General features: G+C 41.3%; 1 protein-coding gene across 1 annotated transcript; it reads left to right on the top strand.

Moving 5' to 3' along the window:
• The first annotated feature begins 12,832 nt into the window (after positions 1-12,832).
• LOC117019114 (phosphatidylinositol 5-phosphate 4-kinase type-2 alpha-like) lies at positions 12,833-62,071 on the top strand. The gene is made up of 5 exons (XM_033100522.1): positions 12,833-12,922; positions 47,447-47,557; positions 56,253-56,496; positions 58,515-58,618; positions 61,780-62,071. Exons 1-5 carry the CDS (start codon positions 12,833-12,835, stop codon positions 61,858-61,860), a joined length of 630 nt encoding a protein of 209 aa, XP_032956413.1. The 3' UTR covers positions 61,861-62,071.
• Positions 62,072-72,089: the final 10,018 nt, after the last annotated feature.

The raw sequence follows: 72,089 nt of genomic DNA, 5'->3' as shown, positions 1-72,089 counted from the left end.
CACGTCTGTTGCTAGGTATTCGAAAGGGGTGGTCGTAGTTATTGCACCCAGTTTGGACAGTTCTGTGTACACCAGGCAGTCTACCTAATCTGTTCAAGTTTCTTATTATAACCCTTAAGTTGTTATGTCTCTGTTTCGTGCTCCTCTCAGACTCCCACTCCCTACCCTCTCCCAAAACAGTGCAGATGGCTCTGGGGAAGAGCATGGAGAAGGATATGTACAATCTTGAGGATCTTTTCTAGCTCACACTAGAGAAAATATTTTCTTAGGAATGCACTGGAGGTCATTTTGTAGACCTCTGGGGAGAACTAGTCAAAGTTCCGATGCACATTTAATTTGGGCCCTGCTGTTTGTGGAACAGTGACAGGTGTCAGAACCTCCAGCTGTGATTCCATTCAGTAGCTCTGGGAATACCAGCAACTTTCATCTAGTAGAAGTAATTTTCATTTTGTACTCTTTCACTTCCGGAAGCCAATGAACCCTAGGGCAGAAATGTTCAAAGTAAATGATTTGGTGGGAGGAATCCTTCTATGCTTATCAACAATAGAATCCACAAAGGAATTTTGCTTTTGAGGGTGAATCCAGTAAGTGGAAAGTATCTATTTTCAGACACTGAAACGAAGAGATATGGAGGGGGAAAAGAGATTGTCAACAGTAATGTTGAATTGTGTGTGTGTGTGTGTGTGTGTGTGTGTGTGTGTGTGTGAAGTCAGGATCCTTTCTTAGTAACCAGAAGCAATTGAAAAACTTCTAAAGTCTAGGAAATCTGGTATGACATATTTATTTTTTGATTTCCCTAAGAAATTAATTAAAGTTTAAACAGCACCCAAAATAATAGTCATGTTGTGTTATGCATTACAGTTTTGTCCCCGTTGGTTCTTTGCTGGTCTTGAATTCCTTGTGTTTATCTTGCCCAGGTTTATCACCCACTGTATTTTTATTATTGAATCGTGTTTTAAAATGTGCATTCATATTTAAGTGGTAGGAATGTTGTTTGGGAGATAAAGTAAGCCCTCTTCAGTCTTCATCTTGAGATTTCGAGGGATAAATGGGCTTTTTAAGATAATTCCCACTCTTGCCATCTCCCATTTTGCCCCAGTCTCGATGGACTAGCTGCCATGAGCAGCTCTGCCCAGCAGCTCTCATTCAGCCTTTGTACCCAGCAGCCACCCTGTAGCTTCCCAGGCTGGATGCTTCCTATTTCTTCTCAACATGGCCTAATTTGTAGTGAATTGTCTGTTCTAATCAGATTAAATATCTCAGTGTCTACTACATGTGAGAGTTTTCTTTTTGTTGTTGTTTTTTCTTTGGTCCTTTTTGTGTATGCTTGGCTGAAGGAAAACCAATTACTAATTATGTATTAGTCTGGGAATGTAGTATTTAGGATGAATATATCTGAATTAATTAAGCGCCATTAATAATGCCTCACAATTTATGAACATATTCTTTACTTAAGATTATATGAATTCGTGAAGTTTATTTTTTAAATGTCTCTGTGTGAAATGGCTTTGTGGGTACACCTCTGTATGTCTTAATTTCAAAACCATTATAGGCTGGGTCTTATTTATTCCTTGTCCAAAGCTATTTATTATGCTCATTTTTGCATTTTCATTGCAAAATCTGTTTTCTTGCCAGTTTGAATTCAGTGTTACATCTGCAGAAATAACACTCATTGCAGTTAGCAGATCTAAAGCCAACGCCCCCACTCCCACCACACACACACACAAATACACACACACACACACACGTTTTACAGTGTTGGAGGGAAATTGAATGGGATAGAAATTTAAATGTTTTGCTGAAGACATGAATCAAGGTACCTTTTCTGAGTTGGGCCATACAGTATTTTAAAAGGGAAAGTCTGCGTAAATTTTATTGCACTATGTGTGAGTCATATTTTTCACAAAGAAAAATTCAGACAATTTGCTTTAATAAATAATTGTTTTGGAAATCAATTTTGTATATTTCATGAATATTGTTCATAATTCATTAAGATGTAATTGAGCTTTGAGGAATATTTATTTTCCCTTTTTTGAAATGACAAGGAATGTCAGAGAAATGATAACTTTTCAGGGATACAGGTCTTTGCAAATTTAGATTGCACTTATTCAAATCACAGCTGACATACTTGCAGTAGACCATGATGTACATTCAATTAAATATGGCTTTAATCATTTATTCTAAACATTTAGTTAATTACTCCCTTTTTTACAAGAGGAATGCTTTAGAAGTTTTTAACACAATGAAGACTTAAATTTGAGGTGTTCATTCATGAAGTTGCCTGTGCATCTTACCTCATAGGCTTTCAGAAGCTCCAAATGATCTTGGAGTCAGCCAGTCCCACTGACTGAATTTTATATTTGAGGTAACTTAAGTGAGTTGTCTGACAGAGGAAGACTTAGGCTGGATTAGTTTACCTACTCTCACTATTAGCCTCAATTTCCTGGAAAATGGGGATAACAATAGTTCCTACTCCATTTGGTTGTAAAGATCACATAAGATACTGTGTCTAAGGGTTTAATGTGATGCTTGACAGGTTTCTACCAAGTGTTGGCAGCAAGATGAATGTATTAACGTGAGTTAAGATCAAAGTAAGCCTGGACCCCAGTCCTTCCTATCCTTCCCCCCTTCACCACCCTCATGTCAATCAATAGCCTCCCCTCTACACACACTCGCCCTCTCACCTCTCCTCCCAACTCGAATTATAATACAATCAGGAACATTTGGGCCCCTTGTACTAAACCTATTACCCTACCCCCTTACGCTCTTGTGTGACAGCAAAACTTCTTTATTGTATGTCTTATGTTGGGCCCCACTGCTCTTCACATTGATTACAAATGGCTAAGCAGAAAGGCAGAGCTCGTCCTCCCCTGTCTATTTTGGGATGCCTGGTGGGTATAAACAGGAACAAGAGACTCTTCCCAAGACATTGGGAGACCCTGCCCACAGCCTCTGCATGGGTGTATTAACAACAAACTTTTATGATCATGAGCTCGATAGGGCTGTCAGCACAAATAGAAAATGAAAAAAATATTTGCCAAAATGGCCTGACAACTAGTACTTCACAAGTATAAAGTGGTATTACACTTTTTAGTGAGAGTTTATTAAATATTTGCAACCAGAGGGAACCTTAAATGTGTCCTTAATAACAGAAGTAGTGCTTTCAGTTTATTGTTTAACTAACCTAATACAATTTTAATAAACTCCAAAAGCACTTTTATCTCCATAAATTAAAAGGTTTTTGGATTTCATAATGCATGCTTACTCTTATGGTGGAGTGACTTATTTTTTTCTGCAAAATAGTAAAGATTAACACAAATTATTTTGTTTCCTTTCATGAATATTGTGTAGCATATATATGTGTGTGTGTGTGTGTGTGTGTGTGTGTGTGTGTGTGTTCCTTATGTAATTAACTATAAAGAAAGACAGAAAGAAAAGTACAAATTTTTTGTTAAAAATACTGATAATAACAAATGTAAACTAATGATGTTAAACTATTGTTAGTTTAGCTGCCAATTTTGAGGTGGGCCATACAAAATGGTTGGGCTAGGTAGAATGCCAGAATAATAAATTATATTTTCTCAAATTGAAGACTTTGAAATTGAAGAAATTTGTCTTGAAATGTGAAAGTTCACAACCCATGGAGCCTCATGTGGAAAAAAAGAAATTAACAAATAGGTTTATATCACACAAATGGTGGCGTGAGGTGAGCCTCTTGAAATCCCCCCCTGGAATTTACAACAAATTGAACAGTTATAATTCCACAAAGAACTCCCTGTGCAGCATAAAGGCAAGACTAAGAGACACACAGTTGGTATCATCTAAAGCTGGGCAAATTGGGTGAGTGGGGGAGAAGCACAGGGGGAAGTGCAGAGACGTGGGCTGCAGGACACAGACCGAACCTCTGAGCTCCGAGCTCCCTGCTTTCCAGAGCTACCGTAGTCATGCAAGAGGGAAGAATTTGGACTGCTAGAGCTCCCCTTATGGCCCTCAGTCCTGCCTGAGGGATCGGCATATAACACGGCTGAACCCAGTGCTCACGGCAGAGATCTCGGAACAAAGACTGTGGAAAGATGGGTGAGAATGGTGCTTTAAGCCCTCACTGCCAAGCAGAGGATGGAAGACATAGGCACAGAACATGGTTTCTGCCTCCCGACCTTCCCAGAGCTTGCCCCATCCCCACTCTCCCAGTGTTAGAAGCAGAATGGTAGCAGTGTCAGATAAAAAGAACAGAACATTCACAGCTCTGAGAACTGCAGTCCCATAGCCACACAAACACAGCAATTCTAGTCAAAGGGGCAAGACAGTTGGTCTGGTAGTCACTGCCATTGCTCAGAGCAACCTCTCACAAACCCACTCTGCATCTGCCCCCACCTATCTGGGTGGGTCCCTGCAGGGGCAAACAGAGCCACTGAAACACACAGGCCCTGAAGCTGGTGCTGGAAAAGCTTTGGAACTTCAGAAGCTTTTCACATCCCCTCGTGGAAGCAGCACACTAAGACCCAGGAAACCTGTTTATAGAGGAAAAGCCCATTTTACAGGGAAAAACCCCCTACGTTTCATGTGAGAAGATAGAACACTGTAAGAGAAACTATAATACTACAGTGTGAGAGAGAATAAAAGGCTGCAGCGGGACAGAAAATAAAATATTCCAACAACACCTGCTGGAAAGCAAAAGAAAGACCTCTTACTATCAACCTGTTGCGGAACTCACTCCTGCAGTTGCCAAGGAAGAGAAATAATAATTCACTAATCACCGTGAATAAGCAAGGTAACAAGGCAGCTCAGAAAGAAAATGAAAAGTCTCCATACAATGAACTTAAAGACTTGGAAATTTATGACTTAAATGACAGAGAATTCCAGATTGCAGTTCTGAAAAAACTCAATAAGATGCAAGAAAACACAGACAGGCCATTTAATTAACTCAGAAACACAATCAAAGAACAAAATGAACATTTTACCACAGAGATTGAAATTTTAAAAAGAATTTCTGGGGATTAAGAACTCAATAAAACAAATGAAAAATGAAATTGTCAGCTTAGATAATAGAGCTGACCATATGGAGGAAAGAATCAGTAACATCGAAGATAGAAATCTGGAAATGACACAGATGGAAGAAGAGACAGACTGAGAGTTAAAAAAAAAAAAAAAGTAAGAATTCTACAAGAAATTTCTGACTCCATCAGAAAGAGCAATATAAGAATAATAGGCATACCAGAAGGAGAAGAAAGAGAGAAGGGAACAGAGAGTATACTTAAAAAAATAGTTGACGAGAACTTCCCAACCTTGTGGAAAGAACTAGATCCTCAAATCCAAGACACAAATAGAACACCTAATTACCTCAACCCCAACAGGCCTTCTCCAAGGCACATTGTATTGAAGCTGTCAAAAATTAACAACAAAGAAAGAATCCTCAAGGAAGCCAGGGAAAAGAAGATGGTAACTTACAAAGGAAATTCCATTAGATTATCAGATTTCTCAGCAGAAACTCTACAAGTCAGGAGGGAGTGGAACCAAATATTCCAACTATTGAAAGAGAGAAATTATGAGCCAAGAATAATATATCCAGCAAAGATATCCTTTAGATATGAAGGAAGAATAAAGACCTTTCCAGACATATGGAAGCTGAGGGAATTTTCTAACATACGACCTGCATTACAAAAAATACTGAAGGAGGCCATTCAATCTGAAACAAAAAAGCAAAAGAATACAAAACCATGAGTAATACTACAAACAGACAGACAGAAGCAGGAAATGGCTACCCCCACAACAAATAGAACACTATACACTTGAACATAACATACAGGCTAAAGAAGAAAAAAATATTTCAAAAAAAAAGAAAAGAGACAGAGATAAAAGACTTGCTACTGCAACACAGAAATCAACTCATAGCATAAATAGAGATAATTTGTAAAAAGAAAAACATAAAAGGAGAGAGAGTAAATGTCTGAACCAGCAAAGGGAAAAGAAAAAAGGAAGCATGCTGAACAAATGGAATACTCTAATATGAAACTTTATTTTATATAAACTTAAAGGTAACCACTCAAAAAAATGCAGAACTGAAATATATAACATTTAAAAAGAAGAAACAGAGAGAAAAATTATAGAATACCACCACACTCAAATAACAGACAACAACAAAAAAGCAAAGAAACAATGGAGACACAGTCCTACCAAAAACAAAAGATAGAATGATAGGAAATCCTCATATGTCAATGATCACCCTAAATGTCAATGGACTAAACACACCAATAAAAAGGCATAGATTAGCAGATTGGATCAAAAAACTAAATCCAACTATATGCTGCCTCTAAGAGACATATCTCAGCAACAAAGACAAATATAGACTCAAGGCAAAAGGGTGGAAATTGACACTCCAAGCAAATGGTATTCAGAGAAAATCAGGTGTAGTCATACTCATATCAGATGAAGCAGACTTGAGGATAAAAAATGTAACAACAGACAAAGATGGACATTTCATAATGATAAAGGGGACTATACAAAAAGAAGACATAACAGTCATCAATATTTATGCCTCCGATCAGGAAGCACCTAAATATGCAAAGCAACTACTAACAGAATCAAAGGGAGAAATTGACCAAAACACAATTATACTAGGGGACTTAAATACATCATTGACAGCTATGGATAGGTCATCCAAACAGAAAATAAATAAAGAAATAGCAGCCCTAAATGACACATTAGATGAAATGGACATAATTGACATTTATAGAGCACTTCATCCTAGAACATCAGACTATACATTCTTTTCTAGTGTATGTGGAACATTTTCAAGGATAGACGACATATTGGGACATAAAACTAGCTTCAGCAAATTTAGGAAGATTGAAGTTACACCAGGCATATTCTGTGATCACAAGACTTTGAAATTGGATATCAACTGCAAAAAGAAAGCAGGAAAAACCACAAATATGTAGAGATTAAACAACATACTTTTGAAGAATGACTGGGTCAAAGAAGAAATAAGAGGAGAGATCAAAAGATACATTGAAACAAATGACAATGAAAATATATCCTATCAAAATTTTTGGGATGCATCAAAAGCAGTTTTAAGAGGGAAATTTATATCATTACAGGCCTATCTCAAGAGGGAAGAAAAATCCCAGATAAAAAACCTCATGTTACACCTTAAAGAACTAGAACTAGAAAAAGAAGAAAAATGAAACCCAAAGTCAGCAGAAGGAAGGAAATAATAAAAATCAGAGCAGAACTAAATGAAATAGAGAGCAAAAAGACAATAGAAAAAATTAATTTGACAAAGAGCTGGTTCTTTGAAAAGGTCGATAAAATTGATAAACCCTTGGCTAGGCTCACTGGGACAAAAAGAGAAAAGACGTAATAAACAAAATCAGAAATGAAAGAGGGGAAGTTACCACAGATGCCACAGAAACACAAAAGATCATCCAAGAATACTATGAAGGACTATATGCCACCAAATTTAAAAACCTAGAAAAAATGGACATGTTTTTAGAAACATAGCCTTCCTAGGCTGAATCACAAAGAATTGGAAAATCTAAATAGACCAATCAGGAAGTTGATAGGGAAGTTGAATCAATCATCCGAAACCTTCCCAAAAGCAAAAGTCTGGGACCAGATGGCTTCACTTGTGAATTCTACCAAACATTCAAAGAGGATCTAATATCTGTCCTACTCAAACTCTTCCAAAAAATTAGAGACGAGAATACTCCCTAACTCATTTTATGAGGCCAACATTACCCTGATACCCAAACCTGGTAAGGACAACACAAAAAATGAAAGTTATAGACCAATATCTCTGATGAATACAGATGCAAAAATCCTAAACAAAATTTCAGCAAATCGAATGCAACAATGCATTAAAAAGATTATACATCACGACTAAATGGGGTTCATCCCAGGTGCATTAGGTTGGATCAACCCAACAAATCAATTAATGTAATACACCACATAAACAAAATAAAGGACAAAAATCATATGATTATATCAATAGATGCAGAACAAGCGATTGAAAAGATACAACATCCATTTATTATTAAAACACTTAATAAAATGCGTATAGAAGGAAAATACCTTAACATAATAAAGGCCATATATGACAAACTCTCAGCTAATTTCATAATTAATGGTGGAAAACTGAAGCCCTTTGCTCTATTCGACAGGGCTGTCCCCGATCACCTCTGTGTTTCAACATACTGATGGAAGTCCTTGCCAGAGCAATCAGGCAAGAGAAAGAAATAAAAGGCATCCAAATATGGAAGAAGTTAATTTGTCACTCTTTGCAGATGACATGATGCTAGATATTAAAATAAATCTAAAGACTCCACCAAAAAGCTAGTATCAACCATAAACAAACACAGTAAAGTTGCCAAGCTACAAAATCAACATATAAAAGTCCCTTGCATTTTTATATAGTAAAAATGAAATCTTAGAAAAAGATATTCAAAAAATTTTCCTTTGCAATTGCAACAAAAAGAATAAAATACCTAGGAATAAACTTAACCTAGGATGTGAAAGACATATACTGAAAACTCTAAGACATTTTAAAAAGAAATTGAAGAAGACATAAAGAAGTGGAAAGACATTCTGTGTTCATGGATTGTTAAAATGGCCATATTACCCAAAGCAATATACAGAGTTAATGCAATCCCCATCAAAATCCCAATGGCATTTTTTAAAGAAATAGAACAAAAAAATCATCAGATTTGTATGGAAACACAAAAGAACCCAAATAGCCAAACCAATCCTAAGAAAAAAGAACAATGCTGGAGGTATCACACTCCCTGACTTCAGCTTGTACTACAGGGCAACAATAATCAAAACAGTATGGTATTGGCAGAAAAACAGACACACAGACCAATAGAATAGAATAGAGAACACAGAAATAAACTCACATAAATATGGACAGATAATTTTTGACAAAAGAGCCAAAAACGCAATGGAGAAAAGACAGCCTCTTCAATAAGTGGTGCTGGGAGAATTGGAAAGCCACATGCAAAAGAATGAAACTGGACTCCTATCTGTCACTGTGCACCAAAATTAACTCAAAATGGATCAAAGACCTAAACATAAGACCTGAAACAATAAACTGCACAGAAGAAAACATAGGTACTAAACTTATGGACATTGGGTTCAAAGAGGATTTTATGTATTTGGCCTCAAAGGCAAGGGAAGTAAAAGCTAAAATAAATGAATGGGACTATATCAAACTAAAAAGCTTTTGCACAGCAAAAGAAACCATGGACAAAATAAAGAAGCAACCAACCGAATGGGAGAAGGTATTTGTAAACAATGCCTACCAAAATTGGCTAATATCCAAAATATGTAAGGAACTCGTACAACTCAACAACATAAAAACAAACAATCCAATTTGAAAATGTGCAGAGAACATGAATAGACATTTCTCCAAAGAGGACATACAAATGGCAAATAGACATATGAAAAGATGCTCAACATCACTAATCATCAGAGAAATGCAAATAAAAACCACAATGAGATATCACCTCACCCCAGTTAGAATGGCTATCATCAACAAGACAAATAGTAACAAGTGTTGGAGAGGCTGTGGAAAAAAAGGAACCCTCGTACACTACTGGTGGGAATGCGAATTGTTGCAGCCGCAATGGAAGGCAGTGTGGAGGTTCCTCAAAAAAATTAAGAATAGACTTACCATATGACCCAGCAATCCCTCTAGTAGGTAGCTACCCCAAAAAGTCTGAAAATACTTATCAGTAAAGATATATGTGCTCCAACGTTCATTGCAGCTTTATTTACGGTGGCCAAAATATGGAAACAACCAAAGTGTCCTTTGATAGATGATTGGATAAAGAAGATCTGGTATATATACACAATGGAATACTGTTCTGCCACAAGAAAAGATAAAATAGTGCCATTTGCGATAACATGGATGGATCTTGAGATTATGCTAAGCAAAATAAGTCAGACAGAAAAAGTCAAGAACCATATGATTTCACTGATATGTGGTATATAAACTGAAAGCAAGAAAGGAACAAGACAAACAAACAAAGAAACAAAAACTGACGGACATAGACAACAGTTTAGTGGTTACAGAGGGTAAGGGGGGAGAGGTGGTATGTGAGGGTAAACAGTATCAAATATATGGTGATGGAAGGAGAACTGACTCTGGGTGGTGAAAACACAATATGATATATAGATGTTGTATTACAGAATTGCACACTTGAAACCTATGTAACTTTACTAATCACTGTCACCACAATAAACTTTAAAAAAAAAGAAATTAACGAATAGGATTAACTCAACCTTATTCAAGATGATAGATCATTGTCATGACCTGCATCACTCATGAATGTGAACTAGAGACAAGAATATATGTCAGTTTCTGTGATGTCAAAGTAATAAGGTAAAGGAGAGATTTATCCAGGAAGTCAAATGGCTTTTAATTTATTGGGCAGCACCATAATTAACACACTTTGGTAAAACTGGTGAATGACTGGTGAGCCTCACATACAACAAAATAAAACATATTTATGTGTATATATATTTGACATGTGATTTTTCCAACACCAGGAAGCAATTAACTCAATTCTGACACTATCTTCTAGGAGATAGCATCAGATTGCACAGGTTAAGGGTTCCATCCTATAAGACTCTAGAGGACAATCGCAAGTCCAGGTTGTTTCTTGTGGTTCTTACTGACCAGCTATAAATTGGAGGTAACCAAGACAGTTTCCTCAGGTTCAATTAACTTGCTAGAGTGGCTCATGGAGAAACGTTTATTCACAACTACCAGTTTATCATAAAGAATATGATAAAGAATCCAGATGAAGAGGTACATAGGGCAAGGCCCAGAAGGGTGCAGAGCCCAGGAGTTTCTGTCCCCATGGCTCTGGGGTGCACCACCCTCCTGGCATGCCTTCACCTACATGGAAGCTCATCAACTCTTGTTCAAGAGTTTTTGTAGTGCTTCTTCTTCTCCAGCATTCTCCTTCCCCATCCCTGAGGTTATTGGGTCGGGCTGAAAGTTCCAAGCACTTCCCACCTAGAGAGTAATAACCAGTGCCATTTATTTTATATTTTTCTAGGTCAATGAACTGAGCCATGTTCAAATCCCTGTGATGTTGATGCCAGATGACTTCAAGCCTACTCAAAGGTAAAGGTGGATAATCACCTTTCTAACAAGTAAGTACAAATACGACCTTTTGTAGAACTGATATGGCTGCCAAGAGTATGATTTTTGTGAATTTCTATAAGCACATTATTTTTCAATGGGTGGGAGTAAAGTTTTGCTGATGAAGTTAATCCTGTGATAAACATAACCATCTGTCATTTTCAGAAAAGCGACAGCAGGCCCTCTTGGGTAATATCCTTTTACCATATGGCATATTGTTCTCTATGAATATCTTATATGTTAAAAGTGATATTCTCATTACAATTTAAATGTTTCAAGCTGTAAAGTGCTAGGATTTTTTTAAACAGCTATGGACCTCATCTATCTTACACAAAACTCTCCTAATGATTACTTTACGAACAGAAATGACAACTTCATAGAAAAATAAAGAATTAAGGTGCATTTTCATAACACATAACTGGATGCCATGTTGGGCATTGAGAATATTTCTCCTTCATTTGAATGTCATTGTACACGTCATTAGGGAGCACTATATGTGTTAGGAAGTCCACTGAGAGACAGAGATACAGGGATGTATAAGAAATGGCCCTGCCCTCATAGGGTTCACAGTCAGGCGGGCGGTTGAAAACTGACACATGTACAAATTACTATAATTTGGTGTGCAAACTACCACAATGAGGTGTGTGTGTGTGAGAGAGAGAGAGAGAGCGAGAGAGAGCGAGAGAGAGCACAAAAGAGGAAGCAATTCTGAAGGAGTAGGATTAGCCTCAAAGAAATCCCTCCTACAAGAGGACCAATTGTGAAATTTCTTAACGGGGCCATTGTTCTAACATGAAGCTCAGGTGTTAATTCTTCTCAAACTACTGTTTAGATGTTGACCCTTTGAAAGGATCTGTTCTATGTGAATTTGGAATGTGATATTTATATAAAACGAAATAGGTTGTTCAGGGAGTGAGAGTCTTGTTCTGTAAACTTGTATCAGCAAGTAATGGAGACGCCTGTGCGGGCGCTGTTTGCGGCTCGCTGTGCTGCCTTTTCCTAACTCACCACAGTTTTGCTTTTCCTTCACCGTTTTGCTCAGCAAGGTGCCTTCCCTTTGCACCTCCTTTTCTTTGGAAAAGCAGCTGTAGAAGGTGGGCAGGATAAAAAAGGTCATATACTACGCCGATTGCTGCTAGGTGGTGAGAGGACACAAATGTGATCAGTTTATCCCTTCTGTCCCCTGGACCTTACCGTGGGTTGTACAGCTGATGTTGCACAATAGGGATTCGAATTATGTGGGCCCATTTATAGGTGGAGTTTTAAAATAAATACGTACAGTACCATAATGTGTTTTCTCTTCCTTATGATTTTAATAACATTTTCTTTTTTCTAGCTTACTTAATTGTGAGAATATAGTATATAATACATATAACATACACAATATGTGTTAATTGACTATGTTATCAGTAAGGCTTCTGGGCAAGCGTAGGCTATTAGTAGTTAAGTTTTGTGGGGAGTCAAAGGTTATATGTGGATATTCAACTGCATGTGTGGGGGTCAGCACCCATGTGTTGTTCAGGGTCAGCAGCAGTTGGTTGTCACAAGCCCCTCTGTGCCCTCTGTGCGTAGGGAACTCCAAGCACTTCTTTGGCTACTGATAGAACTGGATGGTGGGAGATTCAAGTGTGGTGATCCCTTTGTACATGTGAGCTTTATTCCACACTCTGCTGTTTCAGAGAAAACATGCCGAGCCATTTCAAGTTTAAGGAGTACTGCCCGATGGTTTTCCGAAACCTGTGGGAGAGGTTTGGAATCGATGATCAGGACTTCCAGGTGAGATGCTTTTGTAACGTTTGCTTCAAATGGGCTTCATTGTGCCTTTTGCTCTGTGAAATACGATTTATTAATACAGTTTTGTCATTACCAGTACGTACATGATAATAGTTTTGATTTTATAGATTAACTTTCAATGTTCTTTCTGAAATAACAGGTTCTTTCATTTTGGGACCTGTCTACAATATGATTTCATTAGTCGGTAGGACAAGAAGTTATTCTTTCGGAAAAGAGCAGACATGTGAGACTTTTATATAACACTCTCACTTCCAGGTGAGGGTGTTCTGCCTCTTTTTGATTGATGCCGTGAATGTGCCACCAGCCTGTGCAAATGTCTATGTGTGTGTTGAATGCGCATTTCCTGTATTTATAGCAGCCACTTAGGAATCAGAGAAATGCTTTTGTTTTTGCTGATTGGCTGCTTTTCAAATTGGCCAATCGAGATTCTCACTCGCAGTATCTTTGTCAGAGGCCACACACATTCACTCCAATGCTGCGTGGTACAGTGGCTGCAGCACCGCTGTCGCCACCAGCAGCCCACCTCTCCCGAGAATGGCTCTGTAGAGCACCACCATGGAAAAAGGTACACTGCTGCTTTTCTCCCCATATGTTCCTGGTTCTCAGTTTTAACTTTTAAAATTGACATCATGGTGCTGTCATATCTGCTGATTCACAGTCATGCTCCCAAGAAAGAACCTGACATCGGTTACCCGATTTTCATTTGGCCAGCCAGATTCAGAAAAGCCAAGGATTTTCTTTGTAAGCAGAAATCTGTGTTAAGAGATGCAAGGGCTATTTTTGGTTTTTTTATGACAGTCTATTCATTTTATTGAGTTCTGACTTACAATAAATCCCTTCAGATCTAGCAAACCCTTGATCTCATTTGCCCTAAATGGGAAATCTTAATTGATCCTGCATTAGGTGCCATATTGCCTCCCTGGGTGACCTCATAAGTTAAGTATTAGCACAGCTTACCCTGTATTTTCCCTGAACGATTAGGCTCTCCGAGGCAAATTGAGCTTAGTTAATACACTTTCCTAAAGACTTGGGCCTCACCACCCTGCCCTGCCTCAATGTTGAAACCTTCCAAGAATTTCTCCCATGCCATCTAGGACTGAGAAGCCTCCCAGCTGCCATGTTTTGAAAAAGCAATGCTGGCCAGGCTGCAGGTGACATTCCCTCCTCGATTGTTGGGGCTCAGGTGTCCAGGGAGGTCCAGGTTCTGAGCAGAGTGCGCCCAGGGAGGGCTGAGGGGAAGTGTCACAAGGAGGATGTGGGCGCTCCATTTGCTTTTAAAAAGTGCGGTGGAGCCAACAACGCTCAGGTTTGACCTTCATGTGTCAGAGAGAAAGAACTCAGACTTGCAACTGAGGCTGAAAAGAATAAGTCACTTTTAAAGAATACATTTTTGGAATAGTAAAAAAGGTTTGTATAAAATAAAGAGGAATAATTCCTGATTATTTAAGAACTTTTACTACCTTTAAAGAGGCCATATGAAAATAAACGGAGTACTTTAAAAGGAGTGAACAGCTGGTAATTTTGATGTCCTAAGATCTGTGGCTGACTGTAGTGCAGGGGATCCTGCCGACTTCGCCATGTGTCGTGCGGGGTATCAGGCGGGGTCTCTGGTCCCACTCCCCACATAAGAACGCAGGATATGGTGAGGCCAAAAAGGAACACCCACGAAGCCATAGGTAGGGGAGTCATACCACTATACTCTCGCTGGCGGCTGGGTTGGAGACACAGAAACCAGGAGCAACACAATTCTCAACCCTCACTGTGCCGCTTGCAGACTCAGCCACCATCTTCTTGCTAGCTCCCCCTTTTTTTCTGCTAGCGTAACCACAGCAGTTATATTCGTGGCCAATGGCTCACTGGTTACAGCTGACAGCCAACTAGCCACAGCTGCTGGCCATTTGATCACAGTTGATGGCCATTTACTATCTGAGCCAGCATCTTTCCACGTGAGGCCGAGAGCCTGGAAACTGCCTTTTGGGGCTCTGTCCCCACACTGACTCTCTCGTGCTAAACTGAAATATGTTCCTTTCTTGGTTCCCCTCATTTTTTTTTTTTTTTTTTAAATAAAGCTACTCTGGCATTTCACAGAAACTGACTTTAAAGAGCCTAAGCAACAGGATCTTGTTAGATTCCTCAATTCATTACCAAAATGAAGACCTTGTATTTCTTCTTATAATCAGCCCAGTTAAATGAGTCCCAAAAAGGGGCCCATTGAATCCCAAGTTCTGCACTGTAGCATTTTTTTAATTTCCTAAAATGACCAATTTTAATTTCCTAAAATGACCAACTTAGTTGCTGAAATACTAAGGCATGAGCCCATGTTCTTTCCCTTTCCCTCCCTAAAACCAAAACCATGTAAGTTGGTCTTGAAGGAAGCACAAATTGCTGAGAACCAACTTTGCAGGCAAATAGGCCAGTGGAAGGCGACTCACACGCCCTCATGGGCAGGTCTGTTACGCTCTTAGCGTGAGCAGCATAGAGGAGAGCCAGTGTGAATACAGTGAATCCCGGGAACTCCACTCCTGTGCTCTGGTACTTTTGGCGTTTAAATTGCTGCTTTCTCCTTGGCAACTGTATTTCTATTTAGAAAAGAAAAAGGTGGGTGTTCAAAGTAACTTTAGTAAACCAGAGAGGTACTGGTTTCCCTCCCCAGGCCTACGTCCAATGTCTGTACCTCTTAAACAACCGTCAACAGAGGCAGGACCCCTGAGTTTACTTTACACCGAGAACAAGATCATAAATGTGGGGCTCAACACATTTTGTTGGCTTCTTGGTTTGGATAAAAAGAGGATAAAAAGAGCCAAGGCTGGCTCTAGGTTCGTGCCTTGAGGGGGCGGGGGGCAGGGGGTGAAGGCTGAAGTGCTGTGGTCCTTTCCAGCTGCAGGGGGACTAGGCTAGGACCGGGAGTCTCCTCATCTCAGCTGCTTGGCACCTCCACTCACTACTACCCAGTTGTTTCATTCATCATGGCCAGAACAAGCAATAAGTATGTGGGGCCAGAGTCCCAGAGAGCAGTTTCCAGGCTCTCGGCCTCACGTGGAAAGACGCTGGCTTGGGTAGTAAATGGCCATCAGCTGTAATCAGATGGCCATCCGCTGTGGTTGTGATGCCATCAGCTGTTACCAGTTAATCATTAGCCACTAATATAACTGCCATGGTTATGCCAGGGGGTTGGGTGGTTTGGCAGAGACGCGGATGGTGGATTGTGCATCATGTGGATCCTGTTTCCTGTTTCTCCAACGCAGCCACCAGCGAGAATATAGTGGTAGGACTCCCCTATCTATGGCTCCATGGGTGTTCCTCTTTGGCCTCACCATATCCTGGGTTCTTGCGCGGGGGGCGGGACTAGAGACCCCGCCTGACACCCTGCCTGACAAGGTATCAGTTGACACATGTAATACCAAATTCCCAATCTGATTTGAAAAGTGGGATCAGTGACCTGGGGTCTCATCATCTATTGGAGGCCCTGGATTGTTCACTAAAGGGGACCAGGCCTCACGCTGCTTTGCCTTGCTGTGTGTCATGCAAGGTGTTATGCAGGGTCTCAGCTCCCGCTCCCCGCCTAAGGACCCAGGATATTGTGGGGACAGGGCCAGAAGTGCAGTTTCCAGGCTCTTGGCCTCACATAGAAAGATGCTGGCTCAGGTAGTAAATGGCCATCAACTGTGATTGGATGGCCATCAGCTGTGGCTAGTTGGCTGTCAGCTGTAACCAGTGAGCCATTGGCCACTAATATAACTACTGTGGCTACGCTAGCAAAAAATGGGGGCTAGCAAGAAGATGGTGGCTGGCAAGCGCAGATTGCAGTTAGGATGGTGGGTTGCGGATAGTGTGGCTCCTGCTTCCGGTGTCTCCAACCTAGCTGCCAGCGAGACAATAGTGGTGTGACTCCCCCATCTATGGGTCCGAGGGTGTTCCTTTTTGGCCTAGCCACATCCTGCATTCTTATGTGGGGAGCGGGAGCTGAGACCCCGCATGACACCCTGCATGACAAATGGCACAGCGAGCAGGGTCCCCCGCACAACAAATGGCCTGTGAGCAGGATACGGTGCCGGCCAAAGCTCTCCGAAGGGCAGTGGAGCGGTTGGTGTGTATGAACACTCAGTCTCAGAAAGACAGGAAGAGCAGCTGCTGGAGAGCTGGACCCCCATGGAGGGGTGGAAAGACCTGGACGGTTCCCCAACCAGCATAAGACGGAGAAAGCGAAGGTCTTTGTGGCCCTGTGAGCTGGGTAGTTCTTGCTGAGGCAGCTCGGATGCAGGACTTGTAGTCCCGGGGGAAACACTTGCTGAGCCCTCCGTGGAGCTGAGGGTGAGGTCAAGGTCGTTCCTCACCCCCAGGACAGCCCTGGTGAATGACTATGGACTATAGGAAATCATCTTCTATCCCTAATTTAATGGACCGTTTGGCTATTTGCTTGGGAACATACCACCGTGTAATGGAACTGGCGGATGTTTGCTTTTGTGTCTTGGCCGGCCGCCATCGAGAATATGTGAGCACCTTGACTGTGAGCCGCTGTTGTTCCAGCACGGTACCCTAAGAGGCCCAGAGAGAGTGGCAGTGCCAAGAGGCCCTGGCTGAGCCCAGGAAGTCTGGCTGTGCCCAGAGAGAGTGGCAGTGCCCTGATAAACCCTAGCTGTGTCGAGGGAGACTGGTGGTACCTTAAGAAGCACAGGAAGTCTGGCTGTGCCCAGAAGGACTGGAGGTGCCCTGAGAAACCCTAGCTGTGCCCAGGATATTGCATTCACCTCCAGGCTCCTCGCACACGGTCCCTCGTGGAAGACGCTTGTCGCGTAGATTGTGAGAGATAAAAATGGGAAAGTGGAGAATGTGAAAACCAGGCTGAAGATACCAAGCAGATTCTTCAGAGCGTGAGCAACCCTGAGGGTTTTGCACAAGGGAGCGATGTGATGACATGCGGATTTTCTAAAAATAATTGAGACAGTTATGTATAGAATGCATAAAAAGGAGATAAAGAAATTTGGAGGCTATGAAATATCCCAATGAGTGAAGAAGAGGCATGAACCAGGACACTTGACACTGACAAGGTCAAGCAGGGAGCATCTTCACAAGACAGGGAGAAGAGTAAAATGACAGGAGTGGTGGCTGACAGCCCATAGGAGCAAAGGACAGAAGCGAAAGTTGTTAGAGTTGGAGACAATGAGACAACAGGGGTGCTGTTCACAGGATTTGGGGGATGGGAGAGGAAAGAGAGGAAGATGAAGTTGACTTTTTAGTTATTGAATGTATAGGTGACCTGGAGGTGCCTGTGTAACGCTGGTTGTCATGCAGTTGGGCGTCCCAGAGGGAGCTCAGGATTGGGGTCCAGAACAGAGGGCCAGATCTGACAGTGATTGGCACGGAGGTACCTGTCTGCCAACAATCCTACTTGTACGTCACCACCTCAGTTTGCTCATTGAACCAGATAAGCTCTTTTATCCCTTAGTAGTAGTTTGTTGGCTCTTGGGTTGGCTCAGCCTGCGCTTAGAAAGTTTCTCCTCGTACTTGTTGGCCTCACAGGTTAGCTACTGAGCCTCCTAAACATTGATTGGAAGCCCTGCCTGGGCTGAAAACCAGAGGAGCTGCACTCTGATTGGACAGGCTCTTGAGAGACCTTCCGGAAAACTCAGCCCATCAGCATCATCCGCTTTTTCTTGTGCTTTTTCTGCTCCTTATGAGTTGAACCAATGACTGTCCCCACCACAGACTGCTCCCCTCCCCACACGTGGGACTCAGGCTTCCTGTTTTACATGCATTTTCCTGCCCCTGCACCCATTTTGGGTTGTGATTTGTGATTTTCAACCAAGAGCTGCCACAGGGAGCTCCTGTCTGGGTTAAAAGCCATATTCGTTCATTATGAGCCTGGGCCAGTTTTCTGGCATTGTCATCTCAGTCAAGTAGCAACTGAGAGTTTTTAAAGGAGATCTCATGGCGTTCTGTGAAGTTACTGCAAGTCTGCTGCTTTCGCTGCTGCTCATTACCGTTCACTTTTGTGTTCTTTTCTGAGAAGTTGTTTCATTATTGATAAGTGTTAAATTGCTCTGTGTCTTGCCCCCTCCATAATGAAAGCCATTCAACGCCTGGGATCACAGCTCAGACTTTCTTTGAAATCCCCCAAGAGCTTAACACAGGGCTTTGAACACAGTGGGCACTTAATAAATCCTTGATGATGATGTTTGAGTTCGCATGTTGGTTTTCACCTCCCTGATGAGGTCAGGGGACCATCTGTGCTCGCTCAGACAGGTCCAATGCAAACCCAGAAAACAGCCTTGTCTGGGCAATCACTCCCAGCTCCTGGGCCATGTGATTTCAGGCATGAAATCATAACCCTGAGTTGTCAGAGGGCAGCATTTGGCTTCCAGATTCCTAGTCTGAAACAGGTAGCCTGAGTTAGGAAGAAGAATATTTTCTCGGGAGTTGGGAGGCTAGTTTGAGTCCTGGATCTTCAGTGACTGACGCTGTTACTTGATACAGTCACTTGGCCCTGGAAGGTCTTTGTTTTCTCATCGGGAAATGAGGGAGAAGGACGCGATGCTCTCCAAGGCCCATCAGCTGTGAAATCTCTGAATCTATTACCAAGTCACTATGAGTAGATGACTGTCACATAGGTTCTCACACACAGTATTGACAGGTTCCCTTTGTAAGGTGGTGACTTTTACGCATTTGAGCATGGCAGCATTGCTTTTTAAGTGGCCTTTCTATTGACTAAAAATAAAAACTTTTCATTCATGATCTTTAGCAGAAACACAAACTCATATCAAAATGGGGGAAAAAAGAATGTATATAAGACTATATGAGTAGTTCAAGAGAATTAAATGTTCAAAATGTTTGGGTATTTAAAAAATGTCCCGGGGACTATAATGGTTACTAAATCATGACATTTTTATGGGAGGTGTGTAAGATTGGTGGTAAGAATGAGCTAATTAAATTGACCTTTAAATATCCTCCACCCTTCTGGAGGCCTCACTAATCCGGGACCCCCCACTGCAAAAATAAACATCTTCAGTGCAGACTTTTAGAGGAGTGGGAAGGAAGGATAGCACCATTAATCCCTTTCTTTAGGGAAAGAACAATAAATTTCCAATTATAAATGTAAGAAGGCCATTGAAGAGTGAGCTTCATCTCTCATTATTTCTTTTATTTCCTGTTGAGGGCTACATGGCCCCCGAGTTCAAACACAGCTGTTGAGATGTGAGAGAGGGTATATTGTAAGACCAGTAATGGATTTGGCTATGGGAAATGGAAGTGCTGAAAAATAAGTTTACTTACCAAGTGACAAGACAGACAAAAATGGACTAAATTGTCAGGTTTTTACCTGCCCTTCATCTAATAGCTTTGCCCTACAACTTCAACTTTTTTTTGTCAAACAGTTTATTTGATCCCCAACTCCCCAGCGTGCCTGGGAGCATCCTAAGAAGCGGCTTCGGGGACCATAACATGTCCACTGCACTGGACTGAGTATAGAGCCCCCAGAATGTCACCACACTCACACAGAGACAGTCCAGGATCTACAGTTGGCACAGTGGGTCACTTCAGGGTGATGAGTGTGCTCAGGGGACTTGCAAGAAGAAGGTTTGGGCTAGTCACAAATACCTGTGTCCTGTATGATTGCATTTGTATGAAATGGCCAGAATAGGTAAACATGTGTAAGACAGAAAGCAGATTAGTGGTTTATCATTAGGCGGCTGGAGGAAGAATGGAAGTGATTGCTAATGGGTACGTTTTTTCTTTCTTTTCTTTTCTTTTTTTGTTTTTTATTAAAGTATAGTTGACATACAATATTATTTTAGCTTCAGGTGTACACTGTAGTGATTTGGCATTTATATACCTTGCCATGTATCACCACGAAAAGTCTAATTAATAACCATCTATCACTGTGCAGACTTACTATGAGGTGTGATCAAAAGATACAATGAATGTTTAAATAAAAAAAAATTATTACACTAACAGACACATTGCCATTAGTCCCCCTCAAAATACTCCCTTTCACAATGGCATAAAACACACTTATGCCATTGTTCTTGCCACTTTCTGAAGCAGTTCTGGAAGTCCTCTTTCATGAGTGTCTTTACTTCATCTTCCATTATGACAATGCTTCGTGTCACATATCGCTTCTGGTACAGCAAATTCTGTCAAATAAAAACATTATGGTGTATGCTGATCCACCTTATTCACTGAATCTGGCAGTGTGTGACTTCTGGCTCTTCCCCAAAGTCAAAATGACCATGAAAGGAAAATGTTTTGAATCAATTCAGGACATCGAGGCAGCCACGACAGCGCAACTAAAGACATTCACAAAAGAGGACTTCCAGAACTGCTTTAGAAAGTGGTAAGAATGATGGGATAAGTGTGTTTGAAGCAAGGGGGGTATTCTGAGGGATATTGATGGCAATGTGTCTTTTACTGTAATAATTTTTTTAATTTAAACATTCACTGTATTGTTTGATCACACCTCGTAAAACTCATGCTGTGATGATCAGTGAGCTTCCTTCATTGAGATCCACTGATTTGATCTAGTTTCCTAGCAGCCAAAGTGGAAAGTGAAACCTGAATAAGCTACCGTGTTTCCCCAAAAATAAGACCTAGCCAAACAATCAGTTCTAATGCATCTTTTGGAGCAAAAATTAATATAAGACCCGGTCTTATATTATTTTACTATAAGACCGGGTAATATAATATAATATAATATAATATAATATAATATAATATAATATAATATAATAATGGGTCTTATATTAATTTTTGCTTCAAAAGACGCATTAGAGCTGATTGTCTGGCTAGGTCTTATTTTTGGGGAAACACGGTAGTTACACAGCTACTATGCATGAAGATACAAATGAATCAGTTGTTAAGGAGAAATATAATTAACTTGGCACTAAGATCAGAAAGGGTTATTTCTAGGCATTCCCCACAGAGAGAACACGTGACATGATAAACATCATCCTTGCAGCCAGCTGTGCAACACACAAGAATTTCATAAAACCTCAAAAGAAAATCATCAGGATAGGCTGCTGACCCCACACCAACATGTAATTCCCATTTAGCCAGCATCACTGTGCGGAGGGAGGATGCAATGTACACAGCTACCCAGCACTCTGCCAGGCTGGCTCCCACCAGGCAGGTGTTTGAATGTCCTCAAGCTGCCCTTTTCATGGACCACGTGCAAACAAGGTGTTGCTAAATATTACATGGCAGCGAACTTGGCCTTGTGCACCCTCAGGTGTAGCTATTTCATGCGATCAGACACAGGCCTTGTCATCTGTAAGCCAGGAGAGGTCCTTCTAAACTTTGTTGTTCTCTATTCTATTCAGTGAGGCCCAGGGGCAGTTGAGATGGGTCTTAGGCCTTTTCTTCCTACTTCAAGAAGGCCTAGACTACTTTTAGGATTTACGTCTAGTCTTGTAAATGTTCTGTCTCCTACTTCAGTGGCTACTGTCGGTTCTTCTATTTCTTCTTGTTTTTTGTTGCTTTTACCTTCTAATTTGCTGTATTTCTGAACTGCCCAGTCTGGAAAAGTACTTAGGTTTGTTCAAAGTGCCTATCAGTAGATGGGACAGGCTCCGAGAGAGGCTCTCTTGCAAAGCAAATTGGATGGACTTTCTGACAGCTCTGGTTGCTCGATAGCCCTTGACTTCTTTTTTCTTCTCTTTTCTTTTATTGTTTTTTATTTTAATGAAATATATCCAGAATTGCAGTTATATTCCAGACGGTTAAAATTAGCATAAGGTTAGCCTCTGGAGATGTGGAACATGGCTACCTATTTGAATAAATTCTTCCTGGGATTAATTTTCTGATAAGTCAACCTTGCCAGCAATGCAATGTGGTAGGTAGTTCAGAGCATGGACTGTGGAGCTAGCTGCTGCATTGAGATCCCAGCTTTACCCCAACCAGCTGTGTGACCTTGGGCAAGTCACTTAACCTCTCTACACCTGCTTCTCTGTCTATAAATTTGGATAATAATACCTCCTTTATTCAGTGTTGTACTAATTAGGTGAACTGATATTTTTGACTTGCTCAGAACAGTGCCTGGCATATCATAAATGGTATTATATAAATGATTGAGTAAGACAATTAAATACCATTTCTCTACTCAATTGCCTACAGCCCAGTATTGAAATCATTAACTCTTTCCATCCCCTAGGGGGCCTGATTTCTCGTAGAATGTGACACTGAGGCATAATTGTGAAGATTTGAACCATAAGGAATTAGATTTCTTCCCAAGCTCCACCATCTTGCCTTGGTCTTTATCTGTTGCCAAATCCTACCCTAATTTCTGCTCTGTGCTAAGAAAGGACAGTGTCCTCTCTCAGACCAATGGAAAATTTATATTAAGCAGAGCAAACATTTATAAGTCTCTTCCTTTATTTGATCTTTCTATTTTTTATGGTTAGGAAAATAATGTTTGAGTCTAAATACCCTTTTCTTCAAATTTCTGCTAGGCTAGAATCAACTCAGTGATTATCAACTGATTAGCTAAGCAATGTCAGAAGAGCATTCCGGAAGAAAGTAAGTGGTCGAGAAACTACGTGAATACCTTATTTCTCTTAAATTGACTGGTTATTTTTTTCACTGACCTGAATTCATTGGGAGTTTTGGTATCATGCTGCTTCAGCTTTATTTAAAATTAAGAGTCAATGTCAGTAAAACTTTAGAAATTTTACAGGAGGGAACAAGTTACAGTGTAGATGATTAAGAAATGTCTTATGAAATTATTAAGGATATCTTTTAAGTTTTTGAAATACGGGGCTTAAATTTATTTGCTTTTTATGTCAAAGTGACTGAATTGATAAATTGATAAAGTATCCTAAAAATCCTTTCGTATCCTTTGCACATAGGAAACAATTAGTAACTTGAGCCAAATCTGGAAGGTATGCCTAAAAGTCTGAATTCCTTGTTAAATCAGCTAGCTAGTACCTCAAATTTCAGTGAAGGATTTTAGGGTGAATGCTTGACTTTTTTGGACCTTGTATGGAGTACATCTTTTTATCCTCCCATGAAGGATACTGATGTCAGCATTATCATTTGAATATGAGCCAAAATAGAGGAAAACTGAGAAAGCAGGCACCATAAAAGCCAAAAATTACAATGAAAAATTGGGTGTGTGGCACTGAAAGAGAAAAAGTTATACACTCCGTGGGTGTTTCTCAAACTCTGATTATAGACAGGACACCTATAAAAACGCAGATTCTGACTCAGCAGATCTGGGTGTCTAACACTTTCAGGTGACGCTGATGAAGCTCCCAGGATGTGGCAGGTCCGTACCTGCTTTCTAGAACAGGAGAAACATTCTGAGTGTGCTCCGGCTTCTTTGGTTCTATCTGGAGGAGAAGTCAATTGAAATGGGAAAAGTACACTTCAAGTTTTCAGGTCTACATGCACCTAGAGCTATGTGACCAAAGGCAGGCTCCCAGCAGAGCCTGTCTGCCGTCGGGAGCTGCAGAGACATTTCTTGCTTTCCTCTTAGAAACGTCAGGAAGGTGTTTGCTATCTCCTGGGTCCCTGTGGCCTGGATGGTGCCCCTTCAAGCTCCACTTTGCTGACAGGGAGTCACGGCTTGCTAACGGGGGCGTTTGGAGCCCTCTGTTCACAACGTCCTAGCCATTTGCTCCCCAGGTTTCCAGGGAGCTTCCCAGCATAGTCCTCAGAATGATTTTCCTGCAGCAGATTTTCTCCATTTTCTGGAAATTCCATCATCTTTTTCTCTTCATATATTGCCTGTCTGCTCTGTTCTCTCCCTGTGTCTTTCCAACAGCTATATAGTTGACGTTCTTATTCTGACCTCTACGTCTCAACTTTTCTTTCCCATTTTCCGTCTTGAAACATCTCCGCCCAGTTCTGGGTAAATTCCTCAGCTATATCATCACCCAGTCCTAATTCTCTCTTCAACGGTTTCCATCTGTTGTCTCCCCTGTCCAGTGATTTTTTTTATTTCAATAATTGTGTTTTTTCTTCTAGATGTTCCATTTAAAAAAATCTACCAGTTCATTCCTGGTAGTTTCTTGTTATATGCTCATCCCTGACATTGCATCCTTTGTTTCTTTAAATGTTTTATGCATAACTCCAAATTCTATTTCCGGTAGCCCTAACTTCTGCAGTTCCTGGGCCTGAATTTGTCTGTACTGTCTGCTGACACTCACTCAGAATGACTTGCCCAAGCAGAATCCCACATAGATTTTGGGGTTAAGATATTGATTAGGGATCCAAACCTATGTAGGGAAGAGCAAAGAAGTAGGATTGGACAGAGGGAGAAATCACAGTGTCATGTAGGCCTAACCAAGTCACAGCCAACCTGATGGTGCACTCTGGAGTGCTCCACCCAGAAGCTCCCATGATGCGCCAGAGTCACAGGGAGGCAGACCCGGGAGGAGCTGCCAACTGAAGCTTCTGACCACATTCCTCAGCTGGGCGGCCAGACCTCTCACAGCTGCCCACCAGGGTGATGCTTGGAGCAGCCATTCTGCATTTCAATCGTAGTCAGTGACTAAACTCCATCTATATTTAAAATAAAGTATTTTTTACACAGCCATTTCATCTTCAATAGTGATGTTATTTATGGGTGTTGATTATAGTAGAACAGAGGAAATTAGGAACAATCAGTGTTTGAGTTCAGGAATATTCCCCATTATCTCAGTACTAATAATGTTTGGAAACCCTCCAGAGGAATGTTCGTTCCTTTTAAGACTGATTTTATTATGTTTAAGAAAAGAAGTAAAGTTTTATATTTATATTAGCTTAAGTTGTCATCCTTACATTCTTTTTTGACTTCAAAATAATTTGAAACCAAAATAAATTATGTTAACTGACACTTATACACCATTATCCCAAAATATCAATTCAAGGCAAATTTGGATTATTTGTTTATTTTGTCATTCTAAAACAAAGTAATTCTTAGTTTTAGGCTGGTTGACTTCCTTCCTTCCTTCCTTCCTTCCTTCCTTCCTTCCTTCCTTCCTCCCTCCCTCCCTCCTCCTTCCCTCCCTTCCTTCCTTCTTTCTTTCCTTCCTTGTAAAATATGTTGTTGGAGTGATCTATAAACATAGCAAAAGTCACAATAAGAATTACAGATAATTTAACCACTCAAAATCATTTAACTGAAACAAGACGTTACATTGAAGTATTAATTCAATGATATATTAAATTGTCACTTCAAACCTCTAAAATGAAAATAAGTGAAACATGATAATAACAGCAATTTCCAAAGCCAGAGCCCAGGTTCACACAATCACATGGAGACATAAATATTTATCTGTTGCAGTGCATCACTTAGACTCCTCTCAGCGAAAACCTTCAGTCAGCTGTGAATCTTTTACTGGCATTTCATTTTGCATGAGCAGAGCAACAAATTGGGGATTCACAATACTTGTTATTCTTGTTGAGTGCCTGAGAGCAAAGGAAACTGAGATCTTGTAGCTGTTACATTTTACGTTTTTAAAATTCTTATTTCACCACATCAAATGATCATGGCATTACAGTTCTAACAAGCCCACAGGGAAAAGCTCTGAGGGAGACATGGAGAGATTAAACTTTTCTTTATTGATGACATCATAGAATCATTCATACATCAATTTTTTTTTTTTTTTAAGGAGGGCGCAGCTCACAGTGGCCCATGCGGGGACTGAACCAGCAACCTTGGTGTTATTCACACCACACTCTAATCAACTGAGCTAATCAGCCATCCTTACATGTCAATTTTTTTAAAAGAAGACAGAAAAAAGTAAAAATTGTTAGTGCTGGAAACACAGGTTACAGATAAAACATTGCCAGCCAATATATGTTTCTGAGAACAGTCTTGGAAAAAACAGAAGCCACTGCATGATAAATAATAAAGCAAGGTGACAGAAGTTGTCCAGCTATGAAAATGCAAAAGTGAAAAGTAATAAAAACAATATTTTAAAATGCGAGCATAGATAATCAGTGAGTTTAGCACTGAAAAATGGACCCCAAGAATGATTGTGATTGATTGAGCTCCATATAGTAAGCATAGTAAGAACTGATGATTATCAAGTTCACTTTTCTAAAATTTGGGAGTGTATATTCAGGGCTTATTCAGACGGACACTCCGTGTTACCACTGAATTGCAAACATCTGAAAGCCGCCACTCTAGGTACCAGACCAAGTTTTCTGTTTGGTGTGTGAGAAGAACGTGGCTACAGGTGACCTAAAGAGCCCAGAAAGGTGGGAATAATGGCTGGCACTGTACCACAGAGAGGAAAACCTCAGGGAAAATGCCATATCTGAGGGGTCACTGAAAGGAGCATTCTTCAGAAGTGTATACACTCAGCCTGTGCTCTCGCAAAAGAACCATCTCTCTTGCCTGACGTGTGCTCTTAATTTCTGAGCCGCACACAGATGAGCAGTGTAGTCTGGTCCACTTGTGGACCCCCTTTTTCTTATATCTTGCCCAGGACCTCAGAGTAGCAGAGGACAGAAGTCTGCAGAGTTCTAGAAAGGAGTCTACCAGGCCGCACTCAGGCATTGCACCTGTGGTGTCTGTAAACTGAGACCTTAATACCGCAGCGAGGGACACCACTTGTGTTGCTTATGTCCTTGCCGGGACTGCCTTGTAGCCACCTCAAGACAGTGGTTGAAACTGAAAGAAATATTTATACCTTTTTTAAAGAGGGACCCTCAGGATTAAATCACTGTCTCTCCATTCTTGTAATCTGGAAGTGGAGCATGTAAAAGGGAGGAAGCAAAGTCTTGTGATCGAATCAACGGTGTTATAAAGAAATTAACAGATTCTGAGGACGCTTTTAACTATTCTAAAAGAAGGTTGCTTGTGCCAAGTAATTGTTTGTTAAAGAAAGCCATTATATTGTAGTGCCCCCAACACCCCCTTTTTCTTATCATCTTTCAAGCATTTATTTACAAGTTATTTTGTTAATTTGTTAACACTGTTTAAGTTCTTGAAGGGAAAGTGCTCAGAGTTCTGATCCTAAAAGCAACAAGAGAGAAATACATTTTTCAGTGTTTTTATTTAATTTACAAAGTTTACCTCACTTTATAAACAAATACATGCACACACACAAGCATACACATATGCAACATTATTCATGTTTGGAAAGTCTTTGTTTGATGAGATTCCTTGAAATTGGGACTTCGATCATGCATTTAAAGTAGAATCCATTTCTCAGAGAACAGTTTAGGAACATATCAGGTGCTCTGGGCCATCTTCCTCCCTCACCCCTTCCTTCTTTTCTTTTCCACCCCTCGCCCCAGGGCCTTGGTTGCATCTTGCTCCTGCTTGAGTCGATGGCCTTCACCCCAGTCTCATTTCCCTGCTCTTCACATTCTTTGCAAAAACCCTAGGCACCGAGTTGTTTCATTGCCCCTCTTCTCCAAATGCAGAGACACACAGAGGTTGAATAATTCACTCAAGGTCACACAGTGAATGTGAAACTGGACCAAGAGGACTCCTGGAATCATGATGTGCCTGAGTCATGCCGAGAGCCCAGCGAAAGCTGTGGCCATGAATTTATAAATAATCTCCCTGGTCGTGGGATTTCCTGTAGCCGACTGTGTGTGTAGGAATCCTTATAGATGTGCCCATTCGGGTTAGAGTTTGTGCACAGCATTTCCTGGGGCAACTGGTGAAGAATCAGAGGACTAGCATTCAGGCTTCCACGTGTCAATATGTGCATATAGGGACACACTGTGCTAGAGTACAGTGGTCCCCCAACCCCGGTCTTCATAGACCCAGTGAAATGTTCTATTACGATGAAACAGTGTGTTCTTTTCCCAGTGCCCCCATCCAGAAAGTCAATTAATGGGTAGAATTTCCTCTTCTGCAAAGTTTTCACCCACAAATGCTTTCTAAACCTTTGCCACCAACTGCTGCTTAGTACTACTGGAATCTAATATGATAGTTTTTAATATGGTTTACGATTTTGTACATATTTACATACTCAGGAGCTTTAAGTTTATTAAATCTATTTTTTCAAGCTGTTCATCAAAGAGCCTCAGAGATGAGCCGTGATGAAGAGATCACATTTGATCTATTTTTCATATGTAGTAATTTATCTAATCTTAAAGATAGAGGAGTTGTAGAATGTAATCTGTATGTGTGTTTTCCTCTGAAAAAAAAAAAAAAAAGGCTTGTCAATGACGTCCTGCCTAGCATTCAGAGGTTCTTTAACATACTCATCAACCTGAATAATGGTGAGCACCCACTCTGTTCCATGGCGTTCTGTAGCTCTGCACAGACATTGTGATCAGAGACACCGTCTACTGGCAGGACTTTTAAAAGACATGCCATGATGAGAGTAATCTGAGCAGAACAGCACAAAGAGGGTTGAGTGGCCAAGCTGAAACTGGCGTGTGCCCCTCAGAAACCCCCCGAAACACCTACTCCAGGCCTCCCTCAGAGTAGATGCCAGTACCTGTCTGTGAGTCAATTTGGAGCATAAAGCAGCAGATAGGTGTAACATAAAATTTCTTATCGGAGTTTTGAATGAAAATAATTATTATCTTTGTCACCTGTAGTAGGTGGAAGAGTACAGTACAGCACACAAGCATTGTGTGAAGTATGTTGACGTACTGTTATCTGTAAACCTCACAATAACCTTCGAGTTAGAATTATGGTGCTCACTTTCCAGAAAATGAAACTAAAACAATGAGTAATTTCATAATTTGCCCAAGATCCCACAGCTGGTAAATGGAGGAACCAGGACACAAATGCGTGTCTCTGTCTCACAAACCTCCTTTCTTTCTACTGTGCTTATTACACAAAGTACACTCCTATAGTCTCCACAGTTTTAAGGCCGATCCAACCATTTTTCTTCAGAGGCGAGGGACAATAACCCGTTTGTCATGCGGTGTCTCTGGTCCCGCTCCCCACACAAGAACGCAGGATATGGTGAGGCCAAAAAGGAACACCCACAGAGCCATAGGTAGGGGAGTCATACCACTATATTCTCACTGGCAGCAGGGCAAGACACACAAAGTAGGATCCACAATCTGCCATCCACGCTTGCTAACCCCACTTGCTAGCAGCAATCCGTCGTCTGCTTCTCTGCCAACCAATCAACCCCTTGCTAACTACAATCCGTGCTTGCTAGCTCAGCCAGGCACTTATATCAGTGGCCAATGGGTAACTGATTACAGCTGATGGCCATCTACTACCTGAGCCAGCACCTTTCCACGTGAGGGTGAGAGCCTGGAAGCTGGTCTCTGGGATTCCATCCCCACACTCTACTCCTACAGGGTCTCGCCTCACAATCTGAGCGACAAGCATCTTCCGCAAGGGGCCCTGTGTCAGGAACCCAGCTCACGAGAAAAAGTTCCAGTCCAGTTCAAGTAATGTCACAAGGGGTGTCCCTCGATGTCCACCTACTTTCTGGGCACAGCCAGACCTGGCCATAGCCAGGGTTCTCAGGATACCGTACTGGAACAATAGTGGCTCACAGCCAAGGTACTTACATATTCTCGATGGCAGCCGGTTAAGACACAGGAAGCAAACATCCACCTGCACCACAACAAGGGCACTTCCTGTACCACAGTCTCACTGGCGGCCAGGTGAGACACAGGAAGCAAACATCTGCCAGTTCCACCACATGGTGGTACGTTCCCAAGCAAACAGTCAAGCGGTCCATCAAATCAGGGATGGAGCCAATTCCCCATAGTCCACAGTCATTCGCCAGTGCTGTGCGTCACAATGTGTGCCCTCTCCGCAGGGCAAGGGCTCCAAGTCCTCCCCAACCTGGGGGTGAGGGCCTCAGCAAGCACTTCCCAGCCCACAAGGCCGCAATGACCTTCGCTTTCTCTGGCCTATGCTGGTTGGAGAACCGTCCACGTCTTCCCACCCCTCCACAGGGTCAAGCTCTCTGGGAGCTGCACAGCCCCTTCCACACTGGTCAGAGAGCCATCCATGTCCTCCCACTCCTCCTCAGGGGTCCAGCTCCTGAGAACAGTGGCTACCAGGTACCACACACTGTGTGGGAGCCACCTATCCTCTGGTGCAGAGTCAGACACCATTCCTACCTGGCCAAAATCCTGCCCACTGTGCCAGGCATCCGATTGGGTGGAGACCTCAGTGTCAGATGCCCATAACTCTAGGAGCCCACAGCAGCAGTGGACCTCCAAAAGGGAGGTGACGCCAGCCCCTGCCAACAGGGTGGCGTGCCATCCGGAGGCTTGAGAGACCTACCAATTCACCAAGAGGTAACATTTCCCCCAAGCCGATCGCGGCTCCTGTTCCTGGCGCAGCTCCTCACAGGCTTCCTTAAAACTGAGCTCTCATACCTATAAACTGCTCCATTACCTTTCGGAGAGTTTCAGCTGACACCACACCCTGGTCACTGTGCCATGTGTCATGTGGGGTCTCTGGTCCCGCTCCCCGCATAAGAACACAGGATGTGGTGAGACCAAACAGGAACACCCATGGAGCCACAAATAGGGGAGTCATACCACTATATTCTCCATGGCTGCTGGTTGAGACACAAAAGCAAACATCTGCCAGTAGCCCAACAGGGGGTCTTCCGACACCCCAGTCTCGCTGGCAGCCGGGTGAGACACATGAAGTAGGATCCACATGATCTGCAATCTGCCATCCACGCTTGCTAACCCCACTTGCAAGCAGCAATCCACCATCCGCTTCTGAAGGCCAACTAGTTACAGCTGACGGCCATCTACTACCGGAGCCACCACCTTTTCATGTGAGGCCGAGAGCCAGGAAACTGCTCTCTGGGACTCTGTCCCCATACCCTTTTAATTCTTTGGAAGACATTTTCCCTTCAATGCAGGACTCTTTATCACCTGGTTTGCATTAGCAAAACTCTAATTAATTTACTATTTTTTGAAGGGAGAGAAATAGAAAATGTTCTGCTGACCTGACTTCAAATTAAGAACAAGTTGAGGTAAAATTCAGAAACTATATCAAATTAAAATATGTAGCTCAATTACAATTAGTAAACGAAAAAAAGGGTGGGGGGGCACAGAACATATTTAAAATCTGCCACAACTGTGTAGCAAAACTCAAACTCATACTGATTTTGTTCATCTTTTCTTTCATGATAAAAATGAAAGGCTTAAAAAAAACCTCATGATAATTAAATATTATCAGATTTGATCATTGATGGGGTTTGCCACTAAAAAGTTTGAAAGGGCAAACTTTCTTATTTTTATAAAACGCTCATTGTAAAACAGAAAAGTTCAAGCAGTAGGATAATTTTTAAAAGGAAAAAAGCAATGTAACTGAAAATTCCACCATTAACATTTGGTGACAATTTTTCCAAGGCATCTCTCTGTAAATACGCACAATGAGCACAATTTTTACAATTTTGGAATCATACTATTCATGCTGTTTATTATCCTGGAGATTTCACACACATGAGCATACAAGAGCTGTTTTGAAATCTTTCCCCCTCGTTTTAAAGAAAAGAAAAGCTAACTTTCCTTTGGGAAGTGCAGTGGGACCCAGTTTATAAAGATTGGCTTTCGAGGAGAAGTGTCTCCATCTTGTGGTCTTTTAGAGTATGGTCATGAAAGACCAGAACTCCTGTTGTGTTTTTGCAACTCTACTTGGAAATGGTGTCCAAGCTGGGACTCGACCTATGGTCCTGATGAAGTCCCACATGGAGCCAGAGAAGCTCCGTGTGTGTGGAGAGCAGGAGTGTGCTCTCTACCCTTCACACTGCTGCTCTGATGGGCAGCTTAGCTCCAGACAGTAGAGTCTCAGTGAGAAACAGAAAAACTAGGACTAGGGCCCAACCCTCCCAGCTTCTAACATTGGGCTCTCTCCACAATTTGTTTAATCTGAACTTCAGAAAGTTTCTTTAACTTATTCATCAACGTGGATAATGGTTAGTATCCACTCTGTTCCATGATGCTCTGTGACTCTCGGTACGAAAGGAGCTGATCTTAGTGGCTGAGTGACTCTTTGTCAACCTCTTAAAATCATCATTACGTCTTCTGGGGAAGAAGATGAAGGCCCCAGGTGGAGTGTAATTTCACTTTAAAGGAATTATGGAAAGGATCAATCACTGGTCCTCTCTCCTTACACTGTTATTTATATCCAAGTTTTGACTTTACCAATTGGTGTGGAATGTAGGGCAAAAATATCTCTTTGGAGATAAAGTTGAATTTTCTTATTTGTGTATACATGGTAAATACAAACCCTGTGTTAAGCAGTACAAACGTGGTCATTTTCTGTAAATAGGACCTTAATTGTTGGAGGGTTTCACTCTGTGTAAATGCCGTGGGCAGAAGTGTTATATTTTACATCAGAACAAACAGCTTTTAACGCGTTAAATGTCATGGAATGTCACAGCACTTGGCTGAATAATGAAGTAGTTGTTAGTTTTATGTGTGGTTGGAAGAAACTTTTCACATGCAACGTGGTCTTGAAAACTCAGTAACTTATCATCAAGATTGGCAGGTACAGCTCAGCACCAGGGTCCTAAGCCTACACCTGACCACTCACTCGCTGGTCATGACCTCTCTGAGCCCCAGTTTTCTGCCCTGTAAAATGTTGGCTTCTGTGAGCTTCAAGCTCTTTTCCAAGGATAAATTGTTAAAATATGATAAGAGTATTTTTTGTTTAAAGAATTAGGGATGAGGAAACTATATCTTTTTATCTTTTCCTGACACACTCGAGAGTAGGCCATATTTGAAATACATTTAGTTTATTATGCAAGATTATAGACAGTTTCAACTTGAATCGGTTTGCTTAGAATTTGGGAAGTAGCTTTCTGTATGTAAACCGAAACTGACCAAAATTGACATTGATTTATGTGAAAGACACCTCTATATTCTCAGTTATGATTCCTCTTCATCACCTTGGAATTGTCTTTATTTTTACCAAACTGTTGAAAAGCCGGGCTCAGGGTTTTTGTTTTTGACATTAAATTCTTTTAAAATGATATTCAATATTAGTTTAAATTTTACAGATTTGGAAATCTACGTTTTCATTCAGAAGTGTTGATAAATGTCTTCATGGTTACTATCCTAGCTTCAGGGACGAAAATAGTGAACCACACAGACATACCTAGCGGGAGATACAGACATTGATTAGAAATGACAGTGCCGTGTGATACTTGGATAGGAACCATGTAAGAAGAGCACCTGACTCCAGCTTGGTGGGGCCAGGGAAAGGCTTCCTGGAAGAGGTAATGTTTGGAAACCTGAAGGATAAGTAGGAATTAGCCAGGGGAAAAGGTGAGAAAGAGCAGCACGTGCGTGAGCACAGCGGGACGCGCTTGGTGCTCTAGCTAAAGAGTGAGAGGGGGCCATGGAGATGTTATGGATATGACGCAGATGAGATGGTGGCCTGAGCTGGGACAGAGAAAGAACATAGATTACAGAGAGATTTAGGAAGAAGAATCCACAAAACTCGGAGATTGAATGTGAGGGGTGAACAGTGCCAGGGAGCAGGTGTCAAGGGGGGGTCGGGGTTAAGCACGACCCCCAAGATTCTGGTTTACACCGTTGGGTAGGTGTTGGTTCCTCTTGTTGAGAGAGGGAGCAGCGTGGGAGGAGATATTTCACATGCCAGTGGGGCATCAGAACAGAGATGTCCAATAGGCATGAGGGGCTGCAGAGAGGGTTTCAGCGGGAAAAAGGGGCTGGGAAACCTCATGGGAAAGATGATCAGCAAAGACAGGGAAGTAGATGAGGTCACCCAGGATGAATGTATGGAGCAGAAGGAGAAGTGTGTCTGATGCCAGCCCAGAAGAACATAGCCTCTAAGGATGATGGATAAAGGAAGAGTCTTGCAAAAGATCAGCCAAAGACACAGGAGGTGAGCCAGGAAAGTCTGGATCATTTGTCTGAATGCTTACTGAGCATCTATTATGAGCAAGCATTTCCCAGGCATTCTGAGAAGTGCCTCAGTGAATAATGTCCCTACTCTCACAAACTTACCCTCTGATAGTGTCTGGAAGCCAGAGGAAGAGAACTTTCCCCGTACCAGATGCTCCTGCAAGGTCAGGTAGCATGAGAACTGAATACTATTTATTGGACTTATCAACAGGGAAGTTACTGGCGACGTTGTCAGTGATAATGGGTGGGGAGAGCAGAAGCAGATAGCAGAGGATTAAGAAGTGAGGAAGAAAAAATGAAATGGTGATCCTTCTTTGACCATTTGTATTTTTACTGTACACTCGTGAATATATTTTTACACTTCCAACCTCCATGGAAATCAGCCGGAAGGCTCCAGCTTTGGCCAAAGAAGTAAAAAGAGTAGACTGTCGACTTCATTATTGCTATACATTTGTTCCAGGTGCCAAAGAACTAACTAACAGCTGACATCTGTTGAGTGCATACTATATGCCAGACACTGTTTGAAATTTTACATGGATTTGGTCATGTAATCCTTACAACCACCTTATGAGGTTGGTGCTATTATTGCTTCCTCTGAATAAATGAAGTTCCTTATAAGACAGAAACTTGTCCAGGGTCCCACAGTTACTATGTGATGGAGCCAGGGCTCCAGCCCAGAGCTCTCCTTTCCAGCCACTATATTAAATGTGCTATTCTAAATGTCTGCGGCTTCTCTCTCTCCTTTTTTGTAAAGGACATATTATCAAAACTACATACGAATCATAAAGATGAACAGGCAACACTCACTACATTGGAAAAACCATTGTTTTACAGTTAAATATGGTACTAAAACAGTTCATTCCGAGTCTTGATTTAAAAATAAAAAAGTAGTGAAATAAATTGTTTCGTTCCCGACTATGTTGGCAAAACAACTGATTCATATTTCCTCCATTTGAGGAGTTGGCATTTTTGGAATACAGCCCATGTCACTATATCTTACACTGACTGTTTGCACAGTAAAATCGTCTACACAATTGCCCTGGGGAAGAATTCAGTGCTCTCTACTTTCTCGGCTTGGAGTTAATGATAGCTGTTCTTCCAGAAGGAGAAGCTCCAAAAGGCCAACCACCTGTCCTTCTAGATCATAAGCGCTCAGTGGGAAGGGGCGAGAGCAAATCTCTTGATGATATGGAATGTAAAAGTAATTAAAATCGGTAATTGATGAGGGAAGTGTATGCCTGCACTGGGACATGATCTCTCAGATATGGCAGTTTGTTTAGAATCCAGCCACAATGAAGTAACATGTACCTACCTATATGCACAAAAATAAGTGAAATGTATTAATGGAGCTAAACTCATAAAAACATTGGGTTTTTAAGTTTTAAAATTTTTTCTTGCTTTCTTTTTTCTAGCAGTTTTCAGGTTGTCTCTCCATGATCAGTTAATATGTTTTACTATTCCAAAAAGCATGCTATTCTTTGTCTTCACAAATAAAACCTTAAATGTTATCAAAACAATCACTGTTAGCTCTAGTTAGAAATATTTGGAGAAGGCTAAAATTATTTCTTTTCTACATGTTAGCCTTTTATAAATGAAACCAAGTGATTTGCAAGAATATTATGTCCATTGTTTTCATTGTGTAACCCTATTCTCTACAAAATGATTGTCCTGGTACAAAGAACAATTTTCATAGAGACTCTCCATCAACAAGACTTAATTAGTTATCTGAATTCTTAGTGTTTTTTTTTTAATTGAGTCATTATAATTGTTTTGATGTCCCATACTTTTAACTTGTTGATGACAAGTTTTAAAACTGTCATTTCAAGTATTTGGTGATATAGGTGCAGACAAGTCCCATCTCTTCGATTTCAGCTTGACACATAATTAGTGTGATTTGCATTAGCATAATCATGAAGATGGAACAGAAGGAAATAAAGAAGTTCTATTCCAACAATAATGGGATCACTTTCATGGCAACAAGTATCAGAGCACCATGTACAGATGTCTTGAATTTTAAAAAAAGAGCAGAACAGTGCTTTTATTTTTTTTAAACCGTTGTCAAATTCTGACAGCTGTTATGATGTGTTTTATTCTTTAATTCTTCCCTCTTTAATGCAAGGCCATCTTCCATTCATGGCTTCAGCAGTTTAGCCTGCTCTAAATGAGACAGAGAAATGCGAATCTCCCTGGTGGTCGATCTTCTCACAGCTGCGCTGCAATTCCAGTGTGACATCAAATTAGTAATTATAGCTGAGCGGACGGCTTTTTACAAATGACAGTCTTAGCATGCTGCCGGCAAGCAAGCTCCTCAGCAGGGAATCGGAGCAAGTAAAAGGAAACATTACTGGATTCACTTGATTTCTGGGGGATTTGACCTGACTCTTTAAAAAGCCTGATAAAGAGAGAGAGAGAGAGAGAGAGAGAGAGAGAGAGAGAGAGAGAGAGAGAGAGAGAGAGAGAGAGAGAGACTGAGACCTAGGGATTTACACAAACAGGCATTTGGTCATCATTCTGCACAGTTCTTCTCAAAACTCATGTCTGATTTTATTAGGTAAAGTAAAGCCTGTGTAATGGAGTCCTAGGGTCACAATAAGAAGATTCCTTCTAACTTATAACCTTCTCCCTGGAACCCATTTGAAAGAAAACAGCTGCCGTGCAGTTGGCATTTGTATAACTTATATTGGCAATAATCATTGTTGACACTTTGATAATGGGCTACAACAAGCCACCTTGGCAATTCTTAGGCACTGTGAATTGCACTAGCAATTAAGTGACTCTCACCATCTCTGACATTTTACCTATTAATGACTGAAGGCTCTGCGAATTAATCGTTAGTAACCTCACATCGAAAACTGCTTTCCTAAACCAGTTTTCAGCATTTCTTTTGTGATCTTTAGATCTTAACACATTATACTTAATGACTACCTCTATCTGGTTCTTCACGCTGCAGTAAAAGGTAGGCTGGGAGCATAGGGTACAAAAGCACAGCAGTGTGTATTTCTGAGAATCTTCCTCTGGCTATCAGTCACAACGTGCTTCCTTTACCGTGTCAGTGGATGATCAGTTAAAGGGAGATTGTCAAGGCTTTTAGGTGCTGAACTCGGGATGCTTTAACCTCTAAAATTCCTTCTCTCCCAAGATGGAAGTGAATCATTTCCGTTTGCCAGTCACTGTTAGGAACACCTATCCCGAAACCCAAAGTGCAGGGGAAAGTTTCCCATCAGAGCAGAAGCGGGGCCTGTTTCTCAGACCTTAAATTAAAGACAGCACCAGTCACATCTGCTCCGTGGCTGGAGAAGCTTTATAAAAGGGGTTTTGGCAGGGGGAGGGCAGCAAACAGAGCCTTAGGGACCCTGACTGAGTCCCAGCGCCCGCCCTGCCATTAATGGAAGTTTGTGGTTTGGGGAATAAATCATTTCACGTTGTCTTCATTTGTCAAGTTAAAGAATTTGATTATATCATTGGTTCTCATGCTTTAGTGTTTGTGAGAATCCCTTGTTTCAAATGAAGCTTTCCATTCCTTCAGAGGTGCTCTTCAGCAGCAGACTTTTAGAAGTCCTGGACTTGACAATCACTAAAATTCTGTCTGTTTTAGGTATGGGTTAAGGCCATTGCTATTAGTGATGGAAAAAATGTTCTGAACCGTCATATTGTATCAGCAGATGTCTGAGCAAGCCTTAAGAACACTATAATGTAAACCATGAGGGTTATTCTGGGAAGTGGAGTTTTTAAGATTCAGTTCATTTGAAATTTTTCCCATTCGGTATGAGTGGCACGTGCAAAAGAGAGAAGATCACATGCAATGACCTGAGCATCTCCCAGATGACAGTGTTAAACTCGTCAACCCAGTCTGGCTTATGGTGGTGTATGAACTCTCAATTGCTTTAGATTAACTTTTTTCCCCACTGGAATGAACTCATCTCAGGGTTGAGTTCATCCATCCCAAGCAGGCATGAATGAGAACAGTGCTGTTAGCTTTGGGAGTTTTCTTCTTAAGCGGACAACTCTTATTCACTGGGTTCCAGACAGAGTTGGAATGGAGAGAAGACTCCCAAAATTTAGTATGTGGCCTGAATTTAAGCCAAGCTGCTGCAGACGTATAATTATTAAAATAATAAAATTATGATATTCACTAGCTAACTAGTATTAAACCAGTAACTATAGGACTTAGCAAATTTCTTAAGTTTTCAGACATTAACATTTCTTAGGTTATCACCATCGATGACTGTGCAACAGAATCTTCCAATCAGATTATTACAAACCTATTTTGTACGTCTTGCATGGAGCTTAACTGTTGCAGCACAGCCCGTGGAGGAAAACCAAACCGTCACCTTTGACATCGCCACTTAAGGGGCCATTATGTTCTGAAAAGTATGACAGTATTAGAGAAGGAATAGATACCACTTTTTAAAATATTAGCTTGAAATTTTTAGGGAAAGTAAATAACGGTGCAGATAGGTTCCGCCACTCTTAACTCTTCTAAATTGCAAAATCTTGATAGGGCTTACCCAGTTTTGTGCCTCTTAATTGTAGCGCTGTTTCACAAGTATGTTGAGGTATATTGTCTTCTCTACATTTACACATAACAGATTCAAAATCAAAACTTTCACATTCACATGAATATGTCACAAATGTGTACGATATCCTTTTGGAAATTACAAGTTATTAATGACCCATTGGATCATTTCCCAAGCCACAAACTTGTATAGACATTCTGCTTATGTTGATAAAGAAGGTTGTTTTCTGTCCTTTTTTTTTGAGAAAAGAAACACTTGTTATCTTTGCTATTTCTGAATGAACTCTACCCATATTCATTAATTTGCCTTTTCAAGTATCAAATTTGTGGCTTGGATATTTTCAGAAGCAGAGCTGATTTTATTATAAATCTCTAACATCTCTTATTACCCCAAAATTGATACCGCATGTATTCATTCAAATTATCTGTGTCCTTGCTCTCATGTAAGGGTTACCTAAAATTCTCTCCCTTACAGAAATATTTCTGGAGTATATTTTCAGCCCCACAGGCTGATTTTATGAAGTTTTTGGCAAGTTTGGTGAAAGGGGATTTAGTCTTTTTTGCAAGTTTATTTTCATTTAGGTGAGCTTCTAATAACAAGTAAATCAGGAACATAAGCAGTTCTGAACATGAGACAATAATTAGTACATAGTTTTAATGTTGTGTATTCAGCTCCAAGTGTTACAATACGGCCATCAAAGGGACACCAGGCAGCAAAATTTGACATCAAGGCTTACAATTAGACTTCTTTGAAATGGGTTGCCAAATGAGCGCATCCAACAAAAATTTATTTCTTTCTGAAATACAAGTCCTTTAATCACAGAGCACTATGCTGTGTTATCCTTTGCATTGAAACCTTCTGGTACCAAAATCCTGTTTACATTAAATACTCAAGTGTGACAGGAGTACATTTCACCTTCCCACTAAGGTTTCCATCCTGGCGAAAATACAAACTTGGTTCTATGTGATACAGACTTTGGCTTTGTACACTTTAAATACATGTATTTTTTTCCTATTGTTAATGGCAATTTAAAATACAATAGACTCTTTTTGCATAATTTAATATAATTGTAGAATGATGATAAAATCCAGTATCATTTTAGTTTGAAGTCTGTGTATTTGAAGTTATGTTTTTGACTGTAAATACAAATTTCAAATATTTGTGATTTTTTAAAAAAAAAATTTGAGTCATCTAAAAGATCATTAGATGTTTTAAGTCTTGCTAAAACAAAATTTCTCTATCATTTCTGGCTTTACTAAACTTTAAAATATCCATTATTGCTAAACTCCATGCAAATGGCCACAGTCATACATCAGACCACAGAACCTAATGACATGAGTAAATGTATATATATGTGTGTATATGTGTGTATACGTGTATGTATGTATATTTACCAAATATGTATATTTAACAGTTAACATACATTAGAAACAAGTAACATCCATTTGAAACAAATAGAAAATTTAAATCTTTCTGGTAAACATTTATTTTTTGTTTTTGTTTTCAGAGAATCTGCAATATTTTTAGTGATTTGCACTATTGAAGTTTTTATAAAAAGTGCTAAGTATTTTTATATTAGAAGGGAAATTCTAATGCCTTGTTTCTTTCTTCCCTTTCTTTCTTTCTTTCTTTTCTTTCTTTCTTTCTCCTTTCTACAATTCTAGTGGGAAGAGCAGAGCTCTGCCCTCCCAGGATCCACACTGTCTCTCTGGCCACCTCCTTTGCTCCCAGGTCTTTTTCTAGTGAGCTGGCCACAAAAGCACATGTTCATTTCTGAAAAATGAGAGCTCTAAATTTTGTAGCTGTTAGTTCTGCATATTTTCCCCTGTTTCTTAAAATCTCAAACCCTTAGCCAAATCTATCCTTGGAGATCATTTAGATCTTTTATTGAACCCTAGAGAATAAGGAGTAATTATTTATATTCAGAAGCATTTATACATTTAAAATTTTACCCACATGTTGGTTATTGTCAGGCTCCGACTCAGTAGCTTGCATATCTTGATTCTCACATCCACGTTCATTCGTGTCTTAGTTACACATAAGCCAGTTTTGACCATGACCAATACTGTGACATAGAGTGTTTCTTACTCTTGAAGAATATAGACTTGCTGAGGGACAGACTATAATACTGTGCTTTAAAAGAAACCAAAACCTTTTCACCCAATAATATAATTACAAAAAGGGAGAAAAAAAAAGTTTCTAAGGAAACAGTTTTCTTCTTATACCTCATAGCAAGTTTTCCCAATAAGCTTATTACTCTCTAATATTTGGGTTAATGTTTTGTGGCTACTAAAATTTCAGGTAGTGAATTTCTGCTTTAGGACAGCAAAATGATATTCACTAAATTACTTAGTCTTATAATGTATTCACCAAGGAAAACTAACCCATGGAAAATTAAGGTAAGACAAGAGTCAGCAAATTTCTGTCTTTGGCCATGTATATAAAATTACTGAATTTTATTCCACATTAATAAATATAAACTTAGATTCCTTATTACTTCAAGAAGTTAATTTACCCAAGTTTTATTATCATATAAGAACATTTTATCCTCATTTGGTATTCAAGAAGGGTATATTCAGTGAGGTTTTCCAATTAGGGATAGCTTTTGCAGTGACCACAGAGGTTTATCCAGCCAGGACAACTCATAGCTGAAGTTTGGAGAGCAGGGTAGGGAGCTGGAGCAGACACCGCAAGGGAATAAGCCTCTGGCCAGTATCGACTTTAATACACCTAATGTGCCCTCTACGAGATGCGGAAATTAAGTTCATGAACTAATCCTAGCACAAGTGCTAACAAACCTCATTGCTGAATACCACTATGGTCACCTTAGAGGTACTCCCCTTGGGAAGCTATGCACCGATGCCAGCGCCTAGTTCATCCTTCAAAGCAATTTTGGAACTTTTTTTCAGGAATGGCCATCAGAGCTGTCATTGTATTACCCTTGATGTCATGAATGTCATCAAAATGTCTTCCTTTCAATATTTCCTTTATCTTTGGGTAAAGAAAGAAGTCATTGGGGGAACAGATCAGGTGAGCAGGGAGGGTGTTCCAATACAGTTATTTGTTTACTGGCTAAAAACTCCCTCACAGACAGTGCCGTGTGAGCTGGTCCATTGTCATGACGCAAGAGCCATGAATTGGTGAAAAGTTCAGGTCATCTAACTTTTTCACACAGGCTTTTCAGCACTTCCAAATAGTAAACTTGGCTAACTGTTTGTGCAGTTAGTACAAATTCATAATGAATAATCCCTCTGGCATCAAAAAAAGGTTAGCAACATCATTACAACAAGTTCGCAAACTTAATTGTCAGACCTCATATGTCCCTCATATCTGCTGCAGTGAAATGAGATAATAACCTTCCACTTGTGTACGCTAAGTTTGTGTGCAGCAAGTAAGGAAAGTGTCTTCAAAGTGTAAAGGAATATGTAGAGAATTCATGTGAGATATTTGTGACTAATGAGAAAATCTAAAAACAAAGATTTTAAACATGGTAGACTATGTTTAAAGAGCCCATTCCTTTTAAAAACAGGAAGGCTGAAAGAAGGGCAAGTCTGTATTCTTCAATAGTAAGAAACACACTATATAAAAATACTGGTCCTGGTCAATGGCTTAGATGGAAATAGGCGCAAACTAATATAGAGTGAGTTCTTATTGCCAAGCACGGTGTGTTTTGTGGCATTTACTTCATACACTAACCCTATTACATAGGCATTATTAACTTTCCGTTATACGGATCAGAAAACTGAGGTCTGGGCACATGAAGCACCCATTCAGAATATCACAGCTAGAATAAAAATGTTAAATACGCCAACATGTTTTGTTTTTTTAATCTTGCTCTGTATTTATTAGTGATGAGCTTTTGTCTAGATACACAAGCCATACTTGAGACCATGGCCAGCAACTAACAAGAACAATGTTTGTATGTAACCCTCCTTGTGGCAAGCACTGGCCTAAGCTTTTTACATATGTGAACTCATGTAATCTCACAACAATGCTATTTGCTAATCCCCGATTAAAGATGAGAAAACCAAGTAACAGAGAGGTTAAGTAACTTGATCAAAGTCATACAGCTAATAATTGGAGGAGCTGAGATATAACCCAGGCAGTCTGGATTCAGTCTGTGTTCATAACCTCAGGCTTCAGTCTGTGCCCTAAGTAGAAACCTGGACCATGCTGAATAGACCTGGGGTCTGGCATCACCCAATAGGAAAGTGTGAGGGATATTCTGCTAATTTTACCCAAACAATAGAAGCAGGATAGCCAGGTTGCAGGGCGAATGGCATCTCTGCTTATGGCTTTAGCTGTTTTGTGCATTTCCACTTCACATTCATTAATAGAGATGAATGCCATTTGGGGTCCACTCCACCGACCCCAGTAAAATTCCCTCATACAAAAATGACCTTGTCTCATTCAACTTGAGCTGTACCGAACTACACAGCCTCAGTCAGCTGGCCAGGGCTTGGGAGCAGCTCCAGAGGCCCCCAGGCAGCAGTCGTGGCCCAGGGCTGGGCAGCCTGGAGCGGGGGAGCACAGCAGGTCCCTCCCATACCTCGTCCTCCGTGGTGTTGCCTCCCAGCACGTATGAGTGTGCTGCTGCAATTTGCCCTGTCACATTCGGGGGCTCCTGATCTACACGGAACTGACCGGGAGAAATTAATCCAGAGCGAACAAGGACTTAACCTGCTACCACTTCAGAAAGGTTGCTGACCACTGGCTGGACGCCAGCCTCCGAGAGTCCAGTTAAGAAGCGTTTCTGAGCTGATGTCTTTCGCTCGGGTGGGTTCCTCCGGCCTCTGGCTGCTTCTGCGTGGAACTAGAAAGAGTACGAAAGGCACCCATTACAGAAACAGACCCAGTGACTTGGAGGCTTTCAAAACTCCTCAGTGCAAATAATTCAGTGTCGCAAAGCAAAAGGTAGAAGCCATTGCTGCTCAGTGATTTCTGGGCTGCTCTGCAGGCATCACCTTTGTGGGCAGTGTGACTCCAAGAGATCAAGTTGGATCATTAATTTATAGCATAATAGCTTACCTCCCTTTTAAAAATTGTTGTGTTTTTAATATGAATGCTGCTCATCATCAGAGAGATAAATTGAATTTTTTTTAAAAGGTAAGCAGGAAGGTTTTCTTGAGGGTGAATCATTGTCAGGCGACTTCATCTTTGTCATCTAGTCCTTAGTAGAAAAAAATGACTGCTGTAAAGTTCTCTTTTTTATGAAAATATGTTGTATGCACTCTCAGCCTTCAATACCAGATTTAAATACATACAATTTATTGAGTGCTCACAGCGACGAGGATGGTGATGACAAGTGTCACCCACTATTTCCATGTGTCACACAGGTTTTGGTCGAATTCTCAGAACAACTCTGCCTTAGCCAGATGACCAAGCGTCAGAGGGTCTGGGTTCCCATCTCAGCGGGAGAACAGGCTTACCGGGTCCACTTGCCAGGCTCACCTACCAGGCTAGTCAAGTTGCATAATCTCTCTAAACTCAGTTTCCTTGTCTGTAAAAGAAGCTTACAGATAATACCTAAGGTTGTTGGGAAGAGTCAATGAGATGAGGCGCTTAAATAAATTGATAAACGTCAAGTGCTTGTTAGCATAGTACCCAAGGCTGTTGCTGCTGGCGGTGGTGTTTTCCCCATTCTGCACATAAGGCAACAGCCTGGAGAGGTCCAGAAACCCAGCCCTGACCCTTGACAAGTAAGGGGTGGGGCCAGGATTGGAAACTCAGGATTCATGTCTCCAAAATCCTGGTGCTCCTAAGCACTGTGCCATCCCACAGACACTTCGGGGTGAGCGTTTTTAGACCAGTCTCAGATCCCTCTAGCAGTTGCCCTGCTAAGGTCCTGCCTTTGCCTCTTGAGCCTTTCAATAATATAAGCCTTTAAATCTTTTAACCAATCTGGTTGCCCTTTTTAAACTTGATCCCTAGTGCCTGTGAAATTCACAAGTAAGCCTAATTATACGGTACAGAGTATGCAAAGTATTATGAGGTAGGATTATGCTTTGCCTGTCACATGAGGTAATTCTGCTGGGGTAAACCTGAAGTGACACTCATGTTCATTAATGTGACTGCTATCAAACACGTGTCTACTGTGTCATTTACTGCCTTCTCTTTGATCTGTCATCCCTGCCTTCAGGTTTCTCTCACTCACACACACAAAAATCCCTCTCCCCTTCTTTTCTTACACATATAAAATGAGTTGTGGAGTTGAGGCAGATATCTTAACCCTTAATACCCCCACTCACACACACCCCAAAACAGACAGAAACGCCCAAGTTGTCTAATTGGAGAATCGCGATCCTTCGGCATCTCTGTTTTTGTGTGTACATAGATCTGGCTTCAGCCCATTCTTCTGAGGTGCTTCTAATTCTGTGTTTTGGGCAATGCCCACCGCTGAATGAACTTGTTGAACTTCAGATCCTTGCATTTCCTTCACGGTGAAACTTCATTTTGTTTAGAGTTCTAATGGAAGAAGAACTAAGGGACCGGTGTAAGTGACTCAGACATTTAACATCAATGTGCTACCTTCACATTCAGGGGTTTCTTTTACATGTATTACATTATTGTTAAGGTATTAATGACAAATTTGGAGGGTAAGTCAGCCAGGCCCCTCCTTCATTTCTGTGGAGAATGGCACTGCCTTTTTACTTCCTCAAGACTCTAGGACTTGGCATAAAAGTATTTGAAAGGAAATCAGTCTCCCCCCAAGAACTGAATTATTTATCTGTACATTTTACATACTCATGCCACCTTGTTTTCTGCCTACTTGCTTTTGTGTCTTTCATACTAGATTATAAACTCCTTTAGAATAGAAATGTTGATTAGTTCATTTTTGCATTCCTGTACATGACAGTCATTCAGTAACTGCTTATTGAATTGAATCTTTGGATTTCTGATCTTTGCTATACCTGCTTTGCAAGGATAATTACTTTGCCAGTAGTTATGTCAAATTCAAAATTACAAAACTGAAAACTTTCTCAAAGTTAAAATGAGTAGCAAAGTTACTGACTTGGAAATGCTAATATATGTGCATATGTGTATGTGCAGAAAGATGTGAGTAGTTTACTTACATGTGTATCCCTTAGAAAATTAGGAGAAAAAGTGAGTTCAGGCATTTGAAGGATGTTTCAGTAGGTATGCCCAGTGAGTTCTCTTTTATTGCGCTGAATAAGGAGGGAGGCAGTGTGGGGACCAGTAAGGAGAATAATGTTCTTTCCTTGGATTTTTTTTCTTTTTTTCATTTAATCTCAGTTATAGAAAAAAGAGTCATTTAGACATTCATTATTATACTCAGAAAGGCAATATATTATGCTGGATTCTTTTCAACTGGAAGACATAAGCTATGGTTAGCAGAAAGGAGGGGGTGAGTTTTGAGTGGTCTTGAACTCTCCCAGAACACAGGTTGCACCAAGTTAAATAGAATGATCCACAGTATTTGAAAATTATATGCCTATATTATCATATAGCACAAGCTAGAGTTTTTTCTGCCTGTGACCCATGTTTTGATAGCCACCATTATTCTGTGTTGGCCAACGTAAATAGTTTAGTTGCCAGCTCACCACCCTCTTGTTTATTTATAAAGGGTAGCATTTCTCATCTTAATATGTTCTATGCTAAAAGAAGACATTTTCCTTTGACATTATCCAACTGAAAACAGAATTTCCTTTTTGGTAGGGTGGTGAGCAGGCAGGCATGGAAGGGTGGATGACTAACATATTCTCCGCAACGTAGATATTAGATATGGTTGTGGACGGTGCTCTTCTGAGACAAGATAACATGTTATTTGTAACATGAACCCAGCAAAGGCTACCCCGAAGTGTGGGGGATATGGAGCTGGGTTGTACGTACCAGTAAGGAAATTGAGGTTTCCTGACATTCCAAGAATACAAATTCTATACTTAGAAGACTTCTTGTAAGAAAGCGAATCTAAGAATGCAGTCCGGATCATACCTACGAAAACCATGAAATCTGTTACAAAAGTTTTATAATATGGAATGAGTACCTCTGACCCTCCACGCCTAGTGGGAATGCTTCCAGCGGTTATAGCTCACTAGTGCCCCCTTGCGGTTCTCAAGCTACCTCACATTTCCTTGCCTTGGGTAAGACCTCGCAGTGAACAGGGCAAACTCAGTTTCCAAGGGCAGAAACTTAACCTCCAGGATTGGGAGGCATACGTGTTTTTTAGATTTCATTTAAGCCAGTTTCCCGTTCTTTTCCTCATTTGTTTTAGGCCAAAGAACTGCCAACTTTAAAGGATAATAATTTCATTAATGAGGGCCAAAAGATTTATATTGATGACAACAAAAAGGTGTTCCTGGAAAAACTGAAAAAGGATGTTGAGGTAAGAAAAATCAATATAAAGGACAGCCCCATTGTATAAATGTCAACACTGTTGGTCTTTAGGAGCTTTTAAAACCATCTATTTTAATCTGCAAAAAGGCAAAAATATATATTGTACATTATCCAAATCAGATATAAGCAGGTGCATCTCGTATGGGATCTGGTTTGAAAAAGAAGTGTGCTGGTTCAGCAGCTCCCTCCTTTAGGTGACAAACAAAAGAAAGTGCCTGCTATCTTCTGATGGGTATCCCCACCCTCGGGTTTCCACATTCTTTGTTGGTCGGGATAGCCTGGGCGCAGTTAAAACTCTTTCAGACTGACCGCCCATGAGCACCCGAGTTGGGTTGGAGGGGAATGACTGAATTCTGTCAAACAGCAGAGCATTTCAAAAACAAATGTTTATTAACTATTTGAATTTGGGGTTTCCTCCATCGACTCCACAAATTGGTGTTAGTAAACACAGCCTGGATCACTTAAAGCTTCACTATTTCCACCAGCCTCTATGAAACAAGCATCATTAGCGCCATTAAACCAGCCTTATGGCATCATGGGAACAGCACGTGAGCAGTTTGGATACCAAAGTCATGGGGGATTGTTGTGGAAAATAAAATACTATGTGGAAATGGCCTTTAAGTCTATAATGAATTGGTTTTCTTTTTAAATACTTTTTTTTTGTTTAAGGATTAAAAATATACTTTTTTCTTTCCTCTTGTTTGGTTTTGTTTTGTTGTGTAGAGTCATAACAGCTGTCCTGTTGGACTTCCTTATATAATTCTTTTCTAAATAAATTCAGGAAGAAAGTTATTTTCTTGAAATGCATTAGATCACAAGACAGTGCAAAGAGAATTCTCATTTAGACAGTTACTAAACTACATTTTTCTTAGCAGTTACTTTTGTTTATATGTTCGTGTATGTGTGTGTGTGCTTTTATTTTTCTTTTTACTTTGAAATACAGTTCTCTGAATACCACTACAGATCTGCTACTTAGCGGCATTGTGGATTTTCTTTTTTATGTCATTGAACAAAAGCAATTAAAATGAATTGAGGCAAAAAATTGGATGGTATTCCCCAGGAGGACAGAAGTAGCATTACAGTTTCCTTTTTAATCTTTTAACATCTCTTTCATTGTAAGACACTCAGACTGACCAAGTTAGTTCAGAATTAGTTTTGGTCATCAATTATTTTAATTTTGAAAATTTACATTATATACTAAACCATGTATATACTTGGTTTAGAACCTAAATATTGGTTATTTGTGAAAGATATGTGTCTACTTAAAATAAAAAGTAGATAATAAGTGTTTGCTTTTATCATATAACATTTTTTCTCCAGTCTTTCATTAGTGAGCATTTACTTTTCCTCAGTTGTTAGTGGTTATTATTAAAATGTGTACTAGTTAAGCATTTCCCCCTTACCTTTGGGGTTAGCTTGATCTAACTGATAACTAACCATAGGTAGACATACCCTCTTTTGGATTTTTATTCATTAATCAGCAAATCTTTGATCCTGAGAATAACATTGTTTTAGCAATTATGGTAAATAGTCCTTAGGGTTATCTGTAATCTGCCAGAAAATTGTTTTCATTGTTTTCCCTGTTGGCTGTGTATCACTATATGATAGAGTCCAGAAATGCTGTAACAGAAGCAGTTCAGATTTACAGTTGAGTTACGTAAGGATCCTCTTAGCCCTTTTGTTGTCTCTAATAATGTCGTTGATTAAAGGATTTGGATAGTTTAATCCCTTACATAGCTCTCACACTTAGCTGTTTTGTTGAAATAGAAGCAGGGCATAAAGAATTCTTTCATTTTTAACAATTCTCAATGGTTGATAAAAGTGTCTTTAGTTTTGAAATTCATGCTGAAGCATCATTAAATTTTTAAGCAGGTAATTATGGTGAAGTAGCTTGACACCTGATCTTGCTAATGAGGCTAGAATTTAATCTAGTTTACCTTCTTCATCAGTTTCATGCTCTCTAATTTAGCTGACTGGCCTATTTGAGTACAGTTTGCGGGGAGTGGGGGTAAGGGGGTAATGGAGGGGTTGGTTTTTACTTGCTTCAAGTACAAGATGAGTTTATTACAGCTCAACAAATAATCTGTGTTTGTAGAAAAAAAGAATTATCATTTGAGAATCTAGCTCCTTTTTTCCTGCAATTAAAATCGTATTTTATTTGTGCCAGGAAAAGTACTTCAGTTCATAGCTAAATATATGTAAGCCCTTTTCTCCAAAAGGAAGTGCTCTTTGGGGGCTGAAAATCGCTTTTGCCTTCTGACCTGCCTGTTGTCAGCTCTGATCATGACTGTGGACTCCTCTCATTGGTCCACACTGGGATCCAAATGTCACACAATGTAAAACTGGGCTCTCCCTGTGTGTCTGGGAAAGCCCCTAACACAGGGCCTCTCAATGATGGTCCCACAACCCCGGCAATGGGTGGGAGGGAGAGGGTGGCAGCCAACATTTACAGAGCCTGGAGAGCTTAAGTCCTTCCCGTGCGGTCATTAGCTCTTTTCATTCTTATAACAACTCCTTGAGGATGAGTGCCGTTATTATCCCAGTACAGGGATGAGAAAACTGCGTCCAGAGACACTATGTAATTTGCTCAAAGACACACAACCACTAAATTCAGCCCAGGATTTAAGGCCTTCAGAGGCCACGCTCCTAAACTGCTCTGATATAAAATGCAAATTAAAAATGTTTGTGAGCACATTTCAGACTTTGTTTTCTGATAAATGCCCCAAAGGAGGATTAATATAACTTTTAACAAGTGATAAAACGTAACTCTTAAAAAGGGCTGGTTGGAATTTGAATTCTAGGTCACAGATGTGTTGGGGAAATTCAGTAGAGCAATGTGTTGATAAAGTTAGCAAAGAAACAATTTAAATCTGTTATGAAGGAGAGTTTATTAATGGGCCTTCTGTCACATACTTTTCTGGACGGGTTTGGGACAGGGCTCATAAAGATCTTGAGGAAGGTACTAGCTCAAAGATGTGGCATAATGAGGAATTAATTATGAAGGAATCAGATTAGACAGGATATTCTGAGGGACCAAGAGGCTGATCAAAGATCTGTCAGATAACTATCAAGAAATTGGAAAAGAGGAACAGGAGGGGCCCTAAAGATTATAAAGATTTAAAACTTTGAAATCTTATGTACTTTAAAGAAATCAATAAATTTGAATCAGAAGCTTAAAGGGGTGAACAGAAACTGAGCAGATACGTATTAAGTCCCTAATGCGAGCTGGCGGCAGACCCAACAGTGGAGTCCTTGACCCCTTTCTCTCCTTTCCACCTATAATCTTCCAATCCACAGTAGTTTTGTGGTCCCAATAGGAATGTTTTCCTACAAGAATCTTGGATTTATTGCCACATTTCATTTCACTCTACTTCAGAAGAGATTTCAAAGTTTGTGAAGATAAGGCTAGTGAATCAATGGTCGTTTCCACGTGTTTGTCCTGTCGGCCCACCTAACGTACAGTGTAAATTGCACGCTTGATGAAAACAGGCCCTCTACCGTACTGGTAACGACACGGACAATTGTAATGACAGCTCCCTTTGTCACAGGTTTCATTGCCTCTTTTCCACACCACTATGAGTTGAGCGGTATTGTCCCATTTTTTAGTTAGAATAACTGTGGCTCAGAGAGGTGAACTCATTGAAAAGACACAGAGCTAGTGAGTGAGAGAAATAAGATTTAACGTCCCATCTGCCTCCAAACCTATACTCTTTTCATTTTTAAGATTATCTGATGCTTTAATTAAAGAATAACAATCAGCTCACCCTTACCAGCAAAACCCTTACTCCTAACCACTGTGCTGTCCTTGGTCTTTCCCCTTTCTACTTCAGGCTCACAGTTCTGGGCTGCAGTTGGTTTCCCTGATCTTCTGGAAATGTCAGAACAGCTTCTTACCTAAAAATGCATTTTTCATTTTGTGATGGTTTAGTAGGCAGTGCTGGGAGCTAACTTCACTTCTATTTATTGGGTACAATTGTTTCCTTATTGGAAGAGGAGCCTGAGCAGTGGTCTGACCGCAGAGAAGAGGCCCAGGAAAGGAACTGGGGGCCTGCCTGATACGGGGAGCAGCACAGATGCAAGCGGAAGGCGTGGGCCTGGGGCGGCGGTCCAGCCCCAGAGGACACGCCTTCCCTGTCTGACCCTTGACAGGTTAATTACACGCAGCCCCTTACTTTCGTCCGTAAAGCACATGTGAAAGGGAACTGTCTGAAAGTTAAACATAGACCTATGTGTTAGAGACAGATCTGTTCTGCAGAGCAAAGACACGTTGTAAGTGGTCATTTTGCTTCCGAAAGGTGCTGCCTCTTGCAGTACCAAACAAAGGCTTTTTGGTGTCGTTTTGTTCTTTGTTTTCATTTGGTTAGGGTAGTTATTTCTTGGAGGAAAGGGTTAGGGGCAATTAGGGGGAATTAAAGAGGACTGGGGAAGGAGAAGCAGGCATCTCAGTCACTTGTTCAGTAAATGTCGAGTACCCACCATCGCTTCCTGGGGGTCAGGAATGCAGTGAGGGCACAAACAGCCGGAGCCCCTGCCCTTGAGGGGCTGCCGTGTTTAGGGAAGACAGAAGTTACTCAGATCATCTGACAAAATGAATGTGCCGCTAAGCCAAGTGTCATTAGGGGAAAGTGTACAGTGCTATATATGCTCATGTTTGGGGATGTGGCCTAGGCAGGATCAGGAAAAGCCTCCTGAGCAAGTGCCCCTGCAGCTGAGACCAGGTGGTTGAGTGGGAGGTAGTGGAGGAAGGTGGGAACAGGGTTCAAGATGGCCCGGGAGGTGATGGGGCCAAACTAGCCCGGTCCCCTGGCCCATGTTAGAGTTTGTTTCTGCCTTTTGAGAAATGCGACACTGTTGGAAAGGTCCTAAGCAGGGGTGTGACGAGGTCAAATTTGCATTTTGGAAAGATGTTCCCTTTCCAGAGGGCTAGAGGGAGAAGTTCTGGCAACATCCATTCTTTCCCACTTTCCAGAGACCTTCCAAGGGCCCAGAGGAACAGGGATGGTTAGAAGGGGGTCTGTGTCCCACCACCATACGAGGGGCGCAAGACCTGGCCTGGCCAAGCCCCCACCCAACCCTGCACCCCCACACACACATGGACTCTGGGGGGAGATGTTGCCACCTGGCATCCAGTGTCCCCAGCTGTACCCGGGCCTCTGGAGGGCGTCCAGGATGGGCTCTGTGGGAGGTGGGGGGCAAGAAGCCAGCCAGAGAGAGGCCCCAGATAGAGGGGCTGGGGCAGGCTTGAGCTAGGCATGGGAGGGGGCACTGGACGAGACAAAGGAGGCACTGCCCTGTTCCCTAGGAGCCCAGAGGCTGAGCTCAGCACCAGGCACAGCCTCCTGGGAGCCTGAACGACAGACGGACGGGGCAGACGCGAGGCCTCTCCTGAGCATGCTGCCCTTCGGACCTCCTGGGGGTCAGAGATATGACTGCATATTCCGAATGCAGTATTTCCCACATGGCTTTTGTTTCCAGAACACTGGGCCCACAGGGTGCTGGAAAGGGGGAGAGCAGATTCCGTGATCGCATGTCGTGTGAGGCATGTGTCACCCCTCTCGGAGACCAGCACTTACTCACTTTGGGCGATCCTCCTCCTCCTCAGAAACCATTTGGTTTGTTTAACTCATTATTTCCCTACCAGTGTTGTAAAGAACAAGATTTGGGGAAAGCTGCCTTAATGCAGCTTCCGGAGGCAGCGTAATGCAGTATAAAGAACCTGAGCTTTGAACACGGGATCCTGAATCCACTACTTCTTAGCGTTGAATCCTTGGGCAAGATTTTTTTAATCTGTCTGAGCCTGTTGTGTGTCTCACACAGGGATCCAAATGCCGGCCTCGTGCCAGGCCAGCTGTCTTTATACCCCAGGGCTCTTAGTTCTCTTCCCGATCATGGGCCCGTGGGGAGCAGAAGGGGTAACCGAGACCCGGTACCTGGCTGCGTGACTGGATCTGTGTTGGTAGTGGATTCAAATGTTTTATGGTATTATGACTGTCTCGAGATTGGCAAGGTCATGCCCACAAACGTGTTCCTTGGCCAGATGCACTGTGAAGCCCAGCAGCTGCCAGGATGACATGGGAGGATAAGTGGCCTCTGACCACTGGAGAGGAAGTCTGCTTGAGGGAACTGGAAGTGGCAAGTTGCTTCTGTGATTACTGTAATGGGGGAGTGTGGGGAAAGCAGGGGCTCAGAAAACTGTTCACGACTTGAGAATCAGCATTCGGTTTTCTTTGTTCTTTAAATAGAATAAGTAACACCTTTATTTTTCCCCCAGCTTTGTTTGTTTTACAAACAAAATCGTAAGCTATTTAAAGTTTACAACGTGATTTGATTCTATATGTATCTGTTGTGGAAGGATTATCCCCACTGAGTTAATTAAATCGGCATTCATCACCTCACATGTTTACCTTTGTGTATGTGAGAACATTTAAATCCTACTCTCTTAAGAAATCTCAATTATACACTACAGAGTTACCAACTTTGGTCTCCATGATTTACATTAGATCCTCAGACCTTATTCATCTTATAACTGAAAGTTTATATCCTTTTACCGACCTCTCCCTATTTCCCACACCTACCCAGTGCCTGGCAACCACCGTTCCACTCTGTTTCTATGAGTTTGACCTTTTTTTCTTAGATGCTACATGTTATACCATGCAGAGTATGTCATTCTGTGACTGGCTGGCTCATTTCACAGTGTAGTGCCCTCAAGGTCCATCCATGTTGTCGCAAATGACAAGCTTTCCTTCTTTCCAAGACTGAATAATATTTCATTGTGTGTGTGTGTGTGTGTGTGTGTGTGTATACACACAACTTCTTTATCCATTCATCACTGATGGACACGTAGAGTGTTTCCATGTCTTGGCTATTGTGAATAATGCTGCAGTGAACATGAGGGTGCAGATACAGCTTCAAGATAAGGTTTCACTTTCTTTGGTTATATACCCTGAAATGGGGTTGCTTGATCATGTGGTAGCTCTATTTTTAATTATTTGAAGCCCCTCCTTATTGTTTTCCATAGTGGCTGTACCAATTTACAACCCTACCAACTGTGCACAAGGGTTCCCTTTTCTTCAACACTTGTTATTTCTTGCCTTTCTGATAACAGCCATTCTAACAAGTGTGCGGTGATATCTCCTTGAGGTTTTATTTTTAGTTCCCTAATGATTAGTGAGGTTGAACCCATTTTCATGTACCTGTTGGCATTTCAGCACTATTTTTTGATAAAGGGTTTACTTTTATCTATTTTCAAGTATTAGGTTCCTCTTACCTTGCTTAAAGATTTGTGTGATTTCTCTTTTTCTGAGCTCAAAACAAATGGAGAAAATTAAGCCTAGCCCCAGGGGACTCATAGGGAGAAATGAGAAAGAAATGGGAGCTGAGGGAGCGGTGAGCAGGCAGGAGCACGCCTGGGCTGGTGACAACCGAAGGCATTAGGAAACAGCTGCAGTGTGCGGTCCTCTCCTCGTCTTTAGGGAGCAGGCCTTCTCTTTCAGCTCGGAGACAGAGCTGCTTCCCGACTGGCTTGGGAGAAAGTAATAGTTCTGCAGGTCTCCGCAAATTGATTTCAGCCAGATCTTCAAGACCCATAATTTCAAGACCTTGCGTAAGGAAGTTCATTTCTTAAATTCTGTCAGAGTATCCTGAGGCCCATCACTGCTCTGCATCACTGAGCGAGGCTGGCACCAAATCCTTCAAGAATCAGGGTGACATATCTTTTTGGACCATGAGCCCAGGGTCTGAGCAGAACTGGTCCCTGTGCAGAGCCAGCCAGCTGGGGATTAGGGAGCCCTTTAGTTCCAGCCAACAGATAGGCTGCCACATTTTGCCCTCAATAATACTATCCACATTTGAATCGATTGATTAGGATGGTGTGCTTAAGGTCATGTGCCTGGGTGCATCTACTGAAACAGAAGAAAAGAAAAATATGACACGAAAAGTCAAAAAAGAACTTGAGAGGAGTAGTGGCCAAACCCCAGAGCTGGGCCTGGCCCCACATTACGTTCTCGCCATGGCTGGAACAGGACAGGCAGGGAGAACAGGAACCTGGACCTGTGAAGCCTCATGGAGAGCGAACCACCTTCTGCATCTTGTTCTCCTTGCTTCCAGCAGAAGGAAACGCGAGCAGGACAGAAGGACTGCGTTATTCGCTAGAGCACTGACACGGGCAGGGCATTTGCTGGTTGATTGGAACATTTGGGCTTTTGCTTATTGGTGATGAACAGCGTAGTAATCTCAGCGGCGTGTACTGACTTTCAAAGTGCTTTCACAAACCATTCTGAGACTGCTGGCAGCTACTTGGGAGGTCCCTGGTTTTTCCCATTAGCCAGTGTTAATTGTTGGGAGAAACGTTCCCTTCCCTCCCTCGGGGTCTTTTTCTGCCAGTCTTGCTCTCTGCTCTTTGGCATAATCCAACTGACATGTGATGAATGCCTTCCTCGCAGCATCCAGCTTTGCGTTTCAGGGAAAATAATACTAGCTCGGAACCAGCCCAAAGTGCGAGGCGTCATTTTTGGCCAAAGAAACTGCGTCATAAAGGAGGCTCCCGGCCGCCTCAGGGAGACCCTCTTCTTGCTTCTGTGGCTCCTTCACTCACAGCTTCCCCCATGTGCATTGTTTTGAGCTTGTTTTCTTTAAATCTGGGTTCTGTTTAAACATACCTGACCCTGTCGCCTCCCGCTCTCCAGTTTCTTGCCCAGCTGAAGCTCATGGACTACAGCCTGCTGGTGGGAATCCACGATGTGGAGAGAGCCGAACAGGAAGAGGTGGAGTGTGAAGAGAATGATGGGGAAGAGGAGGGAGAGAGCGATGGCGCCCACCCTGTCGGAACCCCTCCAGACAGTCCCGGAAATACGCTCAACAGCTCCCCACCCTTGGCTCCCGGGGAGTTCGATCCAAACATTGATGTTTATGGAATTAAATGCCATGAAAGTAAGCTGAGTTACTATCAACTCTTTTTACCTATGAAGCAGTTTGGTGTGTGCCTTGTCTGCCAATAATCACAACCCCAGTTTAAAGTATACTGCCTTGCAAGCCTCATTCTCCAGAGTCCCAAGTAATTGATTTGGGGACAAGGGTATATTAAAGGTAACGTAATCCCTGGTTTTGAAATATAATGTGATGAGGTCCTTGAATCTTGTGATGTTGAGGGAATAGAGTGATGTAACACAAACTATGTTACATATACAACAAATACATATACACGTACTTATATATGGATAACGTATATAAGAAATATTTTAAAATTTTTCTCTGAGCTATCTCTTTTTTATGTGAATCTAAAGTGTCACGAATCTATCCTGAGCCCTGGTCCACTCTGAACCTCATGTGGACATCCTGTAGGACAGTCATGTCGTCTCAGCCAGCCCTTCCTTCTCAGAGAGCTGAAGCCAGCCCAGGATGTGGGGCGAGAATCTCTGATTTGCTGCTGTGTCTGTCCTCTGCTTTTCCTCCCGTTAAGGGGTCTGTGGCCCTCTTGTCCAGAGTGGGATCTATTTTAATCCTAAACATCTGGGCAGTTAGATATCTGAAAGACTATTACATTCTACCGTACCTAATTATACATAAAATCCTGATATATATATATATATATTATATATATATATATATATATATATATAATATATATATATATATATATATATATAGTATATATATACTAGCAATAAGGTAAAAGCAGGCATGTTTTTTTGAGTAATGAAAAGTATGATTTATAATTGTTTTTTTAAAAATCTCATATGGCATATCAGACAAGTGAATTTGAGTTGTGTTTTTATTTTGCTCACCAAAATTGTTTCTTCAACACAGAAAATCAGATATAGTCAAATGTACTTCTCTTATTCTTTATAATTGAAAGAGCATCATATTTATGGAAATATACAGAAAATAGATATTGTACAGGACATACAAGGTCAGACAATTAGGTTCGCGAAGTCATACTGGGACAAGTGCTAAAATACCTCATTGATGAATATCACTATGGTCACCTTCAAAGTACTCCCCTTGGGAAGCTATGCACCAACGCCAGTGCCTAGTCCACCCTTCAAAGTAATTTTGGAACTCTTTTTCTGGAATGGCCATCAGAGCTGTTGTTGTATTACCCTTGATGTCCTGAGTTTCATGAAAATGTCTTCCTTTCAATATTTCCTTTATCTTCGGGTAAAGAAAGAAGTCATTGGGGCCAGATCAGGTGAGTGGGGAAGGTGTTCCAATACAGTTATTTGTTTACTGGCTAAAACACCCTCACAGACAGTGCCTTGTGAGCTGGTGCATTGTCGTGATGCAAGAGCCAGAATTGTTGGCGAAAAGTTCAGGTCATTTAACTTTTTCACACAGTCTTTTCAGCACTTCCAAATAGTAAACTTGGTTAACTGTTTCCTCCAGTTGGCATAAATTCATAATGAATAATTCTTCTCATATCAAAAGAAGGTTAGCAACAAGTTTGCAAACTTAATTGTCAGACCTCGTATGCCTTAACCCAGTTCTGATACTAGATCCAATGAGAATGAGGAACTAGCATCTAATTAGGAATTAGCATCTAATGATGGAAAAGGGATTAAGTAATATACTGCTTCTACTTATTTTATAGAATGTTTTAAAAATAGACTTTGTCTTTACACCAAAGCAGTTCACAGTTATTTAAAAAATGCAGAGTAACAAAAAATAAAAACACTCCATCTCACCCTTGGACCTCCACTGTTAATATCCTGGGGTTATATTCTTTTTTTTACTTTTTAAATTGAGAGGGAATTGGGTACAGAGACTTAATAGGGACATGCAGGAGTTACATGGAATCTTCAAAAGCTTCTGTTGCCTTTGTGTTTGGACTCTTCCAATCTCCAATCCACCAAGTCCCTCACCCTCCCATGCTTCTTCCTCCCTCAGCAGGCAGCTCATGCCTTTTCCGGTGTTGTCATTTATGCCCCAACTTTGCTCTCATCCGTTTACAGACTCACCTAGGAAAGAGGTGTACTTTATGGCAATTATTGACATTCTGACTCATTATGATGCAAAAAAGAAAGCTGCCCACGCTGCAAAAACCGTTAAACATGGCGTAAGTATCTCCGTTTTGCTTCCTTCTCTGTTCCTGGGCCCTTGACGTTGTCTGTAGTGCAGGGACCAGCTCCAGGCTGCTCCTTTCCACTGTGCTGCTCCAAGTCCTTCAGTGGGTCTCATTCCCTGCGGAGGGCTGAGTGCAAGACTCAGACTCAGAAAATGTCCCTGCCCACGCCGCTCCCAGGACTGCCTAGGCTTTTGGCAAGTCACTTAAACTCAGGGTGTCTCTTCTTTTTACATACCGGGGATATTCACTGACACGTGCATCATTAGAATGTTATACAAATACGTTTTTATTTGAAAAATGTTTCAAAGATAAAAGTGCTAAAGATAGTTAAGTGTTTTAATATGAAATGTTCAGAACTGAACAACTATTACCTGCTTCAGACACTTCCAAAATATGCAGTATTATATTTCTTTCTCACAGTGATTGTATTTTTTCTATGACAGAAATCTTTCAAACGCCAGGTTGAAATTTAGTCATCTGAATTCCTCGCCTTTGTTGTGCTTGCTCAGAATTATCACTATTCCTGGCGTATGTTAACTTGTTGATCCCCATGACAAGCCTGGGAGGGGTACTAGGGTGTCCTTGTTTATCAGTTGAAGACGTGGAGGAAGCGCGCTTAAGTGGTAACATGTCAGGCTCACATCACTAGGAAGTGGCAGAGGTGGGATCGCTCCCCAGGTCCTAGCCCGGCCCCAGCTCTGTGCTAGTTGTACCTCCCACCCCACCAGCGAACCCCCGCTGACTGGCTAAAGTTCTCAAGTCGTGGGTATCCATTAGGCTGTATTGTAGGGATCGATTTTGGCTTTCCAGGTGCACTAAACAAGCCGTAGAGCCCATCCCACACAGATGAACTCCTGCCCTGGCTGGTTCGCACTGGAAGGAAAGGGGCCACCCCGGCAAACTGTGTAGAGCAACCCAGATACAGCAGAACATCAACTTCTGTTAAAGGCTCTTTTTCTCTATTTAAAAACCCAGCAGGCTGTCTTCCCAGCAGTGGAATCAGCCTAAAACTATATTCCATTTACCACAGAAATATCAGTCACTTCATCACCGACTATTTATTGTGTTCCAGCCGTGTGGATAGCACGGACCAAGACCTCACCCGGCCCACTGACCACATCAGTCAGAAACCCTGACTGAGTAAGCGAGGTGGGTACACAGTAGCTCTCATCTAGCGGTTGCCCTCAATCTTCTGAGTCCCATTTGTAATGATGTGCAAGCCAGAAGCACCGTCCCCTTTCCCTGATTCTGAGTCCAGTTCAGGAGCTTAAGCAATGGATCTCTAAAAGGCTCCATGGTTATTCTGATACTCACGTCTGGTTGAAAACCATGGATATGCAGGTTCCTCCGCTGTTCGAAAGCAGACCATTCCTATGAAACGATTCATAAGCCAAAATGTGTAAAGCGAAGAAGCAATTGGCACTAATTTATATGGAAAACTTTTTGAGCATTCCCAGACCTCACAAAATAATCTGCCAAATACATTTAATTACATTCAGTTTTACACAAAGCGTAACACCCTTATGAGCTCTTAGGCTTTTCTGATACCTTAGGTCCCTTTTGCTAACAGGTGCACATAGCAACTCGAGATAAAACACAGGTGCTCAGACACAGTGCAAAGCTCTGGTGCTTGGTGCCAAGATGCTGACTGTGGTTCCCGGGAAAGGAGCCTGGCGGGGCCGTTGTCGCTGCTCGGGGTCCGTGTTGCCTCTCTAAGGGCTAGCTGCAGAAAAAACGCTGAACCTATTTTCACTTTTCACCTTTTTTGTAAAAGCAAAAATTGTTTTTGGATTTTTTTTGGTTAGCCAAAACAGGTACTAAGATGGGTCTTTTGTAAAAGTGAAGTGGCATAACTAGAAACTTGGAAGAGTAGGGGGTACCTGTATTATAAAGACAGACCTGGGTTGGAATCCCCATTTCACCTCTCCCGGTTGTGTGAGCCTGAGGAAACACTTCTGAGCTTCAGTTCCCCCCAACTGATAAAGGGGTCCTAATGCCTTGCTGTTTCCCCCCACCCCACAATTGTGGGGGGAAACATGAGAGGAACAGGCTGGACACCGGGAGGTGCTCTGTGTTGTTCCCATCCCTCCTCAAACCTGCTGCACTGTTCTATTCCATATGGAATTGGAAATGTACCACAGCAAACATGGCTCCATTTTCATCTCCCCGGTAAGTCACCAGCCTGGTAATATACCACGTGGCCTATAATCGTATGCAGTTTGCAAGAACAAGATGTTGCTCTTTGCAAAGGAATGTTGTGTTGAGCTACTGCTGGGAACCATGCCCAAGGCCTGGGCTCCTCCATGGAGACCCCAGTGGCCCAGGCCAGGCAGGGAAATGACATGCTCCCCAGTGAGCATGGGTGTCTGAAACTAGCACATGGTGACTTAGTAAAACTCTGGTCTTCCCCTTTGCAGCTCAGGCCTCTGGCTAGTAAGTATCTTGGGACCGCTCCCCTCTCACAGTAGGAAAGCCCCTCCTGAGCCGCTGTGAGGGGCCCAGCATCCTTGCTCCAAGCAGGTCTTTGTGAGGGGCAACAATGGCATCCCCAGGCCCTGTGCTTGATGGAAGCCAGCCCCTGCCCTCTTGGGGAGGTGCAGTCAGCATCTGGTTCAGGTGTCGGAAAGAGCCCAGGCAGCTAATGTGGAACCTACTGTTGCTGCTGCTGAGCTTATCTTAGAGCACTGGACTGCTTACGTTGGTCCAGAACAATGAACGCAATCCTTACGTCATTGGCATCGGAGTTTCCCTTTAGCCAAATGTTGAGGGTGTGTCATTCTCAAGGTATCCCCAATTTGCTCCCTTGAAAACCAAAAGCATTGTCCCCATGGCTTCTGAATGTAGGCCACACCCACTCCACTGTTGGATAGAAACATCCCAAACGTGGCTAGTTTGATCTTTTTTTTTTAAGTCGCATCAGTCACAGTGTACGTGTGTGATAATAGCATGTGTTGTTCCCACCGCTCTTTGCCTCATTTTCACACACAGATCCCTAAGAACCCTGATTATTCAGACACACTGTCCAAATCCAAGATATTTTGAGTTAAGTTTTAAGAGCAGAAGCTGCACAGATTTGAGAATGATTAGTTTTATGTTCAGCAAGCTACTGACTAGTAATTGTATCAATATTCCTCTCCTTTAAAACTGCCCAGGCTGGTGCGGAGATCTCGACCGTGAACCCAGAACAGTATTCAAAGCGCTTTTTGGACTTTATTGGCCACATCTTGACGTAACCTCCTGCACCGCCTCGGACAGACAGGAGCATGGGAAGGACAGGGGTGGCTTCCGTGTAGGAAACATGAAAACCAAACTCAGTGAAGTACACCTCCTCGTTTACATCTTCAGGCCAAGATGACTGATTTGGGGGCTACTCGCTTTAACAGCTACCTGATATTTCCCAGCATCGTTCTAGCTATTTCTGACGTGTGTGTGTGTGTGTGTGTGTGTGTGCACCCGCGCAAATCTTCAAAATTAATTGATTGATTGATTAATGACAACTGACCAGCTTCTGAGTATGTTTGGGCAGCGACCCTCTGATTGCAACTGTAGACAGAAGAACGAATGAATGAATGAACAAGCAAATGCAGGGGGGCAGGGGAGAAGGAAATGCGTGTCAGACCAACCATGTTGGCATCACTTTTGGAAATAGTGGTTAAGAGTTAAATGCAAGAGATTAGGAACTGCATATGACGAAGTAGAAATGTACGTGTATATAATGTATGTAATGAAGTGGGGTTGTGAAGAGAAGGCAAGGCCAAGAGGTTGAATATGGACTTAAACTCTGGAGTTCTTAAACATCAGTGGACTCTAAAGGTCCCCAGCACCACTGCAAGTGTCCTTTCTAGGAATTTAAATTAGCACACTCACTAGGATGGATATAATAAAAAAAAATTTTAAAAGACAATAGCAAGTGTTGGTGAGGAGGTAGAGGAATTAGAACCCTCAAACACTGTTGGTAGAAATGTAAAATGGTGCAGCCACTTTGGAAAACAGTTTGGCAGTTTCTCAAGGTTACACATATGTCACCATGACTCAGGAATTCCACTTCTAGGTATATACCCAAGAGAAGGGCTGCATTCCTTCTGAAGTCAAAGGAGAATCCATTTCCTGCTTTTTCCAATGTCTAGTGGCTGCCTGTGTTGTGGACTTTTTAGTCCTTCTTTAATCTTCAAAGCCAGTGGGATAGCATTTTCAAATATTCCCTCCCTCCCCCACTCCTCTTCCTCTGACTCTGCTTCTGTCGTCACAGCTTCTTGATTAAATTAGCTAGTGGTCTGTCTATTTTGCATGTTTTTTTCCCAAAGAAGCAGAATTCTGATTAATGGATTTGATCTACCATTTTTCTGTTTTCAGTCTCATTAATCTCTACATTTATCTTTATTATATTTTTGAGTTTTCCTTTGGTATATTTTATTGGTTTTTTTTTTCCTAGATTTTTAAATTGGACTCTAGTTCATTTACTTTCATTTTTAATTTTACTTGATGTGGTGTTTAGGGCTATGAATTTTTTTCTGATCATTGCTTGTTATACATAGAAGTCATACACTCTTCGTTTATAGACTCTTCATTATCATTTTCAGAAATGCTCTACATTTTGTTTATATTTCCCGTTTAACCCAAGAGATTAGCAGAAATTTTTTTAAATTTCCAGGTGGAAGTGACTTTTTTGTTTTTAGTTTTGTTTTTAATTTCTAGCTTCATTGTACTGTGTACCAAAACTGTCAGTAATATTTCACTTTGATGAAACCTATCAATGTCTTCTTTGTGCCCTAATATATGATCACTTTTCAGGAATGTTCACATGTATTTAAAAAGAAGGCATATTCTCTATTACCAGGGAGTAGTGTTTGATATATATCCGAAGGATCCTAAGACCCAAGGTGCACGATTCACTCTAGTGATCCTGTTTACTGAACTGGAGTCCACAGTAACTGCACATCCCAGTTTTTGTTTCTTTGTTCAAGTTTATACACACTTCCGCATGGCCAGAGACCCCCACCACCATTACATGCTATCACTCAACTCTCAACTTCACTCAAGGGTTGCTCTGTTGTCAGATCAAAGACAAAGTTTTCATTCACCTCTTTCTGATGACCCACAGTTCAAATTTTCCTGTAGTCATTTACATCATAAACCTGGCTAGTGTGTGTGATGTCCACATCCCAAAACACCTGGTGCCCTGGGGCAGGCTCAGTGCCACCATACAGCTCCAGCCCAGAATCTAATAGAAGGTCACAGCTGCCATCTTGCCTGGCTGACCCCTGACCTGGCTTGCTGATGCCTGCACATTCTTTTTATCATTTAATAGGCATCCCTTGACTCCCATTATGCATATGGCAACATATAATCTTATTCTACTTTCCTCTTTCCTTTCTCCTACTATTTTGATTTGTATTCTTTCTACTTTTTCGTTACATGTTTATATGCCATTCTTATACCCATAAACCCACCCTTATTTTAGCCTTGGCTCTACAATTAAGTATAGAAAATAACATCAGTCCTTTTACCAAAGTTTCCTCAATCATCTTTATTGCATGAAGCTCATCCTCTAGTACAAGAATAGATGAGCTTTTTCAGTAATGAGCCTGATAGTAAATATTTTAGGCTTTGTGGGAATCTGTTGAAATTAGTCGACTGTTGTACAAAAGCAGCCATAGATGCCATAAATGAATGGATGTGGCTATGTTCCAACAAAATTTTATTTACAAAAATGGATGGTAGGCTGGATTTGGTTCATGGCCAGTTTGCTGACCCCTGATGGGTAATCTTATGTGTCAACTTGCCTGGATCACAGGGCAAAGCCAGATACTTGGCTAAATGTTATTTATAGGTGTTTCTGGATGAAATTAGCATTGCAATCAGTGACTCAGTAAAGCAGTTTGCCCTCCCCAATGTAGGTGAGCAGTATCCAATGTGTTGAGGGCCTGATTAGAACAAAAAGGCAGAAAAAAAGAATTCCACCCTTTTTGCCTGATTGCTTGAGCTGGGACATTGGTCTTCTCCTGCCCTAGGTGCTCTCGGGTTCTCAGTCCTTTCACCTCAGACTGAATCACACTACTGGCTTTCCAGCTTGCAAATAACAGATAATGGGACTTCGCAGCCTTCATAATTGTGTGAGCCAATTCCTTACAGTAAATCTTTTTCTATATATCAGTCCTACTGGTTCTACTTCTCTGAAGAACACTGACTAATACACCTGCTTTACTAGATTCCTTAGGAAAAGCACCTGTGTGTGGTAGTCCATACAGTGTTCTTGCATACTCGGGAGTGTTCATCGATAGCCTTGATACTTGAAGGCTGAATAACTTCCCTGCTTCATACTTCCTTTCCTAAAGTTTCTTAGATTACTGTTCTGTTGCCACTGAAATTATTTCATCTTTTTGCCTGGGGGCCCTGAAGATTTCTTCTTTATCTTTAAATTGTAATCATGTTACTAGACCTGGTAGGCAGCCTCCAATGATCCCTTCCTCCTGGTATTCATGCCTCGGTTTAATCCCCTCCCCTCAAGGGTGGGCTGGAACAGTGACTCCCTTCTCACAAATAGAATATGGCAGAAATGATGAGATGTCACTGCTCAGACTAGGTTACAAAAAGACTCTGGCTTCCATCTTCCTCACCCTCTCTTGCTTTCTCATTGTACTCGCTGATGGAATCCAGCTGTCACGTTGTAGAGGCCCACTTAGCAAAGAACTATATCACTTACCCACAGGACCTTTAGCCTGTCAGAAGCCATGTGAGTTCCTCCCTAAATTGAGCCTTCAGGTGGGACCCAGGACTGACAACTGAACTGTATTTTCATGAGAGACTTTTAGGCAGAGCACCCAGCTAAGCTGTTCCTGGATTCCTGACTCACAGACTGTGATATAATAATTGTTTTTTCAGCTGCTAAACTTGGGGGTAATTTCTTACACCACAATAAATAACAAATACACTAGGATATCTCAAAGTTGATCATCCCAGGTTCATTTTGAGGGTGCTAAGGTGTTCCTTTTTTAAAAAATTATGGTCAAAAACACAGAACATAAAACTTAGCATCTTAGCAATTTTTAAGTGTACAGTTCAGTAGTGTTAAGTACATTCACATTGTTGAAATCAATTTCATTTTATCTCACAAAACTGAAACTCTATACCTGTGAAACAACAATTCCCATATTCCACCTTCCCCAACTCCTGGCAACCACTATTTCACTTTCTGTCCCTATGAACTTGACTACTCTGGGTTCTTCATATAAGTGAAATCATAAAGTATTTGTCTTTTGTGACTGGCTTATTTCATTTCACATCATGTCCTCAAGTTCATTCTTCCCCAATGGAATTGCATCACCCCTCTCCCACATCCAATAATATCACATCCTCTCCTAATTCTCTCTCCTAAATATCCCTCAAATTCGTCTACTTTTCTCCATGTCTAGCACCTTGTTTAAGCTTGCAGGGTCCATTCAGTTACTCAAGACAGAAACCTGGGAACTTCCGTTATTCATTTCTTTCCCTCACTACCACATTCAACTAATCAGCAGATCCTGCTGGCTGTTCTTTCAAAATATCTCATTCCATCAACTTCTGTCTCTTTTCACTGCCACCATTCTGGTCCAGGCCACCACCACCTCTTACTAGAATGTCCTCTTGCTACAAGGTATATTCTCCTCTTCCTGAAAGGTAAATCAAAATATGTTACTCACATATATGAAACCTGTGAATGGCTTTTGATTATACTTAGAACAATATCCACACTCTTCATGTGGCCTGCCAGGTCTTAGGTTATTTTGCCCCTGCCTGTTTTTCAAATCTTATCTGTCCTTCTCCCAGTGCCTCCCTCTCCTCCAGCTGTCCCTGACTTGTTTTAGTTTCTCAAAAAGGTCAAGTTCTTCCCAACTTAAGGCCTTTATCCTTGCTCTTCCGACATCCTGGAATGTCCTTCCCTGAGCTCTTCACATGTGTTGTTCCTTCTCATACTGAACATCCTATGAAATAGAAATTCTTCCGTTATTTTTTTATCACAATGCTTTGTTTCTTTTCATTATAATCCATCTCATAATCTGTAATGTTTTAATGTGTGTTGCTTGCTAATTTATTTTTGGTTTCCTGTATGTTCTCTAATATAAAGAGAAAGCACAGATGCTGTGCGTACCTATAGGAAGGCTTTTATGCCATCTCTTGAGGAGACAGAAAGCTGCCAAGGGACAGCAGTACTATCTAGTTTGAGATTGAAAGGATCATGTGCCAAAAAGGGAAAGGGAGGTGATATGGTGAGTAAGAAGGGACAGTTTTGGCTGAGAGAATAGAAGATAAAGACTGCTGAGAAAACACAGTGCTTTCAAGTGGTTTTGTGTGGCTGGGGTGTAAATTTAGAATAGACAGGAGGCTGAGCAAGGTGCGTAGCACCCACTGTGTACCTGTGTCTGAGAGTGATGGTGTGTAGAACTTACTCCTTTAACATGCCAATCCTTCTGATGGCAATTAACCCTACGTAAATACTGAAACGTGTCGTGTGAAAGAATGTCTAAACATTCATTGAAGTTTGTAGTGGCAAAAAGTGAAAACAGTTTAAATGTCTGGTGGAAGGGAAAGGTAAATAAATAAGAGTTTTTCCAAAAAAGAAAACATGATGCCCAACAGCATGTAGACGGTAAGTCCATTTGGTATATATCCTTGCTTGTAGATACATAGAGAATCTCTAGGAGAAAACACAAGAAATCTGTTTCAATGATTGCCTCTGGGGGGGAATATATGACTCAGAGACAGAGGTGGGAGAGAAACTTCCTCTAGATTATATGCCCATTTGTATCTTTTGCAAATACAAATGAAATTCTAACTCTTTAAAAGAGTGATAGTACTAAAATTGAGGGAATGGCTTTTGACTTTCAGAATTTTCTCACTATCTCTTGTTCTGGGAATTCGGTTCCATTCAAACAAAGAAGCCAGAGCGAGGCTCCAAGGCAGGGCAGCTGGGAAGTTACCTGGATTGGCCACTTCTGCCTACATTCACTACAACCCCTTCCAAGTGGGGAATAGAGAACGCCTTCTCAGACTGGTTTAAGGTTTGATTTCTCTGAGCTTCCTCCGCAGTGGGGCAGGTGGTCACTGTTTACACTTCAAAGAAAACAGTGGGACTGAGATGTCCACGAAGTAATCCAAGCACAGGGTTCATTCTGTTTCTCATGGTGGCAGTGCTCCTAGATATTGCCGCCTGCATAATAAGCAGATAGGGTGAAGCCTGGCAGCTTTTAAAGCCCTGTGTTTACCAAGAAAGTTGTAGGTTTGCCTTCAGTTAAATTCTCACTTCCACGTTCTCAACACACTGAGCAGATTTCTAAGTCTGGTAACACCGAGGTGCTGATTGGCTGGGTCTTCTCCTGGCTGAATAAAATCACAAGTGTCAGTGATCGTACCAGATATAGACTCACCTCCTCATTATCCTTTGAGTAAATGTCAACTCAGCATTTATAACTTTACTTGGAAAATATAGGATGTTGAAGCTATGACTTCCCCCCACCTTTTTTTGTCACTTTTCTTCCCTCACTTATTTTCATTTATTTATTGTTCCCCAACCAGAATTCTCACCAAGACAAAAAGTACTGAAATGTGTGAATCAGATGTCAACAGCAGCCCTGATGTTTGTCCAGGGAGCAGCCATAACAATCATTAAAGGAGGAGAGAGGGCTGCATGGGCAGGCTGTGTCGAGGCTGTCAGAGTAGGTGTCCCAGACGCCTATAAAACCCGGCTGAGATAGAAAATGCTGCCAAAAAAACAAAATCTCTGGATGAATGGAAAAGGCAGACTTCTAGGATTTGATTAGACAGAATTTGCATCATAATCTCTTGTCTAACAAATTGTATAGAGCTCCTCTATGTGTTAAGCTATGTGTGAGCCACTGATGATGTAAAGGAAATGAACTAAGGGGGCTGATGGGCTAGCATGAAAGATAATTGTAACATCAGGCCAGAACTGGAGGACCAAGAGCACTGAGGAGGCATGACCAGACCCTGGGGACCACTGTGCTGAGGGTCTGGGCCCCTGTTCTCTGCTTGCTGCCTGTGGACAGATGTGTGTCTTCAAGCAGCACACTCTGCATTTCTAAGTGGAAAGCCTCGAAGTGCTTCTTTCCTACCCCATCATTTAAAGGGCACAGACTTTAAAATCATTCAGATCTGAGGCTGAATCCAGCTCTGTAGCGTAACCCTGGACAGGGTTCCGGGATTCCATTTCACATTTATATAATATGCAACTCACACAGTTGTTTCAGTGATTAACTGAGATAACGATATGTTATGCACTAGCTCTAGGTCTTAGCACATAGGAAGTGCATAAGACCCCAGATCACTCAGGACTGTGGGCATCATCACATCTCCTAATTTATTAATTAGAAGGAATAATTGAATCCATTTCCATACAATCATGTAACATCACAGATGCTGTATTGGTGTAAGAGATACATCAATATTCTGTCTTCATCCATGGTTTGCATTCCTTCCTATTTATGGACCATATTGTCCTTCCCTCTTGTTTATTCTTCCTTTCAAACTTCCTTTCTTATATATTCATATGACGTCTCAGAGCAAGGTCAGCCATGTCTACTTTAATATGTCAGTGCAAGCTCAACATTTTGGGGTTATGATTTGATTTGTAGGCATGACAAGGTAGGTTCCGAGACAGTAAGAACAAATGAGTCACCAAATGGGATCAGATTGTGCCCTAGATGAGGTGATGTCTTTTCAGGCTGTTTAACAAAGCAACACAGTGAGGAGAAGGTTATAACTTCATGGAACAGATGGACCTACCTACCTCAGGATCCCAGGTTCTGGGGCAAAGGAACAGGAAACACAGGCAGATAAGGAGTTCTAGCTGACTGGTCACCCCACACACCAACCTTCCAGTGAGAATTTTCTCCCAGGCAGATGGCATGACAGACTCTCACCTCCAGTGACAGAAAAATAGCTTTGCAGTACCTGTTTGTTGTACACATAGCTCTGGTGGGTTTTCTGTAGGGACTAGAATTTTATCTGAAGGTGTCATAACAGCATGTTAGACATACTTTTCTTAACCTTCACTTTGCCTCATCATCATCTAGCTACTGGCTCAGTATTTTCCTGAAAACTTCCTCTCTGGCTAATGGCTTCCAGCCTGATTTTCCTTTACATGTAGAATGTGTGCAGACCCTCTGGCAAAGTATTCTTTAGAGAATTTAGGATGCAACTCAGAAAAAAATAGCTTAACTGGAACAGGAATTCAGGAAAGCATGTTGATGCCTGTGCTCTCTGTCTCAGGGAGACAGAGGGATGGGGAAGTAAGGGAGAGTCATTACCAGCTGCTTGGATGTTGTGAATACGTGACCCTTATATATTTTACTAAATTGAAAAAACAACAACATAATAATAATGGAAATTGCCTAAAAGTATTTTGAAGAGCAGTGGAAAAGTTTAAAAAGCACAAGGGAAAAAAATGTCCATCTCATTAAATTGTAAATATAGTCAAGGTCACAAGGAGAAACTCAGCAACACAAATTCCAAAATCTGTTTTTCGCTTGTGGCTTAAATCAGCCAGTTCTTCTCACTTCCAGAGGGTCCCTTTCTGTAAGCGTCTAGGGGCCCACTGAGGAGAATCCCACTTAGCAAAGGTCAAACCCATCAACAAAGGTCAATGCTGTGGTGGCCCCTACTGTACTATTCTTCTGTCAAAATTTCAAGCATAGATTAGATAATAGCATGTTTTATAATCTAAAAGCAAGAATAAAAATGTAAGTAAAATAAATTCCTATTTATCAAGAATCAAAGTTATCTGAAAACAAGAGTTCACAGGATGCTTTTGCTGAACTGTGCAATGATAAATGATGCCCAGGCACTGCAATATCCTAAAGGGCTTTATGACTCACCAAAGAATCACATAAATCATGGTTGGATTGGTCTACGTGGTGTGAATGTTATTAAGCCCTTTGAACACTTTTTTGAAATTAAGTGGTTCATTTAGGGCGTATCAATCACCTTAATCAGAAGTCCCCATTTTGCAATCATTGGTGGTAGTGGGATCGGGGGGGGGGGTTCCCACAAGAAAAAGCATTGACTGACCTTTCTTTGTGATCACAAAACCTTTCACTGGGTCCATCCAGTCATCGATCCAAACAACAAATCTTTATTGATGCTGCATTACATACTGGTAGCTCAGCGGTGCTTGCAATTCCTCTATTCAACCAATACCTTCTCTGACCCATTTGTCCCTTTTTCTCCCTCTGTTTCTTTTCTTTTTTTTCCTTTTCAAATGTATGCATCTATTTTTTTCCCATTCTTTTTTTAAATTTATTTTTGTATTAGTTTCAGGTATACAAAGCAACGTAATAGACATTTAAACCTCTCTAAAGTTAGAACCACCCCCCAAGCTACTGCTCCTCTCACATTTTATATAGCTGTTATAATTCCATCAACTATCTTCCCTATGTTGTACTCCACATCGCATGACTATATACATCTATATATTTAGTTATAGTTGACATTCAATATTATTCTACTTCAGCTCTTCAAGTGTATAGCGCATTGGTCAGACATCTACACAGTCTATGACGTGATCCCCCTAATAAGTCCAGTGGCCATCTGGCAGTAATGATCTTTACAACATTGTTGATTATATTTCCCATACTGTATTAACTACCAATTTGTATTTCTTAATGCCTTCACCTTTTTCATCCTGTCCCCAACCTCATTCCCATCTATCACGTTGATAGATCTAGTACCTATCTGGCACCATACCTAGTTATTACAATATTATTGACTATATTCCTTATGTATACCCTATATGTCCCATGACTACTGTATTACAACCAATTTGTACTTCTTAATCCCTTCCCCTTTCACCCATCCTTAACCCTCCTCCCATCTTAAAGAAATCCCTATAAGATTCCTTGTAAAACTAGTTTGGTGGTGAACTCCTTCAGCTTTTTCTTGTCTGGGGAGCTCCTTATCTGTCCTTTCATTCTAAATAACAGCCTTGCTGGGTAGAGCAATCTTGGTTGTATGTTGTTGCTTTTCATCACTTGGAATATTTCTTGCCACTCCCTTCTTACCTGCAAAGTTTCTGTTGAGAAATCAGTTGACAGTCTTATGGTGGCTCCCTAGTAGGTAACTAACAGCTTTTCTCTTACTGCTTTTAAGATTCTCTCTTTATCTTTAACCTTTGGCATTTTAATTATAATGTGTCTTGGTGTGGGCCTCTTTGGGTTCATCTTGTTTGGGACTCTCTATGCTACCTAGGCTTGTATGTCTATTTCCTTCACCAGGTTAGGGAAGTTTTCTGTCATTATTCCTTCAAATATGTTTTCAATTCCATGCTCTCTCTCTTCTCCTTCTGGCACCCCATAATGCATATGTTGGTACACTTGATACTGTCCCAGAGGCCCCTTAAATTCTCCTCAACTTTTTTGGATTCTTTTTTCCTTTTGCTGTTCTGGTTGGATGTATTCTGCTACCTTATCTT

This window comes from Rhinolophus ferrumequinum (assembly GCF_004115265.2).
Source record: "Rhinolophus ferrumequinum isolate MPI-CBG mRhiFer1 chromosome 5 unlocalized genomic scaffold, mRhiFer1_v1.p scaffold_110_arrow_ctg1, whole genome shotgun sequence".
Classification (NCBI taxonomy): domain Eukaryota; kingdom Metazoa; phylum Chordata; class Mammalia; order Chiroptera; family Rhinolophidae; genus Rhinolophus; species Rhinolophus ferrumequinum.
This window is presented reverse-complemented; position numbering and strand designations above follow the sequence as displayed.

Bases quoted from the DNA above. Each gene is read 5' to 3' on its own strand.
- LOC117019114 (XM_033100522.1), top strand. From the start codon at position 12,833: ATGCCGAGCCATTTCAAGTTTAAGGAGTACTGCCCGATGGTTTTCCGA. The intron at 56,497-58,514 runs GTAAGCTGAGTT...ATCCGTTTACAG, and splicing joins TGGAATTAAATGCCATGAAA to ACTCACCTAGGAAAGAGGTG. The intron at 58,619-61,779 runs GTAAGTATCTCC...AAAACTGCCCAG, and splicing joins CAAAAACCGTTAAACATGGC to GCTGGTGCGGAGATCTCGAC.